At 48.8% G+C, this 70,152-nt stretch overlaps 1 protein-coding gene across 1 annotated transcript; it reads right to left on the bottom strand.

Annotated features, from left to right (window-relative positions):
- Positions 1 to 31,572: 31,572 nt before the first annotated feature.
- Sparc (secreted protein acidic and cysteine rich) lies at positions 31,573 to 51,598 on the bottom strand. Its single transcript, XM_070022674.1, has 10 exons — positions 51,484 to 51,598; positions 44,138 to 44,209; positions 42,735 to 42,800; positions 41,459 to 41,546; positions 38,702 to 38,823; positions 35,873 to 35,993; positions 35,090 to 35,223; positions 34,382 to 34,530; positions 33,434 to 33,582; positions 31,573 to 32,733 (listed from the first exon to the last, which is right to left on the bottom strand). The coding sequence occupies exons 2-10, from the start codon at positions 44,192 to 44,194 to the stop codon at positions 32,705 to 32,707; spliced, it is 915 nt and encodes a 304-aa protein (XP_069878775.1). The 5' UTR covers positions 44,195 to 44,209; positions 51,484 to 51,598; the 3' UTR covers positions 31,573 to 32,704.
- Positions 51,599 to 70,152: the final 18,554 nt, after the last annotated feature.

Raw genomic sequence — 70,152 nt, 5'->3', positions numbered from 1 at the left:
TGTGTCTCAGTTTCCTTTTTTTGAAAAGATGGGGCTTCATCAGAGCTGATATCTACAGGGTGGCCAAGGAGATACAAGTGGAGGGGTGTCACCTAGCTCAGGGGAAAGAAATGCCAAGGAAATGTTCATGTAGGGGAGATGCCGCCTCAGCTTCCTGCACAATGGGGTGAAAAAGGGCCCCCCCAGCCTGCAGGGACAGCTCTTCAGGAGCATGTTAGGGGTGTCTCTTGGCCTGGGACCCCAAGTCACTTCCATGTGTGCCCTGAGTGGGAAGCAAAGAGGGAAAGAAGGGAAGGGAGGGGAGGGGAGGGGAGGAAAGGGAAGAAGAAAGGGAGGGGAAGAGGAAAAGGAAAAGAAGTGGAAAGGGAAGGGAAATGGAGGGGAAGGGAAGGGAAAAGGAAAGAGAGGGGAAGAGGAAAGGGAAGGGGAAAAGGAAGAGAGGGAAGAGGAAAAGGAAAGGGAAGGGAAGAGGAAAGGGAAGGGAAGAGAAGAGGAAAGGGAAGGAAAGGGGAAAGGAAGGGAAGAGGGGAGAGGAAAGGGAAGGGTAGGGACGCATACTCCTCCTCTGTGCTTAGACAGCACGTACTTATTTGCCCCGAGACCCTGTGCCTGCCCCCTTTTATGTTCTGTCCTCTGGCGGTCTAGAGGTACGTGATACAGCCCCTGCCTTGAATGGCTGAGCAAAGCCCTGCCAAGAGCCTGCCAGCCCCTCCCTCCACCCAGAGCCTTGCTCTCCCAGCCCCTTGGCCTCATCCCTGCGACCTGAGTCTTGGCTTGCACATCGGATGACAAGGAGTTCAAATCCAGCCCTCTTCCCCTCACCTCAGTTCAGCTGAGCAGCAGCCTTTCAACCTGGGCTAACAAACAAGAATTCTGTGTAGCTTCCTCTTTTTTTTTTTGGTCAGTCATGGGGCTTGAACTCAGGGCTTGGGCACTGTCCCTGAGCTCTTTTGCTCAAGACTAGCACATGTGTTGTTGTTTCAATATAATAATGTAGATATTATTAACAACCAATATCAATGGTATTAATAGTTAATATCATTAATATTTAATAGTACTAATAGCATTGATTATTAATAATAAATTTATTATTATTCGACTCAGGGATCCAAGGACAATGTCTTCTGTTTGCTGTTTCTCTTGCTCTTCTGTTTGTTAAATGTGCTCACGGCTACCAGGGAGACCACAGAAGCACCAGGCTTGTTGCTCCCACAAAATAGTTTTCTTCTTTCCCAGTTATCAGGGTTTGAACTTAGGGTTTGCTTACTTGGCTGGTGCTCTACCACTTGAACCACGCCTCCAGGCTGGGGTTTATTTGGGGGAGATTGTAGGGGTTTTTTGCTGCTTCTTTTGGAAATCGAGTCTCGATGCTTTTTCTGCCCAGGTGGTCTTTGAGCCATGATCTTCTGGCTCTCAGTCTCTGGTTAGCTAGGGTGACAGGCGTGAACCAGTGGGGCTAGGCCTGTAGGGACTTGTCATGAGCTGTCTGTGCATATCAAGTGGGCTGCCCAAGACATCTAGAACCTTCCATTGCCGGGAAGGCATCTTCCCCCTATGAACTGCCTTGGCCCCTGGCAGAAGGCCTAGGGGACTGGAGGGGGTGAGAGAAAGCTACGTGGAAAGTGATCCATTTGGCTGATTGCGACTCAATCTCCAAGTCTGGTGGGATTACGTATTAACCAGGGCTGGGGGCTGGGGTGGGGGGGAGGGGGACATGCCTGATTCCTGTGACTAGTCATGTGCAGAGGTTCAGGCACCTTGCCCCTTCCCCCGACCCCACCTCCCAGCTCTGAGGGGGACTCAGTGCTCCATACCGTCCAGTCTGTATCCCAAAGAGGAAGGAAGGGAGAGAGGAAGAAGTGAGGGTTAGGAGAAACTACAAGACTCAATATTCACCCATCTTTTCATCAGCTTCCCTGCCATTCTTCTGGACCCAGGCCTGGGCATTCTCCCTGTTGGCCCCAGGACCTTTGCACTGGCTATTTTTTATTTTCCCTGTAGTTTCCCATGCACTGGAAACTCCTCAGGGGGTCTCCCAAACATGCTGACAATCTTCTTGTTCTAACCATAGCTAGATACTTCAATTCCCCCCTATGCTGCTCTCTCCTTTGAGCACCGGAGTGTACTTCGAACTCCTGAGCAAAAGGTAATGGCAGTGCTAACATCAGAAGCTGATACTGCAAGTCAGCTTGGCTTGGCTGGAGTAACTCACGCCTGTCATCCTAGTTACTCAGGAGGCTGAGATCAGAGTATCACAGTTCAAAGCCAGCCAGGGCAGGGAAGTTTTTATCTCCAATCAGCCATCAACAAGCCAGATGTGGAGCTGTAGCTCAAGTGGTAGAGAGGCAGCAAAATAATTAAAGGACAACACCCAGGCTCTGTGTTCAAGCCTCCATGCACCCCTCCAAAAAGAAGAAGGAAGTGGGGAAGTGGCTCAAGTGGTAGAGCGCCCACCCTGAATGAACAAAGCCAAGCAAAAGTGCAAACAAAGCCCTGAGTTCAAGTCCCATACATACTTATACACACAGTCCTAGAAAAGAGTGGCCGAGGCTAGTACTGGTAGCTCACACCTGTAATCCTTGCTACTCAACAAGCTGAGATCTGAGGATCATGATTCAAAGCCAGCCCAGGCAGGAGAGTCCTTGGGACTCTTAGCTCCAATTAATCACAGAAAACCAGAAGTGGCGCTCTGGCTCAAAGTAGTAGAGCGCTAGCCTTGAGCAAAAAGAGCTCAGGGATAGCAGCACCCAGGCCCTGAGTTCAAGCCCCACAACCAACAAACGCTCCTCTCTCCCCTCCCTGTGGCCACTTGAACAATGATTAAAAACTTCTCACCCAGGGCTGGGAAGGTGGCTCAGTGGTAGAGTGCTTGCCTTGCATGCATGAGGTCCTGGGTTTGATTCCTCAGCACCACATAAGCAGAAAGAAAAAAGCCAGAAGTGGCGCTGTGGCTCAAGTGGTAGAGCGCTAGCCTTGAGCTGAAGAGCTGAGGGACAGCGCCCAAGCCAAATAAGAAAAGAAGAAGATAACTTCTCACCCCAGGGAAATTTTCAGGGTGTCCTGAACATCTGGGTGCACAGATAACATTGTTTTTTTGTTCCTTAATAGAGGGAACCCCTTCTAATTCTTTGGGGGCATACTGAAGGCACAGGGTCTGTTCAGGGATCATCAAACACAAATCCACCGCACACTCATGTATCAATGGGGTTGACTGGCCAAGGACTTGGGATGGGGACTCAGAGGTAGACCTTCAGTCCCAGGGAAACTGAACTGTCAGTCATTGGCTGACCCCTGTGCGTTTGTAGCTAAGGGTGCTGTCGAGTGAGTGGGAGCCAATTTGAAAGGCCAGTCTTGAGAGACTCCTTGGGGACAGGTGGATGATGGAGCGGTCACCTAGAGATGACGTAGTCAAAGAACATGCAATCTACTACCTGTCTCTTCTAGGACTGACAAGATGTAGGCACAATGACTTGATAGATCTTTAGCAGGAAAGAGTCCAAAGATGAAATACCTGTTTCTTTTTTTCTTTTTGTGCCAGTCCTGGGTCTTGAACTCAGGACCTGGATGCTGTCCTTGAGCTTATTTTTTGCTCAAGGCTAGAGTTCTACCACTTTGAGCCACCGCTCTGCTTCGGGCTTTTTTTTTTTTTCTTTTTTGGTGATTCAGGGGAGATAAGAGTCTCAGGAACTTTCCTGCTTGGGCTGGCTTTGAACCACGATCCTCATATCTCAGCCTCCTGAGCAGCTAGGATGACAGGCATGAGCCACTGGCCACCCAGGCGGGGACATGGTACCTTTAAGGAGGATGAAGTCATTGGGGAATGAAGCTACTGAGCTGGAGGGTGGGTTGGGCCAGAGCAGAGATGGAGCAGCAGAAGGTGGAAGGCAGGTGGGCTGAGGGGGCTGGGCCCCCGGCTGCCAGCTCTGTGACTGACAGATGGGCCCCCGGCAGGAGTGGGCACAGATGGGCCTGACATCACTTGGGGTGCCCAGGAATGTAATCAAGCACTCAGCAGACCTGCTGCTATGTGCATCTGGGTATCACTAGGCCCTCAGCTCATCCTGACCCCCAGCCAGCACTTCTGACAGGTTCCTGCCAGGAGAAGCAAGCGTCCGGCCTTGTTGGCCAGGCCTACGGGCATGAGCTCACCTACAACCAGTCCTATCCTGGGTCTACCTGCTCCAGGCTGGTCCTATGGGTGGAGCCTGGTTAGCTTCATGGCCTTCAAGAAGCTTAGAAGCTACTCTGCGGGCCTGAAGCAAAGCTAATCACTCTACCAATTTGAGCCACAGCTGTAACTTCCGGCTCTTTGGGGTATTTAATTGGAAATCAGAGTCTCACAGACTTTCTTTCCCCGGGCTGGCTTTGGACCACTGATCCTCAGATCTCAGCCTCCTCAGTAGCTAGGAATGAATTCAGGCGTGAGCCACTGGGCACCCAGCAACCTGAGAATGCTGAGCTAAGTGCTAGGCTATAACCAGCCTGTGATAGAGGTCAAAGCACCACCCAGGGATGAGCAGCCACTTGCCCCGCCCACCTGGCTGCTGCCCCGCCCACCTAGCTGCTTCTCTGCCCATCTGGCTGCTGCCCCGCCCACCTAGCTGCTTCTCTGCCCATCTGACTGATGCTCCACCTGCGTGGCTGATGCCCCTCCCATCTAGCTGATGCCCCGCCCACCTGGCTGATGCCCCACCCATCTGGATGCTGCATGCCCATCTGGCTGATGCCTCTCTGGCTGATGCTCCACCCACCTGGCTGATGCCACGCCCCTCTGGCTGGTGCCCCGCCCATCTGGACATTGCATGAGCATCTGCTGCCCATGCAGAGACCCTTGTAATACCCAAACCCATGTGAAGCTGTGGGGCTGTGGGTGCGAAGTAGAGCTTCTAATGGCCAGCAGAAATGCAAAGGGAGTCTTCTCAGCCTTCGCTTATCCCTGGGATCGCTGTGAGATTTAGAATTGGGATTACTGTCCACTCCCCCTCCACCCCTCCAGATCCCAAATTATTGTGATGAGGTATGCAGCTGGACATTGACTTCCCTGGCCATGCTAGTGTATCACCAGGGTTAAGGGAGAAAAACTTAAAGGCAGCTCTTAGCCAGGGATTTGCTGTGTTTTCTAATGGGAGAGACGAGTTTAAAAGTCGATATCCTAGTCAGGGAAAAGCATGAGGCCTGGTAGCTCACGCCTGTAATCCCAGACACTCAGGAGGATGGGTTCTGAAGAACCCAGTGTGCCTCCAACCTGGGTGGGAAAGTCCATGAGACTCATCTCCAGTTAACCAGCCAAAACTCAGAAGTGGAGCTGCGGCTCAAGCACTCAAGGCCCTGAGTTCAAACCCCAGGATGGGCACAAAGAGAAGATGATGCATATGTGCAGAGTTGTGGGGTGAGGAGGGAGGCAAAGAACAGAGCCCAGGCTGTGGTTATTAGAGGCACGGGACTCAGGATCTTTCTGATAGGAAGATGTCCCGTGTCCCTGGGCCTGTGCTAAACAGGGGATTGGCAGAGCTTGGCTCCCAACATTTGTGGGTCTTAACAGCAACCACCAGGAAACCGGAAGTGGTGCAGTGGCTCAAGTGGTGTAGAGCGCTCGCCTTGAGCTGAAGAGCTCAGGGACAGTGCCCAGAGCCCAGAGTTCAAGTCCCATGACTGACAAAGAAAAAAGCAAAAATCAGCCTGTCTTCTTCTTCTAGACAGGTGAGCAGGCCCTGGGTTTTCAGCTTGCTGCTCTGAGTCTTGATGGGTTGGTGTGTAAGACAAGACGCACTGTGTTAGGTCTGAGTCTCCAGGTGTCCTTATCTTGAGATGCTAGGCCATGGCCTTGATTTACAAAACACCAACACCCACCCCCTTTTCCCTCTTAGCCTTGACCGGCTGCTACCCATTCGATGTGGGGACCAGACCAGGGTTCTGAACAGACACCACGCCTTATCTCCTTCCCTTTTTCCAGCTGGGACCCTGTTAATCCCTATCTCACCATTAGTTACTTTTATACCAACCCCCACCAGAGAATTCTAGCATTTTGTTTTACAAACCCACTATAAATATCCCAGCCTAGAAGTGGGAATCCGTGTCTCATTTTGGCCTAGTCTGTCTGTCTGTCTGTCTGTCTGTCTGTCTGTCTGTCTGTCTGTCTGTCTGTCTGTCTGTCTCCCTCTCCTCTGAATCTTTTAAGCCTAACTCTATCTTTTCCTTTCATGCACTCGGATTTTCCACAGAGGGCTCCTGACCACAAAGGCGGGGAGGGGGGGGAGGGGGCTTTCCCCCATGGCAGAATCTCCAAACCACCCACAACCAGCAAATCCTCTCTGAGAATATTCCCAAGGAAATAAAAAAAAAACACAATAGAAAGAATGTGTCCACAAGAAGACATCGGCTCTTATGGAACTGCAACCCCTCTGTACAGCACCTTTATAATAACAATTTAATTTTAAAAAAAGAAGAAGAAGAAGGGGCTGGGAAGGTGGCTCAGTGGTAGAGTGCTTGCCTTGCATGCATGAGGCCCTGGGTTCGATTCCTCAGTACCACATACACAGAAAAAGCTGGAAGTGGGTGCTATGGCTCAAGTGGTAAAGTGCTAGCCTTGAGCTGAAGAGCTCAGAACAGTGCCCAGGCCCAGAGTTCAAGCTCCATGACCAGCAAAAAAAAAAAAAAAAGAAGAAGAAGAAGACATGTGCTGGGAATGTGGCTTAGTGGTAGAGTGCTTGCCTACCATGCATGAAGCTCTGGGTTTGATTCCTCAGTACCACATACACAGAAAAGACTGGAAGTGGTGCTGTGGCTCAAGTGAAAGAGTATTAGCCTTGAGCAAAAGAGGCTCAGGGGACAGTGCCCAGGCCCTGAGTTCAAGTCCCAGGACTGGCAATAAATAACTTAATATAATAAAATAAAATAAGGACATTTGCAGAGATTTTGTTTTGTTTTGTTTCTTGGTTGTGGGGCTTGAACTCAGGGCCTGGGCACTGTCCCTCAGCTCTTCAGCTCACAGCAAGCACGCTATCACTTGAGCCACAGCGCCACTTTCGGTTTTCTGGTGATTTATTGGAGATAAGAGCCTCCTGGACTTTCCTGCCCAGGCTGGCTTTGAACTGCGATCCTCAGATCTCAGCCTCCTGAGTAGCTAGGATTACAGGCGTGAGCCACCAGAGCCCAACTTTGCACAAATGGTGACACATGTTATTCATAGAATCCAAGCACTGAGCCAGGCACTGGTAGCTCATGTCTGTAATCTCAGCTCCTCAGGAGATGGACGGATATGTGAGGATTAAGGTTCAAAGATAGTCCACCGGGCATGAAAGGCCATGAGGCTCTTATCTCCAATAAAACCGCTCAGAGAACTGGAAGTGGCTGTGGCTCAAGTTAATCTAGAGCTGAAGAGCAGAGGGACAGCGCCCAGGCCCAGAGTTCAAGCCCCATGACTTGAAAAAAAAAAAAAAGTCTAGGCAAACAATTCCAAGAGACTCTTATCTCCATTGAACCTGTAAAAAGGAAAGCTAGATGTGTTGCTATGATTCAAGTGGTAGAGGGCTAGCCTTGAGTGAAAAAGCTAAGGGGCAGCACCCAGGCTCTGAGTTCAAGTCCCAGTACTGGAACAAAGAAACAAAAATAAATAAGTGAGTAAATAAGCTAGACACAACCTCCACAGCCATAAACAGTAGCTTCGCTAAAATGAGCAGTCACAGAACCATGAGAGCTAGCTTACTACCGCCCTCCTTACCACCTGCAGGAACCAAACAAAACGCTGAGAAAAGAAGCCAGACCTTCCACACCCGCTGGCCTATGACTCCACTAATGTGCTCTACCACTTGAGCCACAAACTCCATTTCCAGCTTTTGGGTAGTTCACTGGAGATAGAATCTAACAGACTTTTTTTTTTTGCGCAGGCTGGCTTTGAACCTCAATCCTCAAATCTCAGCCTCCTGAGTAGCTAGAATGTCAGAAGCGAGCCGCTGCTACCTGACTCTTCCTCCACTCTGAGTAGAAGAGAATGGCACTGAATTATGCTTGCTTTGTGCTGAATTCCATGGAAGCTTCTGGAGAGGAGATTATTCTCACTTTCTTCCCCCATTGCCTGGTTGGGGGTGGGAGGTGGGGGGTACTGGTGCTGACTGGGATTGAAAAGAGAAGATACAGAAAGGAGGAGGAGGGAAGGAATTGTCTCTAAGGACAGGACAAAGGGCAGATGAGCTTCTACGCGGTGTCACGTGGTCAGCAAAGCAGGCGCAGAGCTCCCCAAAGTTGCCTTAATTATCCCACTTAGTTCATTATGGGATTATTGGGAGCTCACGCGGAGAAGGGGAGGGAGTACCACCTGGGAGGTTTTGGCCTCTGCACAATCTCCTTGTGGTGGGGAGACCTGGGGGACCCCAATCGTGGCAAAAGAACAACCGGATCAACAGCCAGGGAGCCAGGATTCTGGTCCCCAAGTAACTGTGTGACATCCTCCCTGTCGGTGGAATGAAAGAGGGAAATGATGGCCAGAGAGCAGAGATGGCAAACTATGCCTCCAAGGGCGTAGGGAGGGGATGGAGTTCTAGGGGAAGAAGATAGGCAGGGCTGGGCTCCAGTGGCTCAGGCTTGTAAGCCTAGTAACTCAGGAGGCTGAGATCTGAAGATCAAAGATCAGAGCCAGCCTGGAGCTAGAAACCCCGTGAGACTCTTATCTCTAACTAACCACCAAAAAGCTGGAAGTGGAGGTGTGGCTCAAGTAGTAGAGCACTAGCTAAGACAGAGGCTAGACTCAGAGTTCAAATGCTAGGACTGGTGTGTGTGTGCGCATGTGCACTCACCCAAATATAGAACCAAGGCCCCCATGATTTCCAGTCACACTTGAACTCAGGGCCTAGGCACTGTCCCTGAGCATTTTTTTTTTTTTTTGGTCAATCATGGAGCTTGAACTTGAGGCCTGGGCACCATCCCTGAGCTCTATGTTCAAGGCTAGCACTCTACCATGTTGAGCCACAGGGCCATTTCTGGTTTTCTGGTGGTTCATTGGAGATAAGAGTCTCACAGACTTTCCTACCCATGATGGCTTTGAACTGTGATCCTCAGATCTCAGCCTCCAGAGTAGCTAGGATTAGAGGCATGAATCACCTGTGCCTGGCTTCCCTGAGTGTTTTTATTCAGACTGACACTCTACTTACTGCTTGAACCAGAGCTCCACTTCCAGCTTTTTTTTTTTTTTTTGGTGATTCATTGGAGATAAGAGTCTCATGGACCTCTCATGCAGTCTGGTTTCAAACATCCGTCCTCAGATCTCAGCCTCCTGAGTAGCTAGGATGACAGGCATGAGCCACCTGAACCTATGTTTTGATTACTCTTCATCAGATACACAGTAGAGTGACTAATCTTATCAGAGCTGTAATTGCTGATGGATTGCCACACTAGTTCCAAAAGCAGCTATGGCATTTTGCATTTCTCTGCAGCTGTGCTATTATCTATCTTGTTATTGTCTTTCTCACTATCTGCATCTCAGTGGGCAGGAGTTGATATCTTCCAGTGCTTTTGATTTGCATTTCTCTAATGACTAAAGATAATTAGTATTTTTTTTCTTACTCATTTGTGTACTTTCTTTGGAGAAATATGCTAATATATTGCTTTTGTTTGTTTGCTTTCATTTGTTTGTTTTGTTTTTGAGACAGAGCCTGATGTAACCTGGATTAAACTTTAATTCTTCATCCTCCTACCATAGCCTCCAGAGTTCTGGGATTATAGGTGTGCATCACCACGGCCTGCTCTGGGGATTGGTGCCCTATTTACTTGGCTTATCTATGGATATGGTTGATTTGTGAATGTTCTTTATATAGTCCAATCCAAGTTCCTATGATGTGTACAGTTTAAAAATATGTCTCCTATCTTGTGAGTTGTCCTTTTCCATGCTTGATGATGTCATTTAAAATACAAAAGTTTAATTTCAGTGATAGTTTGTCAGTTTTCCTTTTATAACAATGTGTTAGGTGATATCTAAAATATCATTGTATAACTCTCTGGTTCCCAGAATTACCCTTATAGCTTCTTTTTTCCTTCTCTTCTTCTTACCTTTCTTTTTCCTTTCTCTTTCTTTCTCTCTCTCTTCCTCCTTCCCTCCCTTCTTTCCTTCCTTCTTTTCTATTTCTCTTTCTTTCTCTCCCTCCCTCTCTCTCTCTCTTCCTTTCTTTCATTTCTCTCTCTCCCTTTCTCTCTATTTCTCTCTCTCTCTTTCTTTCTTTCTTTCCATCCTTCCTTCTCTTTCTCTCTCTTTCTTTCTCTCTCTCTTTCTTTCTTTCCTTCCTTCTCTCTCTCTCTTTCTTTCTTTCTTTCTTTCTTTCTTTCTTTCTTTCTTTCTTTCTTTCTTTCTTTCTTTCTTTCTTTCTTTCTTTCTTTCTTTCTTTCTTCTTTTTCTTTCTTGTCAATCCTTGCTTGAACTCAGGGCCTGGGAGCTGACTCTGAATTTTTGCTTAAGGCTACAGTTTTACCAATCATTTGAGCCACAGCTCCACTTCCATCTTTTCATTGGTTAATTGGAAATAGGAATCTCACAGACTTTCCTGCCCATGTTAGTTTTGAATGACGATCCTCAGGTCTCAGCCTCCTGAGTAGTTAGAAGTACAAGCATGAGCCAGTGGAGTCTAGCTATGTTTCTTTTAAGAGTTTATAACTCTTTAAGTCGATGGCCTCCTCTAAGGTGATTTTTGTGTATGATGTGTACAGGATCTCCATTCATTTCCATATCCAATATTGCAGTGCCATTTATTAGAAGACTGTTGGTTCTCATTGCATTGTCTCAGCACCTTATCAAAATCAACTAACCACTGGGAGCTGGTGGCTCACGCCTGTAATCCTAGCTACTCAGGAGCTGAGATCTGAGGATCAAGGTTCAAAACTAGCCTGGGCAGGAAGCTCCATGAAACTCTTATCTCCAGTTAACCACCAGAAAACCAGAAGTGGTGCTGTGGCTTAAGTGGTAGAGCGCTCACCTTGAGCTGAAGAGCTGAGGGACAGTGCCCAGGCCCAGAGTTCAATCCTTACAACCAGCCAAAAAAAAAAAAATGAACTAACCACTGAGCACCACTAGTTCACACCTGCAATCCTAGCTACTTAGGAGGCTGAGAGTTGAGGATTGTGGTTGAAAGCCAGCCTAGGCAGGAAAGTCTGTAAGACTCTTATTTCCAATTGAGCTGGAAGTGGAGCTGTAGCTCAAGTGGTAGAGTGCTAGCCTGGAGTGAAAGAGCTGAGGGACAAAACCCAGGCTCTGAGTTCAAACCCCAGAACCAGCACAAAAAGAAGGAAAGAGAGAGAGAAAGAGAGAGAGTGAAAGAAAAAAGGAAGGAAGGAAAGAGAAAAGCAAATGCTTCGGTGAATGAACTCGTGAACAAATGGCGCTAAGGAAACAAATAGCTATTTTCATCCCAATCTGATAGATGGAAAAAACTCAGAATCAATAAAAAAAAAAATCAAACCAAACGAAGCCAAATGCCTACAGCTCGAAAGTGGCAAGGAAGGAAATCTAAGCCAGATGGGATTTCTTCCAGAAAACCCTCTTGAGTGCCAGAAACAAATGTGGGGCATAGGAAGAGAAGGCCAACGCCTGGGCCACTGAGCCAAGAGTCACCAGGGTGTCCCCAACCCTGCCAGCCCTCGGTGGGATCACCTGCTGTATCACCTTCCCTCCTAGCCAGACTCTGGGGCTGTTCAGGGGGGAGGCCCAGAAGCCAGAAGCAGGGGAGGGGGGAGGGGGGGGAGACAGAGTGGAAGCCCTGGATGCTGCTGGCAGTTGGCCAAGCTGAGCCCAAGGGCAAGGCCCTGGGTGCCCAGAGAGAGCCCACATTTGCCTTGTGACCTTGTATCTGGTCACACACATCACGGGACAGGCCAAGGCTCTAGAGCGAGAAGCCAGGAGAGGAAACTTTAACTCTGGTCACAGGACTTTGGGAAAAAAAATGGTTTCATCCAAAGCAATCAGTTTCTAGATAAGGGAAATGAGACTAAGAAATACAAGAACCCGGTATGGCAGTACCGAAAGGAAAAGGTACACTTCAGGTTGGGGGTAGGGAGAGCACATGTGTGTGCGCATGCGTGCATGTATGTGCATTGCAGGGGTGCCAATACTGGGGCTTCTTGAACTCCTGGCCTGGGTGCCCATCCCTTAGGGGTTTTGGTTTTATTTTGGTTTTGTGCCAATGCTAGACCTTGGACTCAGAGCCTTGCATGGTCCCTTAGATTTTTTTTCACCCAAGACTAGTGCTCTACCACTTAAGCCAAAGTTCCACTTCCAGCATTTTGATGGCTAATGGGAGCTAAGAGGCTCAGGAACTTACCTGCTTGGGCTGGCTTCAAACTGTGATCCTCATATCTCAGCCTCTTGAGTAGCTGGGATGAGCCAGCTATACGACTTCTAGGTATTTAGTTTTTTGTATGTTTGTTCCTTTTTTTTTTTTTTTTTTTTGTCAGTCGTGGGGCCTGAACTCTGGGCCTGGGCGCTGTCCCTCAGCTCTTGAGCTCAAGGCAAGTGCTCTACCACTTGAGCCACAACGCCACTTCCGGTTTTCTGGTAGTTCATGGGAGATAAGAGTCTCACAGACTTTCCTGCCCGGGCTGGCTTTGAACCAAGATCCTCAGATCTCAGCCTCCTGAGGAGCTAGGATTATAGGATTATGTATAGGTTTATAAGTGTGAGCCACCAGCACCCAGCTTTGTTTGTTTCGGGGTGGTTTTTCTGCAATTTTTTTTCTTGACTTCTTAGCAGGCGGAGGGGACATCACGCAGGTTGTATCGTGAAACGTGGAATGGATTCTGTCTAGCAAAAAGTCTCCTCCCACCCTGGACTTCCTCCTAGAGGTGTTCAGCAACTCCTCAGTAGCTGGTTTGGGGGGTAGGGGAGTTCACTGAGATCATCATTCATCCATGATGGCTGCTCTGCTCTCACAATGTTGCACGTCCCCCCAGAATTCACAAGCCAATGTAAGGAATTTTCCTTAGCGTCCCCCTGATTGCTGTACTTAAAGACACCCCAAGCTCCAGAGTCAAAGACAGACAGATGGACAACCCCACACCAACCTGTCCATACCAGATACACACACACACACACACACACACACATGCACACACATGCACACACACACACATGCACACACACATACACATTGCACCCAGGCAAAGTTGGCCTGGTAAGCACATGCATAAACACACACCAAGTCTTCACTTCCTCATCCAGGAACCAACGGCCATCTTGGCAGCATGGAAGATAACCTTTGTACATGCTCATGAATAAAAGGACTTCCTAAATGGTACCCAGCCCCTGATGATGGGGGGGAGGGGGAGAGGGACACTCACACCACCCTGCCACTACCTGGATTTGCAGGCCTGAGCCACTTCCTGTCAGAGTCACTGCCCTCCCTCCCACCCCCCCAGGCCCAGAGCTCCCTTTTCCCAGCAGCCTCTGGGGCCCAGCAGCCCGAGTCCCGCCCCTGACTCATGCTATTTCAGCTCTGTACAGAGGCCTGCGGTTTGTGCAAGTTGGGGCACAATCTGAGGCGGGGATGGGGTGATGTTTTTGGCGGGAGGGCAGAAGGGAGGAGGTCACGATCAGGTAAGGGGCCAGGGAGAGGTATGGTGTGCTGTGAACCGTGTGTCTGGGCAGATAACTGAACAGATCTTCTAAATCAGTCCTGATGGGAAGGTGGCTCAGTGGTAGAGCACTTGCCTTGCATGCATGAGGCCCTGGGTTCCATTCCTCAGCACCACATAAGCAGAAAAAGCCGGAAGTGGCGCTGTGGCTCAAGTGGTAGAGCGCTAGCCTTGAGCTGAAGAGCTGAGGGACAGCGCCCAGGCCCAGAGTTCAGGCCCCACTGGGCTTGAACTCAGCACCTGAGCATTTTTAACTCAAGGGTAGCACTCTGCTACTTAAGTCACAACTCCACGGTGCTTTTTGGAGTTGGTTTATTGGAGATAAGAGTCTCATGGACTTTGCTGCCCAGGCTGGTCTTGAACCATAGTCCTTAGATCTCAGCCTCCTGAGTAGCTAGGATTACAGGTGTGAGCCACCAGCATGCGACTGTCTTTCCATTCTGATGGCTGAGACAGCATAAGACTGCGTGCCAGAAATTTGGGGCTCTGGCCAAGCCCCCTCCCCCCAACAGGAATGTAGTATCAGGGTTAGCTCCCCAGATTTCAAAATTTGGGGACTTTCTGGCTGGATGACCTCAGATAAGGTCAGCCTAGTGAGCCACAGCACTTCTGTCTGATTCATGAGCCTGTTCATTGTCTCTTCTTTGTGTGTGTGTGTGTGTGTGTGTGTGTGTGTCTGTTATGGGACTTGAACTCAGGACCTGGACACCGTCCCTGAGCTTTTGTGCTCAAGGCTAGCACTCTTACCACTTGATCCACAGCACTACTTCCAGTTTTCTGACAGTTAGGTGGAGATAAAGAGTCTCAGAGACTGGGGCTGGCTTTGAACCACGATCCTCAGATCTCAGCCTCCTAAGTAGCTAGGCTTACAGGCGTGACCATTGGTACCCAGCCATTGTCTCTTCTTCTCGTGGAGCAGCGACCCACTTTTCCCAGTGGATGAGCAAGAGACTAGACTGCTACCTAACTTACTTGATGGTGTGTCTTTCAGTCTCAACCTCTTTCAGAAAAGGTATTGGATGCTAAATTCAGTGAATGATTGCAAATTTGCTTCACTCCAGGTTTAGTCTGAAGCCCAAGCATCTTGAGATTTAGAAGGTTTACCACCCAAGAGAGCAGAGAGAGGCAGCCCAAGTTCACTGGACTAGACAGTTCCCATCAAAGGACTTGGAAAGCCAGGCATTGGTGGCTCATGCCTATCATCCAACTACTCAGGAGGCTGAGGTCTGAGGATCAAGGTTAGAAGCCAGCAGGAAAAGTCCATGAGGCTCTTATCTCCACTTAACTACCAAAAAAAAAAAAAAAAGCCAGAAATAGATCTGTGGCTCAAAGTGGTACAGCTCTAGCCTTGAGTACAAAAGCTCAGGGACAGCACCCAGGTCCTAAGTTCAAGTCCCAGGACTGGCAAATAAAATAAAATAAAATAGAAACAGATGTGTCATGATTAGTTAGATACCATCAAATCTCTCCTGGAACTTTTCCTGTCTCCATATCCAGAGGTCTGTTGGAGAAAGAAAGCAAAAAGCCCGTGAGACTCTGATCTCCAATTAACCACCAGAAAACTGGAAGTGGTGCTGTGGCTCAAGTGGTAGAGCACTCACCTTGAACTGAAGAGCTGAGGGACAGTGTCCAGGCTCAGAGTTCAAGCCCCACAACCAACAAAAAGAAAAAGGGAAGAAAAGAAAAGAAGGAAGGAAGGAAGGAAAGATGGAAGGAAGGAAGGAAAGATGGAAGGAAGGAAGGAAAGAAGGAAGGAAGCAAAGAGGATCACATCTGTAGTCCTAGCTACTCAAGAGATTGAGATCTAGAGGCTTCCGGTTTGAAGTTAAAAAAGAAAAGTTTTTGAAACTCTATTTTCAAAATAACCAGCAAAAATCAGGGCTGGAGGTATGTCCCAAAGGGCAGAGGGCCCACCAAACCAGCTGAATATGAGGCTCAGAGCTCAAACGCTAGTTCTGAAAAAAATAAAAAGATAAAAAGAAGAAGGAAATAAAAGGGGAAAAAAGAGCAAATTGACTCATGTCCCTGAAAAGTCCAGGAATAACATGGCTTTAGGGAGACTGATGATGACACCATCTTTCTGTACCTTGGGGCTGTTTTTCTTTGATTGCTTTAAATTCACAGGGAAGTTTCCTGAAGCTCTAAGCCCAGCATCTCCCAATCATCGGTCCAGCAACCTAGACCATGAATTCTTTCTCCCAGTTAATATAAGCAAAGTCCCAAACACACACTGATTGGCTGGGATTGGGCCACCAGACCCACCCTCAAGCCAATCACAGTGGCTACAGAGAATCCAGTGCTGTGATTGGCAGAGTCAAGTCCCACATCCAACTTCTGAACATAGGTTGGATTAGCTGCTCCTGAATCACTGATTAAAGTCCAAGGAAATCAGGACAGACCAGAGAAGAGGGAATAAATGAATACAAAGCCAGCTTAAAAAGCTTTGCATTTTAAAAGTACTATATTCTACCCTCATGCCTGTCAAATAGAAAAAGCAATGATATAAAATCTACAGATCTGGGTTCTCACTGAGGCCACAAGATCATTTGGACAACTGGTCAACCCAAAGCTTATCCAGAAACAGAGCCCTCTGTGGAAAGAAGAGGAGGAAGGGACAGAGGGACAAATCCACTTGGTTGGAATGACCTAGAAGCCAGGGAAGGGCCCAGGACAAAGGAATGACAGAGACCTGACATTTCCCAGTGTTTACTTTGTGCCCCTCCCTGCCTTTCTCATTAATCTCTCAACAGCACTGTGGGAAAAAAAAAAAAATGCTGTTCATCCTATCATTTCGCAGACAGGTAGCTCAGGTTCAGAAAGGCTGAACAACTTTCTCAGGGTCACACAGCTACAAAGGGAGAAAAGCGAGGGCTTGAAGCCAAGCTGATTTTTTTAAAATGCTGAGGGTTGGGCATCAGTGGCTCACGCCTGTAATCCTAGCTACTCAGAAGGCTGAGATCTGAGGATCACGGTTCAAAACCAGCCCAGGCAGGAAAGTCTGTGAGACTCTTATCTCCAGTGAACCACCAGAAAACCCTAAATGGTGCTGTGGCTCAAGTGGTAGACCGCTCACATTGAGTTAAAGAGCTCAGAGTCAGTGCCCAGACCCAGAGTTCAGGCCCCACAACCAACCAAAAACAAAACCCCAAAATACTGAGCCTTGACATGGAAAAGATCCTCATCAGAGCTAGGGTCCCACTACCATCCAAAGCTGCAGAGAAACATTCGGCGTGCCATCCTAGCTACTCAGGAAAGCTGAGCTCTGAGAATCGAGGTTCAAAGCTAACCTGGAGCGGAAAAGCCTGTGAGATTGTTATTGCCAATTGACCAGCAAAAAGCTGGAAGGAAAGATGTGGTTCCAGTCGCTGAGCACTAGCTTTGAGTGAAAAAGCTCAGAGACAATGCCCAGGTCCTGAGTTCAAGCCCCAGTATTGGTACCTTCCTCTTGTTTCTCAAACACCTAGAATTAAGCACCCCTCTTGCTCTAATAGTACTAAGTATGACTTAGTATTTCCTACCAAGGGATCATCCACAAATTCCAAAAGGTCAACTAAGGAGAAAGCACTCAGCTTTTTGGACTTGTGCATCCCTCACTTCGCTGGCTGAAGAGACTGGGTTGGGGGAGGGGGGTGTCTCCCTGAGCCTCAGTTTCCCTCTCTGCTCCTACAGGCCTGGCCGATGTCTTTCCCCGCACCCCTCCCCTCTCCCAGGCCGCAGTGTCAGCTTTCTCGCCCTGAGGGGGAAGAGCCAGGGCAGGTTGCTACAGTTCTGGGCTCTCCACTTCACAGCGGGCATGGCTCCCAGCCCCGGGAGTCCAGGCTTGCCTAAGCCCAGCCAGGCCCAGCAAATCCCTGAGAACAAAAGGAAGAAGAGGACTTGCAGAAGGAGGGGTTTGGTGGCTTTAACCCCCTCAGCCCCGCCCCCCAGCCAGCAGGTGGCAGCCCTTTCCATGCATGTGTGACCTTGCCAGGCCTGGTTCTGGCCTGCCTTGGGCCCAGGAGGCCCGAAGGACTCCAAGACTGCCCAGCTCTCCACAAGGACATCTCCTGGGCTTTGTCCACGGAGTACCAGAGGTGTGTGCACATGCACACACACACACAAACACACACAGAGTTCAATAGATTTGCAGAACGGCTGAACTTATCTAGTGCTTCTTCTTGGCCATATTGCCTACCTGCAATACCTCTCTCCCTCCCTCCTTTCCACCTTCCTTCCCTCCCTTCCTTTTCTTCCTCCCTCTCTCCCTCCCTCCCTTCTTTCCTTCCTTCCTTCTTTTCTTCCTTCCTCCCTTTCTCCTTCCTTCCCTTCCTTCCTCCCTCCCTTCCTTCCTTCTTTCTTTTCTCTTTTTTCTTTTTGTCTCTTTCTCTTTCCTTTCTTCCTTTTTTCATCTTTTTTCTCCTTTCTTTTCTCTCCTCTCTCTTCTCTTTTCTTCTCTTTCATTTTCTTTTCCTTCCTTCCTTCCTTTCTCTCTTCTTTTTTCTTTTCTCTCCTTTCCTTCCTTTCCCTCTTCTTTTCTTCCTCTCTCTCTGCTCTTTTTCTCTCTTCCTCTCTTCCTCTTTCTTTCTCTTTCTCTCTTTTTCATTTTCTCCCTTCCATTCTCCCTCCCTCCCTCCCTTTCTTCCTTCCTTCCTTCCTTCCTTCCTTCCTTCCTTCCTTCCTCTCTCTCCCTCCCTTTCTCCCCCTTCCTTCCTTCCTTCCTTCCTTCCTTCCTTCCTTCCTTCCTTCCTTCCTTTCTCCTTCTCTCTCTCCCTCTCTTCCTCTTCCTTCCTTTCTGCCTTCCTTCCATTTTTCCTTCCTTCCTCTCTCTCCCCCCCACTCTCTCTCCCCCCCTCTCCCCCCCTCACTTTCTCTCCCTGTTTTTGTACCAGTCCTAGGGCTTGAACTCCATCCCTTCCAGCTTTTTGGTGGTTCATCGGAGGTAAGAATCTCCACAGACCATGGCTTCAAACCACGGTCCTCAGATCTCAGCCTCCTAAAGCTGCTAGGATGACAGGCGTGAGCCACCGTCGCCTGGCTAAGAATTCTTCCATACATTTCCATCTCCAAATTTGAGGCAAATTGTTGAGGCCTGTCCAGAAATTCTTCCCCCAGCCGAAATGACTAATTCTCTTCCGAGTGTGGGATCTAGCTCGCCCGGGCTATTAAACACTTAACTCGAGGCCGTGGTGGCCCCAGGGCTGGCTTTCTAGTTAGCCTTGCAACAGGGCCCAGCCTACATCCTTTGCCAGACTGGGCCGAGAGTACAGGGGATTCATCCCCTGCCCCAGAGGTGTCCTGGAATGGCTGCCTTCTTTTCTGGGAAGGGGGAGAGGGAGCGGGCACCCCTGGAGGAATTTTCTGACCAAGCAATGTCTTTTGCCTGCACCTGTCCATCCCATAGACAAAGTGATGGGCTCCTCAGCCAAGGGAAATTTGGATTTAATCCAGACCCCTCCTCCAGGTCCCCCTTCCCTGCAAGCACGGGCGAATCACAGGAAAGAGGCAGCAATGGGAAGTTGCGCTGGGGCTCAAAGTGGTAGAGACCTCGCCTCGAGCCAAAAAGCTCAGTCACAGCACCCAGGCCCTGAGTTCAAGCCCCACAACTGACAGGCGTGGGGTCGGGGGGAAGAAGCAGAAGCCATGGAGGGACTAGGGAGGGGGGGCCAGGATGGTATAGGCAGACAGGACACGGAGAACCACTTGGGGGGCTCAGGGTGACCCAGAGTGTCCAAGGGTAGGCCAGCAAAGATGTGTTGCTGGCTGGCTGGTTGAGTAGTCCTGTGGGAGCAGGTGGTTTGTTGTTGTGCAGGTACTAGGACTTGAACTCAGAGCCTGGGTGCTGTTCTTGAGGTTTGTTTAGCTTTTGTGTGTGTATGTGCTCAAGGCTGGTGCTCTACCACTTGAGCCATAACTCCACTAGCAGCTTTTCAGTGGTTCTTTGGAGATAAGAGTCTCACAGACTTTCCTGCCTGGGCTGGTTTTGAACTCGGATCCTCAAATCGCAGCCTCCTATATTGCTGGGGTTATTAGCCACCAGCACATGGCTAATAGTCTATATTATTATTATTATTTTGGCAGTCTTGGGGCTTGAACTCAGGGCCTGGGCACTGTCCCTGAACCTCTCTGTGCTCAAGGCTAGCACTCTACCACTTGAACCACAGTGCCACTTCCAGCCTTTTCTGTGTACGTGGTACCGAGGAATCGAACCCAGGGCTTCATGCATGCTAGGCAAGCACTCTACCACTGAGCCACCTTCCCAGCCCCTGTCTTATTTCTGGGCTGTGTTCTCCCCAGCATCCAGCATTGCTTTGAAGGCCCAGTGGAGTCTCCAGGAACCTTTAGAACCTCATGAAGCGTGTGGCCCAATGGTGAGATGGAATGTTTGTTTGCTTAATAGCTACTCATTTATCAAACAAGTGAATAAAGAGCCAAAAGAGAACCAGACTGTCCCAAAGTGACTCAATCCCTCCAGAGATTTTTTTTTTCCCCACTGAGCCGACCACAAACAAGACAAGAAAGAAGTAGCAGGTGAAGGTACCTCACACCTGTCATCCTAGCTACTCCGGAGGCTGAGATCTGAGGATCATGGTTCAAAATCAGTCCAGGGCAGGAGAATCGGGGAGGCTCTTATCTCCAATGAACCACTAAAGTAGCCAAAGTGGAAGTAGGGTTTAAGTAGTAGAGTGCTGGGGCTGGGAAGGTGGCTCAGTGGTGGAGCGCTTGCCTTGCATGCCTGAGGCCCTGGGTTTGATTCCTCAGCACCACCTAAGCAAAAAGAAAAAAGCCGGAAGTGGTGCTGTGGCTCAAGTGGTAGAGTGTAATCATAGCTATTCAGGAGGCTGAGATCTGAGGATCTCGGTTCAAAGCCAGCCTGGGCAGGAAAGTCTGTGAGACTTGTCTCCAATTAACCACAACACACACACACACACACACACACACACACACACACACACACGAAGTGGAGCTGTGGCTCAAAGTGACAGAGCATTAGCCTTGAGCAAAAAGAGCTCAGGTACAGTTCCTAGACCCTGAATTCAAGCCCCATAACCAACGAGAGAGAGAGAGAGAGAGAGAGAGAGAGAGAGAGAGAGGAAACTAAAGGAAAGGAAAGAAAGAAGAACAGAAAGGAAATGAAAGGGAAGAGGGAAAGAAAGGAAAGGAAAGAGAAAATAAATATATAGCCATGGGGGGGGGAGGAGCAGTTAGTGCTAAGGTCCTGGGGCAGGAACTTCAGAAGCAGGCAGCAGGGGGCCAGGCTGAAATAGGAGAGGAGGTGGGCAGGTTTATGCACTTTGAATTGTATTCCCTTGAAACAGTAGAGGTGGGGGGGGGGCGGCGAGGGAGAGAGGGCAAGTTCAGGGAAGCCTCTGGGCTGGCTGGAATGACCATCTGGGCTTGAGCCAGTCCTATGGGGCATGCCCTCTCTGCAGCTCCAAACATCCCCTGTGGGTACCGTGTGGGAACTGCACCCAGCACCCGCCGGGTTAGCTCAGTGACAACCGCTCTGGGCTCCAGCCAGCTGCTACAGCATGCCAAATTCCTGCACACTTACTTACCTAGGCCACAAGCCCTGGCTCAATTAAGTGAGCAAAGAGGGTAGTTAACCCAGAGCCGACGATCGGCGAGCTCATAATGACACTGAAGATCTACGCGAACGCAGCTCAGCCGGGTGGGTGGTTGTGTTGTTCTGTGTGGTTTTGCCACCCATCTACCTTGTTCCAGGCTCTGGAGACACCTGTTTGCTGAGCTTTTCTTTTCTTTTTGTTTTGGTTTTTTTTCCCTCTCTCTCTCTCTCTCTCTTTTACAAACTTGTCATGCGTGCCAGGTTTGTAAGCACTGGGATTGGAGCAGAACAAAGCCAAATCCCGATGCTCTTAGGCAAGCTGGCATGATTTCAAGTCAGAATAATCATCAGGCAGACCAATGACACCCATCCAGGTGGGCACAGACACCCTAACACAGATGCAGAGTCGGGCGCCGTGACTCACGCCTGGTGTCCCAGCTACCCAGGAGGCTGAGAACTGAGGATCGCGGTTGGAAGCCAGCTTGGGCAAGGTAAAGTCCGTGAGACCATGATCTCCCAGTGAGCCACGGAAAAGCTGGACGTGGAGCTGTGGCTCCAAGTGGTAAAGCATTAGCCTGGAGCTCCAAGAGGCTTAGGGACAGTGCCCAGGCCTTGAGTTCAAACCCCAGGAGACACACACACACACACACACACACACACACACACTCACCGCTGACACAGAGCTAGGAAGGGACTAGGGACATTTCCACAGAGATCTTAGAAATGGAGATGAAACAATCCTCTGTGGAAACAACCCCATGCCCTACAATAGATGATTTTGAGTCCAAAAATGCGTGGCATCTACACTCAATGGACTTTGACATAGTTAGTAGAAAGAATAAGGGTGTGTCACTGGCGGGGGGAAATGGATGGATCTCGAACAAATCACGGTAAGGGAGGTAAGCCCAGCTCAGCGAGACAAATGGCATGAGTTTTCTCTCCTAGGCAGAAGCTAGATCTAAAATACACCTGCTACATGATAAATAAGTCAGGATTCTAGGTATTCTCACTCAGTGAGAGCAAAAGAAGATACTCTTAGCAGGAGAAACACAAAGATGCCAAGCCTACGTGCCGCTGATCATATGAAATATTATTTAATGCAATCAACGCCAAAAAATGAACATAAGAGATCTTCTCTCTCTCTCTCTCTCTCTCTCTCTCTCTCTCTCTCTCTCTCTCTCTCTCTCTCTCTCTCTCTCTTTCTCTCTTGCTGTTTTTGTTTTCTTCAGTGTTCAGTATGTTCTTTTATCTGTTTTGGGGGAAGAGGGAGGAGACACAGAAATGGAGGAGAATAAATACAGCAGTGACTCTCTCCAGACGCTATGTGGAAAATGAACTCTACTACTTGCGGGTGGGGATGGGAGGGAAAAACTGGGAGAGAGCCAGGGAAGGGGTGATATTGTTCAAAAAGTAATTTATTCTTTACCTAACTTAGGTCACTGTAACCCCCTCTGTGTATTATACTAACAAATTTTTTTTGGTCGGTCATGGGGCTTGAACTCTGGGCCTGGGCGCTGTCCCTCAGCTCTTCAGCTCAAGGCGAGCGCTCTACCACTTGAGCCACAGTGCCACTTCTGGTTTTCTGGTGGTTCATTGGAGATAAGAGTCTCCTGGACTTTCCTGCCTGGGCTGGCTTTGAACTGTGATCCTCAGATCTCAGCCTCCTGAGTAGCTAGGATGACAGGCGTGAGCCACTGGAACCCGGCTTCTACTAACAATTTTTTTTTTAATAGGAAAATATAAAAATGGAAGCGAGAGAGCAGGCCATGCAAATCCACGGGACCCATTCTAGGCCCTGGGAATGGCATATGCAAAGGCTTAAGAGTGGGCTGGGAATGTGGCTTAGTGGTAGAGTACTTGCCTAGCATGCATGAAGCCCTGGGTTCGATTCCTCAGTACCACATACACAGAAAAAGCTGAAGTGGCACTGTGGCTCAAGTGGTAGAGTGCTAGTCTTGAGCAAAAAGAAGCTCAAGGACAGTGCCCAGGCCCTGAGTTCAAACCCCAGGACTGGCAAAAAGAGGAACAAAAACAAAAAACTAACAGCCAGGTGCTGGTGGCTCAATCCTGTAATCCTAGCTACTCAGGAGGCTGAGATCCGAGGATCACGGTTCAAAGCCAGCTCGGGCAGGAAAATCTGTGTGACTCTGATCTCCAATGAACCACCAGAAAACTAGAAATAGAGCTGTGGTTCAAGGTCTATAGTGTTAACCTTGCGTGAAAAAGCTAAGGGAAAATACCCTGTGTTCAAACCATAGTTCTGGCGGCTCATGCCTGTCATCCTAGCTACTCAGGAGGCTGAGATCTGAGGATCATGGTTTGAAGCCAGCCCAAGGAGGAAAATCTGTGTCTCGTATTTCCAGTGAACCATCCCCAAACTGGAACTGGCGCTGTGGCTCAAAGTGGTAGAGCGCTCGCCTTGAGTGATCTTAAGAGCTCAGGGATAGCACCCAGGCCTTGAGTTCAAGGCCCAAGACCAAAAACAACAAAAACGAAAACGGGTTTGGCTGACATGTGAGTGGGAGGCGGGGCTTCTGGCAGGGCTAGGAACAGATGGGTTCTGAGGATAGCAACATGACACCCGCATCTGGCCCATCTAGTCCAACTTTCCGTGGAAAAAGGAGGCATGCCAGCAGGCAAGACCCATGGCCAAAGGTTTGCCTGACTTGTCCGGGAGAAGGTAGGGGTGTTTGGGGGAGCAGTTGAGTTCTAAGCCGGGCGCCGATGCTCATGCCTGTAATCCCAGCTACTCAGGAAGCTGAGATCTGAGGATCATAGTTCAAAGCCAGCCCAGCTAGGAAAGGCAGTGAGACTCTGGTCTCCCCAGAACCACCAAAAAGCTGGAAGGGTCGCTGTGGTTCCAAGTGGTACAGTGCCAGCGTTGAGTAGATAATTTAAGGGACAGTGCTCAAGACCTGAATTCAAGTCCCGGTACTGGCATAAAAAAGAAAGCAAAAAGCACAAACAAACAAACAAGCGTTTGCCACATCTGCACATCGGGCTCTGTGGCTGGTTCATTGGAGATAAACGTCTCACGGATTTGTCTACCGGGGCTGGTTTTGAACCCCGATCCTCAGATCTCAGCCTGCTGGGTATTAGATTGTTGTATCTACTATAACACTTGAACTACCACCAGCCCCAGCCCTTTTTGCTTTAGCCATTTTTTCGATAGGGGCCTGGGCCTCCTCCCTCTCCCAGGGCCCGCCTTAACATCCTAGCTCTGTCTCCTACATTGGGATGACAGGCATGATCCATCATACTCAGCCATTCGTTGAGATGGGGTCTCTCTCTAGCTTTTTTTTTAAAGCCAGATTGGGCTCAAAGCATAATCCTGCCAATCCCCATCGAGAGTAGCTGGAATTACAGGCGTGAGCTGCTAGGCCTGGACTAACCCAGCATTCGGAGCCCAATCTGAGCTTTTGGAGACTTCACGGCTCTCTACGCTTGGTCCTTCGGTCCACACGGAGGGGAGAATGGCTTGAACGAACCTCGTGGCCAGAATCTAGTTTTCCCAGTCCAAATCCACAAGGACATTATTTGCTCCACTAACTGGGGTTGTTGATTATACGGAGCTGCGCGAGACCCACGCTGAGCCCCTAGATAAGAGTTCCAGTCCCTGTTGCTGTCTAACCACTCAGCGTACACCTGTAAAACTTCCCACCCCTGAGGCGGCTCACACTTGGGCTGTCCGGGGTTGTGTGTCTTCCAGACACACAGCCCTCTCCTCTCCCCCTACGTGTGGGGCCTGCTGCCATTTTGAAGAGCTCCTCAGGGTGACAGGTTCAGAGCCAGCCTCGAACTTTTACCTGGCATGAAGCCATTTTTGAAATGGGATCATGAGAAGAAGCCCCCAACCATGGGAAGGTCTAGAGACAGCTTGTGCAAAGGTCCTGGGGCTGTAAGGAACCAGCCAGGCCACTGGTGGAGGTGCTTGTGTGGAGCTCAAAAACAATTTCCATGTGTTTGACCCTGGCCTGGGGTGGTGGTAGGATGTAAGGTTGGGCAGGAATGTGGCTCACAAAGAGCTTGAGGGGATTTTGAATGTGACAGAGTCATTCATGGCCTTTTTGAACTCTCAAATGGTTGTGCCAGACGTTTGGCTTTGTAGTTGAGCGCCCCCTGGAGTTGTACAGAGGTGTAGCAGTCTTGATTGTCCTCCCTAAACCCCCATGTAGCTTCAGCTCTGAATGCTTGTGTGTGTGTGTGTGCGTGTGTGTACCAGGACTTGAACTCAGGGCCTTGTATTCTCACTTACTTTTTTCACTCAGGGCTAGCGCTCTACCACTTGAACAGCTCCACTTCCGGCTTTTTTTGTCCTGCTGGTCCATTGATGATAAGAGTCTCACAGATCCATCTACCGGGGCTGACTTCACGATCTTCTGGAATCTCAGCTTCGTGAGTGGTTGGGATTACAGGCGTGAGCCACCAGCACCTACACCAGGCTTTGAGAACTTTAGAGTGAAAAGATTTTCCTCCAGGGGCTCCCATGTGGTGGTTCCTAAGTCAGATTTGAGAAACCTGGGGTTGGGAGTGTGGCTCAGTCAGCAGAGCACTCAGCAATGGGTGAAAGTACTAGGTCAGGTACAGAGTTCGAGTCCTGGTCCTGGACTTAAAAGAGAGAAAGAGAGACAGAGGCCAGGCACCAGTGGCTCACGCCTGTCATCCTAGCTACTCAGGAGGCTGAGATCTGAGGATCGTGGTTCAAAGCCAGCCCAGGCAGGAAAGTCCAGGAGAGTATAATCTCCAATAAACCACCAGAAAACCGGAAGTGGCGCTGTGGCTCAAGTGGTAGAGCGCTCGCCTTGAGCTGAAGAGCTGAGGGACAGCGCCCAGGCCCAGAGTTCAAGCCCCACAACCGACATAAAGAAAAAAAAGAAGCAGAGGGAGCTGGGGCCACTCTGGGGTGTCAAGCCCAGCTCCCCAGCCACGCTGGCTTCTCCCAGGCTCTTTTATCTGAGACGCCTCAGCCAGGGCAGACAGATTCTCAGGCCTGTAAGCACAGAGCAAGCAAAACTCCGCCATCTCCTGCCCCTTGCAAAGGACTCTGGGGAAGATGAAGCGATTGGGGTTCGGGGGGGGGGGGGGGACGAGGAATTCAGGGCCTCTCAGATTTCTTGGCAGGAGGAGAGGAAACATGCTGAGACTCTTCTTTAGAACAAATGAGCCTGATTCCTTCCAGGGGGAGGATTATGTGAGATGTTATCTCAGGAGACCCGGTAGGCCTGGAAGGAGGAAGGCAGCCATTGTTCAATCAAGACCCACGAGGAAAGCCCTGGGCAGCCCTCTTGCACAACTGATCGCAAGAACAGAGAGGCTCCACACAGTGGGCCAGGCACCGGTGCTCACGCCTGTAATCCTAGCTCCTAAGGGAGGCTGAGATCTGAGGATCACAGTTCCAAGCCAGCCCAGGCAGGAAAGTCTATAAGACTCTTATCTCCAATGAACCACCAGGAAACCGGAAGTGGCGCTGTGGCTCAAGTGGTAGAGCACTAGCCATGAGCTGAAGAGCTGATGAACAGTGCCCAGGCCCAGAGTTCAAGCCTCACGACTGACAAAAAAGAAAAAGAAAAAGAAAGAAAGAAGAAAGGAAAGAAGGTAATAAGCACCTATAGTAGTGTATGATCTCATTGACTAAACAGAGAGTTTTGTGGTTAAATGATTTACATTACAGTATGATAACCACTATATTTTCAAACATCTATATAAGGCCTTTAAGCTGTTTTTGTTTATTTCATTTTACAGCCATTTGTATAGTTGAGGTGAGTTTATTTTTGGGGAGGGGGTTGTTAGGGTTTTTTGTAGTTGTTATTTTGTTTTGTTTTGTTTTTTGTTTTTTATTGTTTTGGCCGGTCATGGGGCCTGAACTCTGGGCCTGGGCGCTGTCCCTCAGCTCTTCAGCTCAAGGCGAGCGCTCTACCACTTGAGCCACAGTGCCACTTCTGGTTTCCTAGCGGTTTATTGGAGATCAGAGTCTCACAGACTTTCCTGCCCAGGCTGGCTTTGAACCGTGATCCTCAGATCTCAGCCTCTAGAGTAGCTAGGATGACAGGCGTGAGCCACCAGCACTGTTGTTTTTTGTTTTAAACCAGGTCTGTTATTTTCATTGCCACAAGAAAACTGCTCAGAGATGAATTTACCAAGCTGGGTTGTGGAATCTTCTAGTTCTTGTTTGGGATCCAGGCCTGAGCTGAGGCTACTGGCTGAGACCCACAGCCATGCTCAGGGTCTTCAGCATCTGCCTGTCATCTGTCCGTCCTATAGTTAAGAACTGAGGGGTTTGTAAGGTTTCTCTGTCTCTTGAATTCCTTTTCTGACTGATGCCGGTGGCTCATGCCTGTCATCCCAGCTACTCAGGTGGCTGAGACTTGAGGATCAAGGTTCAAAGCCAGCCCAGGGCAGACAAATCTACGAGACTCTTATCTCCAACAAACCAGCACAAAAGCCCAACATGGAGGTGTAACTCAAGTGGTAAAGCACCAGCCTTGGTGGGGGAGGGGGGGGCATAAAGCAAGAGTACAAGGTCCTGAGTTCAAGCCTCAGTACTAAAAAAGGGGTGGAGGAGCCAATATTGAGCACATCACAAATCTGAGACTCAGTTTCTCCGTATGTATAACCAACCTTGTGTCCCTGAGAACTCTCAGGACTGAGACCGCCTGGCCTAGGAGGCCCAATTCCTTATGTCAGGCTGTCCTCTGCTGGTCAGTGCAGGTAGTGCGCCATAAACTTCCACTAAAGAGATTCAGCCGTGCCTTCAGCGCCCCCTGGCGTTCCCTTGGGTTTGTGCGTGTGAGGGTATTTAGCAGCAGTGGCTGGAGAAACTCGAAATCCTGCACACACCGAATTGTCTGGTTGTCAAACTGACCAATGATCCGAGATTTGTCTGTAATTTTTCCTTTACAAGGGCTAGAGTCGTAGCACAGTGGTAGAGCACCAGCCTAGCAAGCATTTGGCTTGGAGTTCAAATTCTAGCACCATGATTTTTTTTTTTTTTTGGTCAGTGTGGGGCTTGAACTCAGGGCCTGGGTGCTGTTCCTGAGCCTCTTTGTGCTCCAGGTTAATGCTCTACCCATTGAACCACAGCTCCACTTCTGGATTTTGAGCGGTTAAGTGGAGATAAGAGTCTCTCGGGGACTTTTCTGCTCGTGCTGGCTTTGAACCATGATCCTCAGATCTCAGCCTCCTGAGTAGTTAGGATTATATGCGTGAGCCAACAGTGCCTGGTGCATCACAAACCTTTTTAAATTAAATTTAAAGAAATGAATTTCCTTTTACAAACATTAACCAACTTGTTTGGGCTCTTTCTTCTTTTTTTCCCCCCCATTCTTTTCTCTCTTTTTGTTGTTGCTTTATTTCGCACTATATGATATACTGCATTATAATGACGCCCTGCCCAGAATTTTACAAAGAATTATTCACCATCTCAAAGTCCTGCCATCAGTTGGACAGTAGTGGCTCGCGCCTGTAACCCTAGCTACTCGGAAGGCTTAGATCTGAAGATCAAGTTTTTGAAACCAGGCCAGAAAGTCTGTGAGACTCTAATCTGTGTGGCTCAAGTGGTTGAACACTAGCCTTGAGCTGAAGCAAAAAGCTCAGGACCCAGGCCCTGAGTCTAAGCCCCAGGCCTGGCATGCGCACGCGCACACGCACACACACACACACACACACACACACACACACACACAGAAAGCTGTCCTGTGTAAACCGCCTGTGTCTGGACTGGAAGGTAGTGTTGCCAATCAAGCAAAGAAAAAAGTATAAACATTTGAATTTCAGATATTCCACGAATCACATTGTACAAGAAGTATCCCCTGAAACTTTGCATCAGATATATTTACATTTAAGGGTCCAATTCATATGTTCGAATAATGTTTTCTATAATGTTTATGTATAAATTTAATTATCCAATGTATATATTCTTTGTTTGAAATCCCAATTAATTGGGAGTCATCTTCCACTCCTCTGAGCCTCAGTTTACCCTCTGATGAACGATGGAGCTGAACTACAACTGTCTCTGGCTCCCATAATTCCCCCATAACCTTTCTCCCTGGTTCCACCAGGGGGCACTCTGACTCCTCTCATTGCCTCCCATGACCGGGGAAGATAATTTGGTCCTGCTGGCTCTGGGGAGTCATCTGGAGATCAGGTTGTAGATGTGGAAGGTTCCAGAAGCTCCCATCCTTAGGACAGTCTACCTAACAGGACAGATTTCCGGGGTCTGTGAAGATAGGATTATCTCAGCTGGGAATAATCTCCACAGTTAGTCTATGGAATCACAGAAGGAGAGAATGAATGAATTTGTGAATGAATGAATGAATGAATCCTTTGAGGGGAAAGAGCTTGTCAAAATTCACCAAACAGCCCTAAACATAAAAGTACAATCCATCAATCCACAGAAAATGGCCCAGGCTTATCATCTTAGCTACTTAGGACGCTAAGATCAGAGGATCATGGTTCAAAGCCAGCCTGGGCAAGAAAATCCGTGAGCCTCTTATCTCCAATGAATCAGCAAAAGAGTCACCCCTACCCCTCACCCCAACCCTAGAAATAAAACTGGGGTCCAGAGGGTGCCCAGAAGGACAAAGGAAGAGAAAGTTCTGGAGAGACAGCCACATCTTCCACCTTGGAAATGATTTGGGGAGTTATGAATCTGGTGTTCTGAATGTCTCCTTAGATTCAGTCTGCTAATCCCAGAGAAAGACACTGAGATTTCTTCCCATCGAGTCTATGGAAGTACCTTAGAGATATGCCTTGTAATCCCCTAGGCCTCTGGTACCTTTTATTGTGCCAGTCCTGAGGCTTGAACTCAGGGCCTGGGTTAGTGCTTTTCCCCTACAGCTCCACTTCTGGCTTTTTTGGAAGGTGGGGAGGGGTGATAGGGGATGGTTTATGGAGTTAAGAGTCTCACAGACTTTCTTGCCTGGGCTGGCTTTGAACCGTGATCCTCAGATTTCAGCCTCCTGAGTAGCTAGGATTGCAGGCGTGAGCCACCGGTGCCTGGCTTTAGGCCTTTGCTTTTTAATCCAGTCGAGTTAATAACGAAAACTGACCACCAACTGCAGAACAAGACTCGCATTGTTTTTTGCTTTGTTTTGCTGGTGCTGGGGCTTGAACTCAGGGCCTGGACACTCTCTGAGCAATTTTTGTTCAAGGCTAGTGCTCTACCACTTTGAATCAAAGCTCCACTTCAGGTTTTTGAGTGGTTCATGGTAAATAAGAGTCCCACAGACTTTTCTGCCTGGGCTAGCTTTGAACTGCAATCCTAAGATCTCAGCCTCCTGAATAGTTAAGGTAACTAGTTGTACAAAGAAATTCCCATTCTACAGAACAGTATATGAATACAAGGTGTCTGGTACCATTGTCTCCCATCGCTCCTAACCCCTCCCTTCTCTCATTTTTCTTCTTCTTTTTGTTAATTCAGATTAGGTGATCACATAAATTTCCCATATTTCACAGTATTGTGGGATAGTGATACTTAGTTCAAGTACCAAACACATTTGAACCTTCACAAGGCAAATTGTCATTATCATGGTCTATAAAGTTTGTGAACTCCATGAGCTTTGACAATACAATGACCTCTTCCACACCAGGTGATACATTTCTTTCCTTTTGCTTAGTATAAGCTGTTCCCTCTTTCCCTCCTATTCCTCCCTTCCCTTCTGAGTTGCTTAGTTCATTTTCATCAATGTCCAGTGCAGCTGATGGACCCTCTGTTGTATGTTTTCCCGTTTCCTCTGATTCTGTGTCTTTCTCTGAGCTTTCTTTTTAAAAAGCATTTATCCTTAAGGCTTCTTGTCTATGGTAAGTGATACTATCTTTCATCTAAGGGAATTATATGGTTTCCTTTGAATGTTAAGGGGTCTGTATGTTTGTTTTTATGGGGTTTTGGTTTGTTTGTTGTTTGCTAGTCCTGGGACTTGAACTCAGGGCCTGAGCACTGTCTCTGAGCTTCTTTTTGCTCAAGGCTAGCACTCTACCACTTGAGCCACAGTGCCACTTCCCGCTTTGCCTGTTTATGTGGTACTGAAGAATCAATCCCAGGGTTTCATGCATGCTAGGCAAGCACTCTACCACTGAGCCACCTTCCCAGCCCATTGTTTTGTGTTTTTAAGGCATTTATTTACAGGGAGGGAAGGATGGGGAAAAAGAGGGGGAAAATGGCCGAAGCTTTGCCATCAAAGATTTTGGATTGGAGCTGGCACCGGTGGCTCACACCTGTCACCCCAGCTACACAGGAAGCTGAGATCTGAGGATTGTGGTTCAAAACCAGCCCAGGCAAAAGCACAGGATCCTAAGTTCGAACCCCAGTACTAGCACGCATGCGCAAATACACACACACACACACACACACACACACACACACACACACACACACACACACACACACACACACACAAAGACACATGCAAAACCACCCAGGGAAAGCAGTTTCTAAGTCGTTACTTTTTATTTAGAAAGATTTGGTCAAACCCTGCACACACCAGGGCGTGAGTTTGCGTGATTAATGAAAAGCAGCTTCTTCATGAAATGCTTGGAGGGGAATTTCGTTCTCAGCCTGTGAGATCCGACCATCGCGTCGCCTTTGAAATGTCTCCGGATGAATAGAAGATGGGCAAAGAGATGGAACATGCTAGAAACCTGACTACTGATAGATGTGGAAAGACGAAGAAAAACACCACCCGCAGCTCACCAGGCCCAACTTTCCTGCTTTACGACATGCTGACAATGTCTTTCTCATGCTTCTGGCTTTCCTGCCTAAAATAATCTGAGACTCCCTCCCCTACCCCCAAAAAATAAGAGGGGAGAAGCCCCACCCCCAGAGGGGGGGGTGGGGATGTGTGGATCTAGTCTCCTGAGCCATTATCCCCATGGCTGCTGGGAAGTTTTGACTACAGTCAAGATGGTGACATCCCAGCTTCTAGAAGGGCTCAACTTTCAAAGCAGCTCCAAATCAAGACTTGCTGTCTGCCATTTAGAGTCTCTTACCACTGTTTCTCTAGTTCCAGAACCTTCTTAGATCATGTGTTTGTGTCTGTTACTTCCCTTTACCCAATTCCCAGGCTACCTAGACATGGTACCTAGCAACCAAGTCCCTGAAATGAAATGAACCCAGAGTGGGTGAGGAATAGATTTAAGGAACGAGAGAGAGAGAGAGAGAGAGAGAGAGAGAGAGAGAGAGAGAGGATGATGCGTAGGTTTCAGGCAGGGCGTAGGTTTCAGGCAGGCTTGGGCACAGCGGTCTCCACCCAAGCCGGTCAGCTGATGTGTAGTAGTGTTGTCATGGAGAAGCAAGGCGGGGCCTAGGTAGGCCTCAACCAAAGCCTACAACTCAGAAGGTCGGGATTTTGGGTTACAATTTCCGTGTTTCTTTTGTTTTTAGCACCGTTAATGTGTTCGTTGATATCTATGTTAGCACCTTGTCTCCAGGCAGAACCTCAAACCATCCAAACATTTAAAACTTAGAGGGGACGAGGGGAGGGGAGGCCGGGGAATGGGGGACAGGGGAGACCATCAGAGAGAGAGAGAGAGAGAGAATCCCGGAGTGCTAAAGCCAGCTCAGATGACAAGGTCTTTGTTGATATCCTCTGTAAAGTGAAGAGAGAAGACACAGTTAAAAAGGAGGCTCAAGCCGGGCGCCTGGGACTCAGGCCTGTCATCCTAGCTCCTCAGGAGGCTGAGATCTGAGGATCCAGGTTCAAAGCCAGCCAGGGCAGGAAAGTTTCTGAGACTCTTATCTCCAATAAACCAACAGAAAACCAGAAGTGGGGCTGGGGCTCAAGTGGTAGAGCGCTTGCCTTGAGCTGAAGAGCTCAGGGACAACACGCAGGCCCAGAGTTCAAACTCCATGACCAACAACAACAACAACAACAATAATAATAATGATGATGATCATGATCAATAAAATGAGGCTCTGTGTCCACAAAGACATGGGTCCCAGGAACTGTTAGATGTCCCTCCATCCCAGGAACAGGTGGACGTGACCAAAGTCCCCAAAGTGTTGGCACCTACAAACTGCAGCCTCCCTATTTCCGGGAAGTCTTGGTCTCTTAGCCACACTGCCCAGTTCATCTCCTCTCTCCTCCCACCGTGGGCCTCCGCGTTCCCCCAAGTAGAAACGGGATGGAACCAAAGCTGAATGCTCAAGTTGAGGGAAAAGGGACCGAGGCCTTCTCATGACCCGAGAAGGATCTAGAAGGATCTAGAAGACACCCGAGAGAGCCACCCCAGACCTTCGGGGTTTGACCTCGAACCTCCCACCCCACGTCCCCCACGCGAGACACTCACGCTCCTTGATGCCGAAGCAGCCGGCCCACTCGTCCAGAGCAATGTACTTGTCGTTGTCCAGGTCACAAGCCTCGAAGAAGCGGGTGGTGCAGTGCTCCATGGGGATGAGGGGAGCGCGCAGTGGAGCCAGCTCGGTGTGGGACAGGTACCTGCAAGACAGCCCGGGCGGGCGGTGAGCCTGCGCTACAGCACTGGGAAGGACGCGACAGGGGGTCACTGCAGAGGCCCCTGTGAACACTGCAGGCCGGGAGGGAGAGAGACAACCACTGACCCACTGGGTGAAGGTGACACCCCTCTTTTCCCCCTGGGTGTCCTGGGGAAAGTGGTTCAGTGGTAGAGGGCTCGCCTAGCATGCATGAAGCCCTGAGTTCGATTCCTCAGGACCAGGGATAAAGCCGGAAGTGGCGCTGTGGCTCAAGTGGTAGAGGGCTGGCCTTGAGCAAAAGAAGCTCAGGGACAGGGCCCAGGCCCTGAGTTCAAGCCCTAAGACACTGGCAACATTAAAGAAAAAAAAAAAAATCCCACAGACTTTCCCTTGCTGGGGCTGGCTTCGAATCACGATCCTCCGATCTCAGCCTCCTGAGGAACTACAATGGACAAGTGTGAGCCACCGGCGCCGACTTGATTTGAAAGTCTGACCCTCTTTCCCTAGGGCTCCCTGTCTTTCTATTCATGGCTTCCTCGCTGGAGCATTCACAGACCCAGGTGTTTTCCATCTCCACCGGCTTCAGCCTCCATTGTGAGGGAACCTTCCCAGATCTTTTCTCCTAACTGGACAGTCTCCTTCTGGATGTTTCCTGAGCCCCAGGAAGACCCTGAGGCCCAGGGCTGGGGCGGCTGACCTCACCAAGAGGTTTTCTAGCTGTGTCTTGGCCCTGGCTCGTGATTGTCTGCTCAGGACCGGGACTAAGGCAATCCCCTGCACTACTCAGGGGTTAAAGGTCTTACCCGTCATTGGGGTGCTGGTCCAGCTGGCCGAATTGCCAGTGCACGGGGAAGATGTACATGTTGTAGTTCTTCTCGAAGTCTCGGGCCAGCAGCTCCACTGGGTGATCCCCGGCCTCCAGGCGTTTCTCATTCTCGTGAATCTTCTTCACCTGGAGGAGCAGAGATCTGGGGGGTGACTTGAGGTTTGGGGGGAGGCGGGGAGACAGTGCAGGCCACTGGAGCCTCTTCCATCTATGCCAAGAGGCAGCCGAACCAAGGCAGGAAGGAAATGGCAGGGCCTTTAATGCTAGCACCTCATCTACAGACTCGAGAGAGCCCGGAGACGGCAACTCACGCCTGTAATCCCAGCTCCTCGGGAGGCTGAGATCCCAGGATCATGGTTCAAACCCAGCCCGGGCAGGAAAGTCTGTGAGACTCTGATCTCCAATAAACTACCAGAAAACCAGAAGTGGCGCTGTGGCTCAAGCAGTAGAGCGCTCGCCTTAAGGAAATAGCTCAGGGACAGCGCCCAAGCCCTGAGTTCAAGTCCCCCCGATTGACAAAAAGAAAAACCCACCATCAACAGCCACCCAAAACACAGAAGTGATGCCGTGGCTCAAATGGTAGAGCACCAGCTCTGAGCAAAAAGGACAGTGCCCTGAGTTCAAGCCCCAGAACTGGCACAAAAAAAAAAACCAAGCAAACAAACAGAAAAAACCATCCACTTACTCGCAGCTTCTGCTTCTCGGTCAGAAGGTTATTGTCCTCATCTCTCTCGTACAAAGTGACCAGAACATTCTTGAGCCAATCCCGCATGCGCAGAGGGAATTCGGTCAGCTCGGTGTCCAGGCAGGGGGCAATGTCTAGGGCCAGGGACACAAAGAGTGGTCAGCTCATCTACTTTCTCCTTTCCCTCAGGCCACCAGGTTGCTCAAGCTACTCTGCCCATGCCACACCCAACTCCCCAGCCTGTGCATCCATCTGTGACCTTGTCATGGCGTCAAGGTCACCTCTCTGAGCTTAAAAGGCCAATGAGCTAGGAGAGTGTAGGAAAGGGCAAAGAGTTGTCTACTGCTTGCTCAGATTTGGTCTGGGCAGAGCTCACCACAATTCTCTCCAGTGGCTTCCACAGCTTCTGGGGTCAGGGGCCTGGCAAAGGCTGAGCCAGGCTGGGAGGTCAAATTCTGGGAGGTGGGGGCTGGGAAGGTGGCTTAGTTGTAGAGTGCTCACCTAGCATTCATGAAGCCCTGGGTTCGATTCCTCAGTACCACATAAGCAGAAAAAGCCAGAAGTGGTGCTGTGACTCAAGTGGTAGAGCACTTGCCTTGAGCTGAAGAGCTGAGGGACAGCGCCCAGGCCCAGAGTTCAAGCCCCACGACCGACAACAACAACAACAACAACAACTTTTTTTTTTAATGTATGTACATCACTATCTTGGCCAGCACTGGTGGCTCATGCCTGTAATTCTGGCTTTTCAGAGCTCTGTGTCCGAATTGGGAAAGGCAGACTCACATTTGCAAGGCCCGATGTAGTCCAGGTGGAGCTTGTGGCCCTTCTTGGTGCCCTCCAGGGTGCACTTGGTGGCAAAGAAGTGGCAGGAGGAATCAAAGGTCTTGTTGTCGTTGCTGCACACCTGTGGGTCAAGCACCCGCCTTTGTGTCCAATGCCCTTCAGTGCTACCACCATCCTGGCCCAGTCCACAGATGGGCCCAGGATCCCACTGGGCATCGGAGAAAGGGCTGCGACAAGCCCCGCCCCCTCCTCTCCTCGCCCCCCCCCCCCCAGCTCCATCATTTAGTCCCTGCAGAGAGGAACTGCAGAGCAGAGCCACAGCTGAGTCAAGCCTGGAACACGAAAGACACTTGAAAGACAAGTTAAAGCCAGGGATGGGATCAAGTGCCGGTGGCTCAGGCCAGTGATCCTAGCTGCTTAGGAGGCTAAGATCTGAGGATCATGGTTCGAGGCCAGCTCTGGTAGGAAAGTCCATGAGATTCTTATCTCCAATGAACCACCAAGAAGCTGCAAGTAGAGCTGTGGTTCAAGTGGTAGAGAGCCAGCCTGGAGCAGAAGAAAAGCTAAAGGACAGAGCTCAGGCCCTGAGTTCAAGTCCTGGTACGAGCTCTAAATATATACATACATACATACATATATACATACATACATACATACATACATGCATGCATACACACATGCATATGTAAATAACTAAAAGCTTTGAGTTTCTCATGGGTTTTTCTCTACCTGGATCCCCCAATCTCTGCCTGCTTTTTTCCTGTGTGATCCAGCTGTAGATCCTCAATGTCACTATAGTAAACCATAACTGAGATGACAAGTAAGTTATTCCCATGACTTAGCTAGAGAATGGAGGATGGCTAGCTAGCTAATGGGTGGAGAGATGGATGAATGAAGAACGGATGGATAAAGGATAGATGAGTGGATGGATGGGGGTGGATAGATGGATGGTTGATGGATCTGTGATCCTCAGATCACAAGTGTGATGAGTGGATAATGGGCAGATAGATAATGGGTAGATGGATAGATGGATGTGGGGTGGTGGATGGATAGATAATGGATGAGTGGGTGGATATCAGTATGGATGAGTAACTAATGGATTGATGAATAATGGATAGATGATAGAGGTTGGATGGATGGATGGATGGATGGATGGATGAATGGATGGGTGGGTGGATGGATGGGTGGGTGGATGGATGGATGGATGGATGGATAGATGGATGGATGGATGGATGGGTGGATGGATGGATGGATGGATGGGTGGGTGGGTGGGTGGATGGATGGGTGGATGGATGGATGGATGGATGGATGGGTGGGAGGATGGGTGGATGGATGGTGGATGGATGGATGGATGGATGGATGAATGGATGGGTGGGTGGATGGATGGGTGGGTGGATGGATGGATGGACAGGTGGATGGGTGGATGGATGGATGGATGGATGGATGGGTGGGTGGATGGATGGATGGATGGATGGATGGATGGGTGGATGGATGGGTGGATGGATAGATGGATGGATGGATGGATGGATGGATGGATGGGTGGATGGTGAATGAGTGGGTGGATGGATGGATAATGTATAGAAAAATAGATCGATGATGGGTGGGTAGATGGATGGATGAAGAATGGATAGATAATGATGGATAAGTGAATGCATATATGATGGTTGATGGATGGACAGATGATGGATGAATAGATGTATGTACATATGGATGGATAGGTGGATAATAGATGGGATGGAAAACAGATGAATGATAGATGTTGAGTAGATGGATGGATGATGGATGGATATGAATGACGAATAGATCAATGGATGGATAATGGACTGATAAATGCTGAGTGGGTGAATGGGTTGGGTGGATAATGGATAAACAGGTATATAGATGACGGGAGGGTAAATGGATAGGGGTAGATGGATGTTAGAAAGGAATGGATAAGTTTGAGAAGCCATCATTTGAAAAAGCAGGCCTTGAACCACGTGCCAGTGGCTCAGGCCTGTCATCCTAGCTACTCAGGAGGCTGAGATCGGAGGATCACGGTTCAAAGCCAGCTTGGGCAAGAAAGTCTGTAAGACTCTTATTTCCAATTAATCATCAGAAAACTGGAAGTGGCGCTGTGGCTCAAGTGGCAGAGTGCTCACCTTGAGCTGAAGAGCTTGGGGATAGCGCCAGGTCCAGAGTTCAAACCCCACGACCAACCAAAAAAAAAAAGAAAAAGAAAAGAAAGAAAGAGAAAGAAAACGCAGCCCTTATTGGGTTCTTATGTATAAAATATTATCCCCCAAATAAAATTCCCACAAGGAGTTAACCATTTCAGCTGAGGTTAGAAAGGCTTTGCGCTTTAGTTAAGGTCATATAACCAAGAAATAACAGAGCGTTGGGAAGGCGGCTCAGTGGTAGAGTACTTGCCTAGCATGCATGAAGCCCTGGGTTCGATTCCTCAGTACCCCATAAGCAGAAAAAGCCAGAAGTGGCGCTGGGGCTCAAGTTGGTAGAGTGCTAGCCTTGAGCCAAAGAAGCTCAGGGACAGTCCCTAGGCCCTGAGTTCAAGCCCCAGGACTGGCAAAAAAAGAGTAGTGGAGCTAAGATGTAAAGTCCTACCAGATCCCAGAGTCTATGTTTAGGGACAAGTGAACTTGAACTTGATGTGGCCAATTTAACCCTTATTGGTTTCCAGACGGATCGAAGGCAGTGAGCACATCACCTCTCATTCACCTCTACTTTCCTGGGATGACCGGATGTAGCAAGAGGAATTCTGAAATCACAGCTCCCCTCCACACACCGGAAGTGCACCATTTCCCACACCCACACTGTGTTACAGGAGGCTCTTACCTTCTCGAACTCGCCGACGGGGGCAGGGCAGCTGGTGGGGTCCTGGCACACGCACATGGGGGTGTTGCTCTCATCCAGCTCACACACCTTGCCGTGTTTGCAGTGATGGTTCTGGCAGGGGTCTGGAGAGGTACAAGGCCATCAAGTCAGCAATACGAGCATCACAAGCGATCAGACAGAGCACTCAGCAGACAAGTCGGTCCTTAGAGCTGGGCGCCGATGCTCACTCCTGTCATCCTAGCTGAGATCTGAGGATCGTGGTTCCAAGCCAGCCTGGGCAGGAAAGTGCCTGAGACTCTGATTTCCAATAAACTACTCAGAAAAAGCTGGAAGTGGAGCTGTGGTTCAAGTACTTGCCTTGAGCAAAAGAACTCAGTGTCTAGGCCCTGAGTTCAAGCCCCAGGACCATCAATGCTTGGAGGGGCGGTGCTGATTATGAACTGTGATACTCAGATCTCAGCTTCCTGAGTAGCTAGGATGACAGGTGGCATCTAGCAGCAGGACCAGGCACTTTGGGGTGGGGTGGGGGAGAGATGGAGGGGGACCAAAGGTCTAGTGTGGGTCTCAGAAACATGGGAACCAACACCACACTCCTAGTACCCAGTTAACAAATCACAATGAAGCTTTTCTAGCTTCTACAACAGACTTTTTCTTTTTTTGTGCCAGTATTGGGGCTTGAATTCAGAGCCTCACACTTGGGCTTAACCTTTCTGGTGCTCTACCCTTTGAGCCACACTGCCACCTCTGCTTTTTTTGCTGGTGAATTGGAGATCAGAGCCTCCTAGATTTGTCGGCCCTGGCTGGCTTCGAACCACAATCCTCAGATGTCAGTCTCTTGAGGAGTTAGGATGACAGGTGTGAGCCACCAGTAGCCAGCTTAGAATAGACTTTCTGCAATAGCTTGTAGTCAACCACTGTCGGCAATTTGGGAGCTGTGAGGTCCACCTAAACAGACTTAAATGTCTGGAAAAGGAAAAGGAAACGGGAGAGGCCATAGAGACCCACAATGGACAATGGAGTTGAGTCTTGTAAACACCAGAAGAAAACAGCAGGAAAAAGGAAGGGCTGTGACTCAAACTCACACTTTTCTGCTTCAACAAAAACTCGCAACTTAGTTTAGTCCCCGACTCCTTCCTTATTCCCTACAGGTAAGATTTACCCAGCTATTTGTCCCTAATGCTTATTCTGGGTTATTTTTGTTGTCCTGTATGACATGTCTGCTTTGTAGGCACTAGGCTATGACTTTTTTTTTTCTTTTTCCTTATTCTTTTTCTTTTTGCCAGTTCTGGGGCTTGAACTCAGGGCCTAGACACTGTCCCTGAGCTTCAAGGCTAATACTCTACTACTTGAGCCACAGTGTCACTTCTGGCTTTTTCTGTGTATGTGGTACTGAGGAATGGAACCCAGGGCTTCATGCACGCTAGGCAAGCACTCTACCACTAAGCCACATTCCCTACCTTACTTGGTTTGTTTCTAGCCGTGTTGTACATACTTTAGATACCTTAGCCTGCAGACTCAACCCAAAGGCTGTTGGCCATTTCCCTCCCTCCGTCATTATCTCCTCTGGAGCATGGGGAGTTTGGCAGATTCCATTTCCTCAGGGATGGATGTCATTGGAGTGAGTGAAAACCAGATCATCTCATGAGTGTAAAAGTTCCTGAGTTCAAGCTGCTGGGTGCTGGTGGCTCATGCCTGACATCCTGGCTACTCAGGAGATGGAGATCTATGGATTGTGGTTCAAAGCCAGCTGGGGCTGAGACTCTTATCTGCAATAAACTACTCAGAAAAAGCCAGCAGTGGCTGGAAATGTAGCTTAGTGGCAGAGTGCTCGCCTAGCATGCATGAAGCCCTGGGTTGGATTCCTCAGTACCACATAAACAAAAAAAAACAAAAGTGGTGCTATGGCTTACGTGGCAGTATGCTAGCCTTGAGCACAGAAAAGGCAGGGGGGGGGGCTGGGAAGGTGGCTCAGTGGTAGAGCACTTGCCTTGCATGCCTGAGGCCCTGGGTTTGATTCCTCAGCACCACATAAGCAAAAAGAAAAAAGCGGGAAGTGGTGCTGTGGCTCAAGTGGTAGAGCGCTAGCCTTGAGCTGAAGAGCTGAGGGACAGCGCCCAGGCCCAGAGTTCAGGCCCCATGACTGGACCCAAAAAAAAAAAAAGGCAGAAGGACAGCACGGAGGTTCTGAGTTCAAGCCCTAGGATTGGCAAAAGATACAGAGACAGAGAGACAGACAGACAGAGACAGAAACAGAGACAAAGAGACAGAGAGATAGAGAGAGACAGAGATAGACAGAGAGACAGAGACAGAGAAAGTAGGTAGGAAAGAAAGGAAGGAAGGAAGAAAAAGGAGGAAGAGGAGGAAAACGAAGAGGAGGAGAAGAAGGAGAAAGGAGAAAGAAGAAAGAGGAGGAGGAGGAGGAGGAAACAAACTATGGGAAATCTCCATGACCTTCAAGGAATGAGAAACTCAGCTTGGATTCAGGACAAGGAGGAGAGAGAGGCTACTTCCGGTCAGAGACCTTCCTCTCTGTCCACTCACAGGATGATGGCTTGGTTATAAATAGATCCTCCCCAGAGTCCAGCTTCCAGGGGACGAAAGGCCAGACTATTCTCAGCTCTCTCCACGATCCCACAGAACCCCACCCTACATTTCCCTTGCACAAAAGCCTCACACTGACGGTCTTTCCTTAGTCAGGCCCACAGGCCAGGCCAGCCAAGGGCAGCCTGGGCTTGGGAAGTCACTGGAAGGACTTACTGTCAGCCACCACCTCTTCTACTGCTTCCTCGGCGCCATCTTCAAATTCTCCTACTTCTACCTGGACGGGGTTGGCTCCCACAGGGACCTGGGTTGGAAAGGGAAAATAATAAGTCAAATGGTGGCTGTCTCCCATCCCAGATCTCATAAGGATGGAGGAAGGAGAGGCAGGCTGGAAGGGCGGGCTGGGCGCAGAGTATAACATACATGCCGGGCCCAGGAGTTTAGACTGAATCTTAAAGGCTTTCTTTTTCTTTTTCTTCCATCATGGAGCCTGAACTCTGGGCCTGGGCGCTGTTCCTCAGCTCTTCAGCTCAAGGCGAGTGCTCTACCACTTGAGCCATAGCACCACTTCTGGTTTGCTGGTGGTTCATTGGAGATAAGAGTCTCACAGACTTTCCTGCTAGCTTTGAACCAGGAGCCTCAGATCTCAGCCTCCTGAGTAGCTAGGATTATAGGCGTGAGCCACCAGCACCTGACTTTTTCTTCCTTCCTTCCTTCCTTCCTTCCTTGCTTCCTTCCTTGCTTCCTTTCTCTCTCTCTTTCTCTCTTTCTCTCTCTTTCTCCCTTTCTCTCTTTCTCCCTTTCTTTCTTTCTTTCTTTCTTTCTTTCTTTCTTTCTTTCTTTCTTTCTTTCTTTCTTTCTTTCTTCCTTTCTTCCTTTCTTCCTTTCTGTCTTTCTGTCTTTCTGTCTTTCTTTCGGTGCCAGTCCTGGGGCTTGAACTTAGGGCCTGGGCACTGTCCTTGAGGTATTTTTGCTCAAGGCTGGCACTCTACCACATAAGCCACAGCTCCACTGCTGGCTTTTGGGTGGTTAATTGGAGATAAAGAGTCTCATGGACTTTCCTTCCTAGGCTGGCTTTGAACCCCAATCCTCAAATCTCAGCCTTCTGAATAGCGAGGATGACAGGCCTGAGCCACCACCACCCAACTTATTAATCTTATACCAAATAGTTCCTAGTGCTTCGGGGTTCCCTTGAGATACCTCAGTGGCCTTCAAGAGTATAAGAGAAAAGGTGTTCCAGGCATACCTGAGCAGCTCCCTTTTTTAACCTGTCTTTGGCAAAGGATCATGGGAGAAAGGTGAATTTCAAAATCATGGATAGTGAGAATTTGAGAATAGGTGGGGGACATTCAGGAGGGAAGGGGGGGCCAATAACCCATCGAGCATGGAGACCCAGGACACCCGTGTGTATTATAGCAGGGAAGAGAAGGGTGGAGAAGAGCTAGGGGTCTGGGGTTCCCCTCCCCCCTCCCATACACCCCATCCCATGTACCTCGGCCACCTCAGCCACTGTTTCCTCCACCACCTCTGTCTCATCAGGAAGAGCTTCTTGCTGTTGCTGGAAAGAGAGAGTAGGTTCAGACAGGTCAAGGTCAAAGGCAAGGCCTGCTTCATCTCTGAAGTGTCTCTGGCCAGCAGGCTGGGGTTGATTTCCAACAGTGATCCTCAGATCTCAGCTTCCTGAGCAGCTAGGATGGCAGGCGTGAGCCACCAGACCCAGTGTCTGGTTTTTGTCAGTTTGTTTTTTGGTTTTGTTTTTTTTGGTGGTATAGGCAGTAGGCCTGGCTCTTTTTTTTTTTTTTTCTGAGCATAATTTATGCTCAAGGCTGGTGCTCTACCACTTGAGTCACAGCGCCACTTCTGAGCAGTTATCTGTCAATCAAAATGTCTCTCTTTTTCCAGGCCAGTCTTTTCTTGGATCTTTTTTTTTTCTCAGCTCTTTAGCTCAAGGCGAGCGCTCTACCACTTGAGCCACAGCACCACTTCCGGTTTTCTGGTGGTTCATTGGAGATAAGAGTCTCATGGCCTTTCCTACCCAAGCTGGCTTTGAACCACAGATCCTCAGATCTCAGCCTCCAGAGTAGCTAGGATTACAGGCGTGAGCCACCAGCGCCCAACGTCTTTGGTCTTAGAGTCTATGTCTACATTTTCCCACCTCTTCCCTCATTTATTCAGAATGGAATCTGTGTTTTTTGTTTTTCTGTTTTTGTAGTTGTTGTTGTTTTTGTTTTAGCTCAAGGCTAGCACTCTACCATTTGAGCCACAGCTCCACTTCCAGCTTTTTCTGTGGAGTTTATTGGAGATGAGAATCTCACAGACTTTCCTGCCCAAACCATGATCCTCAGATCTCAGCCTCCTGAGTAGCTAGAATGACAGGCGTGAGCCACTAGCACCCCTGTTGAAGTCTATTACTTGCAACCAAACAACCTGGTTGATCCAAAAGCTAACCTACCCCTTCCGGTGTGGTGGGATTCTCTCCCAACAGCTTCCCTTACCAGCAAACCTCTCTAGCAAGTGCTAGCAAGGTTTGGTAAGGCTCCTGCTTAGCAAGTGTGAGGTCTTGAGTTCGAATCCACCCCCTCCCCCAGCACTCGTGGAGGAAGAAGGCCTGATAAGGGTTAAGACTAAAAAGATGAGAGATTGGGGTGTTTGGGGGTTTGTTTGTTTGGCAGCAATTAGGTTTTAAACTCAAGGTTTAGGGCTTTGGTAGGCAAGTATTTTAGCACTAGGGTCTAGCCAACAGGTTTGCGTTAGTGAATTTGCAAGTAAAGTCTTGGACTTTTTGCCAAGGGGCCCACTCAGGACTGCGATCCTCCTATCCATGCCTTTGAAAGGGCTGGGATTACAGAAGACACCACCGAACCCAGCCAAAGATGGGAATCTTGAAATACTTACTGGGGCGGCCAAGGCTCTGCCAGCCAGGCAGAGGAGAAAGAAGATCCAGGCTCTCATGGTGATGCTGGAAGTCTGTAGGAAGGGGAGAGAGAGAGAGAGAGAGAGAGAGAGAGAGAGAGAGAGAGAGAGAGAGAGAGAGAGAGAGAGAGAGAGAGAGAGAGAGAGAGAGAGAGAGAGAGAGAGAATGAATATGAGTGTCCTTGAGTTAAGCTTTTTGGGGGTGTGGTTCATTGGAGATAAGAGTCTCATGGACTTTCCTGCCAGGGCTGGCTTCGAACTGCGATCCTCAGATCTCAGCCTCCTGAGTAGCTAGGATTACAGGCGTGTGCCACTAGCGCTGGGAGCATCCATTCTCTTTTGTCTCGGCCACCTTCTGGCTCAGAACCAGCCCTGGAAACTAAAGACAGCCGGGAAATCATAGAGCTGTTTGGCTTTCTTTGTGTTCAGTTTTGCAGTTTCCTTGAATGGATGACAGAGGTGCCCAGAGTTCTCCATGTATGGCTACAACCGAAAAGTCTCTTTTCTTAAATACATTTATTCAGATCTTTAAGAGGTGAATCAAGGGAGGTGAGAGGTTCATGAGTCAAATAAGAGCAATCAAGGGTAGGGCTAGGCTTCCTTCGCCCTCCATCTTAATCTCTGAGGTTCCGAGATTCTTTTCTGTTTTATTCTCACATCTCTCCCCCTCCCCCTCCCTCCACCTCCAACTGAAGCCGCTAATGGACGATAGTAGCTTCTTGGCAATTGGAGGCCAAGAGATCCACAGTGAAGACAAAGAACAATAGTCTTGGAATATGGAAGTCTCCATGGAAACTTGAGGGTGGCTCACATATTACTCTGTGTGTGTGTGTGTGTGTGTGTGTGTGTGTGTGTGTGTGTGTGTGAGATAGAGTAGTCCTAGGGCTTGAACTCTGGGCCTGAGCGCTGCCCCTCAGCTCTTCAGCTCAAGCCTAGTGCTATACCACTTGAGCCACAGCACCACTTCTGCTTTTCTGATAGTTAATTGGAGGTAAGAGTCCCATGGACTTTCCTGCCCAGGCTGGCTTTGAACCACGATCTGAGCCTCCTAAGTAACTAGAATGACAGGCATAAGCCACGAGCACCCAGCAGACAAATTTGACTTTGCTAACTACGTGAATTTCCATTTCCAAATGGCTCCGGAAAGTTCTTCCATTAGGCTCTTCATTTCTGCTTCCTTCTAAGACCTCTCACCTGAGCAAGTCCACCGCTGGTGGGTAGCTTGGCATTCTGGGTAAACCACTGGGCTTACACTAGAATGCCAGGCTTTTTCTATCCACCTCAGTACTGCCTGGTGTACTGGTTGAGTCCTTTGTCCTGACTAGACATTGCTTCTTCCATCCATCCATCCATCCATCCATCCATGGGAAGATTACACTAGATGCCTTTGGAGATGAGTCTTATAAGACTCTGAGACTATCACAGGCAAGGCTGGAGGTATAGCTCAGTGGTAGAGTATGTGTTTAGCATGCAGAAGGGCCTGGGTTCAATCCTCCTCCCCCTCCACACACACACTAGAAGCACAGCTGGCCCTTACATTGTTGTCTCTGTTATTACTCATCTTCCCCTGGAGGATAATATTAGAGTAGCGGAAACAGGCTAGAGGAAGAACATTCTAGAATAATCTTTTACGGGGCTAGATGAGACATAAAAGCCAGCCCCCAATCCCATGGGCTATGCATGGGATTAAAAACAAAAAAATTTAGCCAGCCACCTGTGGCTCCTGTCTATAATCTTTGCTACTCAGAAGGCTGAGGTCTGAGGTTGGAGGTCTGAATCCAACCTGCTGGGCAGGAAAATCGGTGAGACTCTTATTATCACCAAAAGCCAGAAGTGGAGGTGTGGCTCAAGTGGTAGGGTGCTAGCCTTGAGAGAAAAAAGAAAAAGCTCAGGGACAGTGCCCAGGCCCTGAGTTCAAGCCCCACGACCAACACAACATAACAAAAACGAACAGGAATTTCAATGATCTGCCGTGGGAACTTCGCACTGCTTCACCATGGCCCCAACTCCCAGAGGAACCCAACGTTCCCTTTCCCCTCAAGTTCTGGAATGTTCCTTCCCTTCACACCATGCCTCACTTGTTTCCCCAAGAGGATGGACAATCAATCTTCCTTCTTGCTTTCCTCTTCGGAAGGCACAAGCATGCACCTTTGGACACATGGAACAGGGGAGAAAACATGGAGGATTTGTCTGAGATTGAGGTTGAAGAGCCAAAGGAAGACTGGCAGCTAAGACCCCAGACAACTCGTCCCCTCCAGCCGACAATGAACACAAAGCCATGTCACGAGAGAAACAGTCCAGACAGGACTTGGCTGTGGATCAAATTCAGGTTAACACATCAGAAAGATGCTGGGCACCGGTGGCTCACGCCTGTCATCTTAACTACTCAGGAGGCTGAGACCTGAGGATCAGGGTTTGAGGCTGGCTTGAGCAGGAGGAAAGTCCTTGAGCCTCTTATCCCCAATTAACTAACAAAAACAACAACAAAAAAGGCAGAAGTGGAGCTCTGGATTAAGTAGCAGAGAGCCAGCCTTGAGTGAAAAATGCTAAGGGATGGTGCTCAGGTGCTGAGTTCAAGTCCCAGGACTGATGTGGGGGGTGGGTGAAGGGAAGGGGAAGGTCATGGTGGGGGGAGGGGAGACAGACAGGCAAATAGAGAGAAAAAGAGAAAGAAGGGAAGGAAGCAAGGAAAGAGAGAGGAAAGGAAGGAAGGAAGAAAGAAAGAAAGGAAGGAAGGAAGGAAGGAAGGAAGGAAGGAAGTCTATAGAAAGGAAAGAAGTAGCCAATACCTGGTTAAGCTCCTTTCCACTTACATGGGGCCCAGTGAGCCTGAGCTGGCCCTGAGATATAGGAAAGGAAAAAAAAAGCCCCAAGCTAGAGAGGAAACAGAGGCGTATTTCCCTTGGCTAGGTGAGCACCAAGCATAGACACCCCTTGCCCAGCCCCTCCACCGTCACTGCCTTGGGTTCTGGATGTGGTTCAGCCTTTATTTGCTCTGGAGAGAGCTGAACACTAGTATAGGCTGCCAGGAGGACCTGAGGCTGAGGTCAACTCTCCCTTTCTCTCTGGAAAGGTTCTGGGGTTGGAAAAATACAGTTACCTTCTTTCCCCACCCCCCACCCCCCCAGCTTACCTCTTTTTTAATATAAAGGCTCTCACTGGATGTCCCAGGATTCTAGACTGTGTGTCTCAGGATTAGAGGCTCTGAGAAAGAGCAGCACTGAAGCTGATTTGCACATCTTCCCATCTAAGCGAATCTCAAAGAAGCATGCTTAAAGCTGGGCACGGGGGGGGGGGGGGGAGGGAGGAGGTCACGCCTACCATCCTCATGGCTCGGGAGGCTGAGATCTGAGGATGGCAATTTGAGGTCAGAAAGTCTATGAGACTTTTATCCCCCAGGGAGGCTGGAAATGGAGCTGCGGCTCAAGTGGTGGAGCAAAAAGAACAGAGCTAAGGGACAGAGCCGGTATCAAACATAAAATAAAAATAAAAAATAATAAAATAAAAGTGACTTCACAATGTGGAAGTCAAGGATTTTGAGACTCATTTCTGGGAATAAGTCAACCTTCATTGTTCCCAGCTCACTGCAAAACATAGTAAAATCTCTGGTCTAGACCTAAGCTACTGAGACCCCTGTACAATGAGAAGATGCAAGGTGCTGGTGATTCACACCTTCAATCCTAGCTGTTCAAAAGGAGGCTGAGACCTGAGGATCGGGGTTAGATTCTGGCCCAGAAAAGACTAATCTGAAAATTTCTCATCTCCAAATAACCATTAAAAAAAAAAAAATCAGAGGCAGGGCACTGGTGGCTCACGCCTGTCATCCTAGCTACTCAGGAGGCTGAGATCTGAGGATCGAGGTTCAAAGCTAACCTGGGCAGGAAAGCCCATGAGACTCTTATCTCCAATAAACCACCAGAAAACTGGAAGTGGAGCCAGTGGCTCAACGTGGTAGAGTGCTAATTTGAGTGGAAAAGCTCAGGGAGAGTGCCCAGGCCCCGAGTTCAAGCCCCATAACTGACAGAAAAAAAAGAGGGGGAAAAATGGAGTGGAGCTGAGGAGTGTGGGTTCCAGGTGACCTTGAGATTCTTTTCATCTCTTCTTTTTTCTTTTTTGTCAGTCGTGGGTCTTGAACTCTGGACCTGGGCACTGTCCCTGAGCTCTTCAGCTCAAGACTAGCGCTCTACCACTTGAGCCACAGTGCCACTTCCAGCTTTTTCTGTGTATGTGGTACTGAGGAATCGAACCCAGGGACTCATGCATGTGAGGCAAGCACTTTACCACTGAGCCACCTTCCCAGTCCCAACACCCTATTTTCATGAGTAATATTTCTCCCTGGCAAGGAAGAGGAAGAGGTTAAAAGAAGCCTAACGAGTATTGGTGAGGTTCTAGGGGCAAATCAGAGACTCCAGGGTTTTGCGGCTAGACTCCACCCGACTGAGATTCCATAAACATCCAAACACGGCTAAGTTGCCACGTTTCACTGTGGCTAGTCCAGACTCAGGGTGGGGCTTCAGCATCCATAAATAACATCCAAGTGTCCAGGTTGTCCTTTCCCTGGGGAAGGCCTCCAAGACCCCAGACGTGGCAGTGTGACTCCCCCTGCTCCTTCTGTGCAGACATTACTAATCGATCCCAAGCTCCTTAGAACCCAGTTCTTCCGGGCAGCCATTACCAGTGGGTTTCATAGTGAATGGGCCAGGAGAAAGTTCTTTGCTACGCCTCTTAAAGATAAGAGAACAGATCTTGAGGCTTAGAGGGGGAAAACAAGTCACTTAGCTTCCTCCCGCAAGTGGGTGGAGCCAAACTGCCAGATGTTCAGAAACAGGCTAGCTGTTTGCCTTGCTTTACTTTTTGCTTGTTTGGTTTTTCTTTCCTTTTTTTCTTTTTTCTTTCATCTGAGATCCTAATGCTATGACGAGATTGACATGACCTAAAGGGATGCCTCCCTGCACCCCCTCCCTCCCAATAAGTTATTACTAACTTTCTGGATGAATCCAACAATGGAGACAATGTTTAGTTGTCCTATGGACATCAAGCCAGGGTCAAGCTTCTATGGCCTGCATGCATGACTGTTTAATTTATCTCAGGGCTAAGGAGGAGGCTGCTTTTCTAAAGGATTCTGTCTTAACTTGCTGATTCTGGCCTAGAAGACTCATCTGCTTCATTATTTAGGATGGGAGGGAGGGAAGGAGGGAGGGAGAGGGGGGAACAGGGAGGGACTCCCTTAATCCTCAGGTCTGCCCAGAAGCTCCTAGCTGGGTTTTCCTTCTCTCCTTTTAAGATGGAGGGCTAGAGAAAGGAATCATCCAGAAGAAAACCAGTGGCCACTTCAAACCAACACTGGATCTAATGATGAAGCCTTACCCGCTGAGCTAAGCTATAGCAGACCAGCCAAGAGAGATTTTATTTTTCACTCAGAACCTAGGCACTGTCCCTGAGTTTTTTCTGTTCAAGGCTACTAGCATTCTGCCACTTGAGCCACAGTTCCATTTTGGGCCTTTGGAGTCGTTCCTAGGAGACAAAAGTCTCAAGGACTTTCCTGCCAGATCTGGCTTATGAACCTTGACACTCAGATCCCTAACTACTCCTGAGGAGCTAGGATTACAGGCATGAGCCACAGATGCCTGTCTAAACAACAATGATCTTACAAAACAACCCCAGCAACAATAACAACAATGCATGTGGAATACTTTCAGAAAAGAGGAGTTTTATACAAACCCTCAAGTTTAAATGGAGCTGGAGGGGGAGGAGGAGAAGGGGAGGAAGCAAGGAATGAATGAATTTCATGGGCATTAGGATACATTAAATTGAATCCATCCTATCAAAGTGCTTCCGTGTGTGTGTGTGTGTGTGTGTGTGTGTGTGTGTGTGTGTGTGTGTGTGTGTGTGTGTGTGTGTGTGTGACCTGTTCAAAGTGTTCCCAAAGTCCCCTCCCAGCCAGCAAAGACCCTGGAGAGGAAAAAAAAAAGAAAAGAAAAGTAAAAAGGTTACATTCCTCAGCCAGTGAGTCACACAGCCCAGAAAAGCTTCTACCCAGTGGGTGGGACTTGGAGAAAGTTGCAAAAGTGGATTTCTTCTGGGGCAGCCTCCCCCACCTCCCTCCCTCCCTCCCTCTCTCCCTCCCTCCCTCCCCCTGGTCGACAGACGTGGCAACTGGTGTCTGAGTTAACTCTTGGCTTTCCCCCACCTAACAAACTCTGCTTTTAACAGGCTTCGCCCTGGCCCATTCAAAGGCCCATTTATGATCTCATTTAAGAGACTTTGCTCTAGAAAGTTGCAGAGTCCTCTTCAATCAGGTTCCCTACTTGAGTTTGCTCTTTCTACATCATAGGCACTGGCACATTGTAGAAACTTTATAAGACAGCCGGAGGCATCATTTTCTGATACTTTTTTTTTTAATGCTCTTTCTCTGAGGGAAAAAAAAAATACATACCTCTTTTAGGGTGATTCACTTTCCCCTGTTTCCCCTGGTCCCTACACACACACCCCCAAACACACACACTTCCCAATCCCTCCAAAGGACACAAGAAGACCACCAGACAGTCCCTAAAGACGTCATCTGGAAATAAACTGACATCCAGCAGGAGGGATGCATTTCTGCCTGCTTTTCTAACCCAGTGAAGTAGGGAAGGGCACCCTGGAATGGATTCCTTTTGATTTTTCCTCCATTTCCTTGCTTGGATGCTTTCCTGGTCCTTGAGATCTAACTCCCTTTGTGGATCTTCTCCGGGAAACCCAAGAGACAGAGGAACAAAGCCAATTCACCATACTTGCTAAGCGCAGAGCCAGACTGAGAGGATGGGGTGGGGGGGATTGGAGGGGCTCATGGGGGGGGCGCATCCAGACTTCCTAAAAAGGCTGAGCTCCACCTTTGCCAGTCAGGGATCCGATCGGTTTTCTCATGGGTGCAAAAAGGAAAAAAAGAAAAGAAAAGAAAAAAGTCTCTCTTCTGCCCCTAGATCTTTGAGAAGCAAGTCTAGAAAGACTGTTCTAGAAAATAGACACCGAATCAACAAGCGGAGGGCTGTTGATAGGATTCCCAGAATGGAGGCCAGGTTGGCAAAGGAGCAAAAATTTATAAAAAGGACAGACAGACAGACAGCTTCTGAAACCCGAGAGACAAACACAGAGAGAAGACATTCTGTGAGAAACGATCGTCTTCCTCCCCGGCAGAGCTAAAAGCTAAACAGAGTGACAAAGTATTGAATTGCTTTCTCCAATGCAACGGGGCAGAGTAGCTGAGGATTCAGGCCGGGCAAAGGGGGTACCCTTCCAGCCAGGATGATGGGGTGTGGCTGGAGATGTGAGCTGTGGGGTTTTCTTACCTCTATAGCAGGAAGGTAGCAAGGAGACAGGCAGAGATGTCCGGGCAGTCTGAAGTTCTGCAGGAATGTTGCTGGAGTTTTGAGACAGACTACAGGAAGCCACTCTGAGCTAGAGGCTGGGTCAGCCTCCCCTCCCCCCCACAGTCCCTCCTCCTCCTCCTCTGTCTCCTCCTTCTCTCCCGCTCTACCTCCCCCCTCTCTTCTCCCCAAAGCTACCTCTGGCTTTGTATTTCTTTCATTCCCCCTTCTTGCTGCCCTGACCAGACACCCCCTCTCCCAAGCCCCCCACCCCACCCCGAACTTCCCCACCACCTCATCAGGAATGCCAAGGCTGGATGGACCCCAGGAATCATCTAGAATAGCTTTGTCCTTGTTCAGTGGGCCTGAAGAGGGTGAGGGATTACCCAACTATCCGCCCTGGGGTACAGCCCGGCCCAGTGTCCTGACTTTTACAAGAGGATTCAATTATATTTTATTATTATATTATATTAGGCAATGCCAAGAAGAACAGAGAAATCCTGAATAAAGTTGTCTTCTTCTTCTTCTTCTTCTTCTTCTTCTTCTTCTTCTTCTTCTTCTTCTTCTTCTTCTTCTTCTTCTTCTTCTTCTTCTTCTTCTCCTCCTCCTCCTCCTCCTCCTCCTCCTCCTCCTCCTCCTCCTCTTCCTCCTCCTCCTCCTCCTCCTCCTCCTCCTCCTCCTTCTTCTTCTTTTTTGCTGGTCCTGGGGCTTGAATTCAGGGCCTAAGCATTGTCCCTGAACTTTTGTGCCCAAGGCCAGCATTCTATCATTTCCAGCCACAGCATGACTTCCGGTTTTCTGGTGGTCTGTTGGAGATAAGAGTCTCATGGATTTTCCTGCCCTGGCTGGCTTTGAACTCAGATCCTCAGACATCAGCCTTCTTAAGTAGCTAGGATTGCTGAAGTCTCCTATTGACAGACGAAACAAACTGCCACCAGAAGCATCCTTGGGGTTGGGGAACTGTGGTTTAAAAAAAGACATTCAGCGGGGTACTGGTGGCTCATGCCTGTAATCCCAGCCTCTCAAGAGGCTGAGATCTGAGGATCTTGGTTCAAAGCCAGCTGGAGCAGGAAAGTCTTTGAGATTCTTATCTCCAATTAACCATCAAAAAACCGGAAGTAGCACTGTGGCTCAAGTGGTAGAGTGCTAGCCTTGAGCTGAAGAACTCAGGGACAGCACCCAGGCCCAGAGTTCAAGCCCCACGACCAACAAAAACCAAACAACAACTAACACTCACTGTACACTTTTGTTGTATGTTTCGTGGAACAGGGCTTAAGGGAGGGAGGGCAGAGCAATGGAGAGGGAAAAGGTCATACTATTCCATATCCACCTGTGAAAATGGAGTCAGGTAACTTGAGGGGATGGATGGGGGGGGAGAGGTGGGAGAGAATGAAGGAAGGGGTGACATGGATCATAAACAGATATGTGAAATTGAAACCCCTTTGTACAACTACTTAAAGGTAATAATATTTTGTCCATTTTGTGTTGGGAATGGGGCTTGAACTCAGAATTTCTGCTTTGCTCCTTCTGTGTGTGTGTGTGTGTGTGTGTGTATTTGTGCATGTGTCTATCTTCTGATGACTCATGGTTACATTAGAGCTGTGGATAATCTAGGATTATCTCAGAATCCTTAACATAATCCACAAAAGTCCTCTTTGCCAGGTCAGTTCACGTCATTGCAGCTAGAACTTTAACAGCTTGAAGCAGGGCGTTATTTTGTTCATCAAAGGTAGGTACAGTAACTCTCTCTCCACTCAGTCCCTCCCTCCCTCCCTCATTCCCTTCCTCCCTTCCTTGTGCTTGAACTCAGGGCCTTATTCTCTCACTTAACTTTTCACTCAAGGCTGGCGCTCGACCACTTAAGCCACACCTCCACTCCCAGCTTTTTTATTTTTTCTTTTTTGTTGGTCATGGGGCTTGAATTCTGGGCCTGGGCGCTGTCCCTCAGCTCTTCAGCTCAAGGCAAGCGCTCTACTACTTGAGCCACAGCGCCACCTCCGGTTTATTGGAAATAGTCTCATGGACTTTCCTGCCCTGGGCTGGTTTTGAACCATGATCCTCAGATCTCAGCCTCCTGAGTAGCTAGGATTACAGGTGTGAGCCACCAGCCTCTGGCTGACTCTCCCCAACTTTAAACAAATGACCTGACCAAGATCCTATAGCTTAGAACCCACCCAACCAGCTCAGGGCTGGGAATGTGGCTTAGTGGTAGAGTGCTTGCCTAGTATGCATGAAGCCCTGAGTTCAATTCCTCAGTACCACATAAATAGAACAAAGGCAGGAGTGGAGCTGTGGCTCAAGTGGTAGAGTGCTAGCCTTGAGTAAAAAAAAGGAGTCAAGGACAGTGCCTAGGCCCTGAGTTCAAGCCCCAGGACTAGAGAAAAAGAGAAAGAAAAAGCTCAGCTGTGTACCACACAACTCTGTCTCTTGTTCCCTCCTGGTGTTCATCTTCCTCTAGTTACTCCAAACCTGTCCATCCATCCATCCATCCATCCATCCATCTTCTCCCTCCTCCTCTTCTCCTGGGGGGTGTGTGTGTGTGTGTGTGTGTGTGTGTGTGTGTGTGTGTGTGTGTGTGTGCGTGCCAGTATTAGGATTTGAACTCAGAGCCTGGCAACTTACTCAATGTCCCTTAGCTTTTTGTGCTCAAAACTAGCACTCTACCAGGGTTAGGAAGGTAGCTTGGTGGTAGAGTGTTTGCCTTGCATGCATGAGGGCCTGGGTTCAATTCCTCAGCACCACATAAGCAGAAAAGGCTGGAAGTGGTGCTGTGGCTCAAGTGGTAGAAGCACTAGCCTTGAGTTGAAGAGCTGAGGGTCAGCACCCAGGCCCCACAACTGAAAACAACACCAACAAAAACAAAAACTAGCACTCTACCACTTGAGGTTTTCGTTTCTGTTTTTTAAATCAATCATTGAGCTCGAACTCAGGGTCTGGGAATTGTCCCTGAGCTCTTCAGCTCAAAGCCACAGCTCCACTTCCAGTTTTCTGGTGGTTCATGGGAAATAAGAGTCTCACCGATTTTCCTGCCTGGGCTGACTTTGAACCACGGTCCTCAGATCTCAGCCTCCTGGAGCAGCTATGGTGACTGGCGGGAACCATGGACACCCTAGCTCTGTCTTCTTTTACAGCAGCCAGAACCTGTCCCTTCCCACATTCTCCTGGGCTAGCTCAGGGCCCCATGCTGCAGGTCTGAGTTAGGCCTGAGCTTTGGTCTCCCAGCTCTAGGCCCAGGCTAATATCAGCCTTCTCCAGTTCCAGCTCATGGAAGGAGGGTCCAGCTTTATTAATGGCAGCTGACAATGTTACACCTCTTGTGTGTCTGGCTCAGAGTCCAGGCTGCACAGGCACACAGACTGACTCAATCAGTGCTACTGTATCTTTCTCTAGGGCAGAGACTCCCTCCTCCCATCTCACGCCTGCCATTGGCTGTTGGGCACAAAGACCCCATTGTTATCTGTCCCTGGGTCCCTTGGGCAGACAGGCTGCCTTTCAGGGCAAGGCCAAAGGCAGAGAAAGTAACTGGAGTTCACCTCCCACTGCACAGCAAAAGACTCTCCCTTACTATGTCCCAGTTTACAAAGGACTCTGTGTGTGTGTGTGTGTGTGTGTGTGTGTGTGTGTGTGTGTGTGTGTGTGTGTGTGTGTGTGTGTGTGCTTAATTGGAACTATGAGTCTCAGGAACTTTCCTGCTGGGGCTGGCTTTGAACCATGATCCTCAGATCTCAGCCTCCTGAGAAGCTAGGATGACAGGCATGAGCCATAGGTGCCCAAGCCCCAAGGAGTTTTAACCTCCGAATCTCATGGCCTGATGCTTTTATTTAGTCCCTAAGGTAGAAAATTCAGGATTCTCTAGGCACCCCTTGGGTTTGAGAGATGGAAGGGACTTGCTAAAGTTCCAGCAGGGAGCTGCATTGACATTCTTAAGAGTCCTAACAAGAGTGTTCCTACTGTCTGAGCTTGGTGGTTCACACCTGTAATCCCAGCTACTCAGGAGGCTGAGATCTGAGGATCGAGCTTCAAAGCCAGCCAGCCCAGGCAGGAAAGTTTGTAAGACTCTGACCACCAGTGGACCAATAAAAAGCCAGAAGTCGGGGAGCTGTGGCTCAAGTGGTAGAGCATAAAAAGCTCAGGGACAATGCCCAGGCCCTGAGTTCAAGCCCCAGATCCAGCAACACACACACACACACACACACACACACACACACACACACACACACACACAGGGTCACTAGAGGTCACTCCAAGCCAGGAGTATGAGAGGTCACTGAATGGACCATTACCACTAGATCTGGGGCTATGGAGTCCATAATGGCAGAGAGGCTGTCTAATCTAGAGATCTCCATCCTCATCTGCGCCCCAAGACCTCCCCTACACACCCTCCAGAAGGTGCAGGGAGCCTCCAGTTAGTTGGGGTGGTGGTCGGGGTACTGCCACGTCCCTGGGCTGTCATTCCCAAATCACTGCTGGTTTGCTAGCTGTGGAGGCTGAGTAGAGAGGTTTGGTTTGTGGGTCACATGAGGGAACACGGTACACACTGCCACGTTGTCCTGGTTGGGCTTTCTTCCTGCCTTCAGGAAAGATATTTAGGCCTGTGGCGTTTCTGAAGAAAATTGGTGCCTGCGTATGATGTGTTCACTGGCCCTGGACCATTACAGGGGGGGCGGGGGGGGGGGGGGAGAGGCAGAAACAATCGACTGCTGAGCTCCTCCACCTCCACCCAGAGTGGCCAGTAGATGAGTCAAAGGCAGTCAGGCAGGGCCAGAAACACAGAATACAGGGCTCAGGAGGAAGATGGCCCGGCTGGGACATGATAAGTAGGAATAGAACATACTTGCATTTTATTTTATTACTATTTGTTTATCTCTGTCAGTGGTGGGGCTTGAACTCCAGGCCTGGACACTGTCCCTGAGGTTCTATTTTTGCTCAAAGTTATTGCTTTACCATACTTTGTGGTGGTGGTGGTAGTGGTGGTCCTGGGGCTTGAACCCGGGGCCTGGGCACTGTCCCTGAGTTTCTTTTGCTCAAGGCTAGCACTTTACCACTTGAGCCACAGTGCCACTTCCAGCTTTTTTGTTCTGAGAAGTTTATTGGAGATAAGAGTCCCATGGACTTTCCTGCCTGGACTGGCTTTGAACCACGATCCTCAGTTCTCAGCCTCCTGAGTGGCTAGGATTACAGGAGTGAGCCACTGGTACCCGCCCTCTCTCTCTTTATTATCTCTTCTATCCTCTCTCTTTCTCTCTGCTCTCTTCTTTCTTTCTGCCTCCTTCTCCTCTTTCTCCTCCCCTCTCTCCTCTCTCTTTCTCTCCTCCCCCCCTTTCATCTCTCTCCCCCTCCCTTCCTCCTTCCCTGCCCTCCCCTACCCCCAGATCCCAAGGATGCAATGTTCTTAAGCTGGGGTTTTGTTGGCACAGGCTCTGAACCCCTCTGGAGGCCCTGGACTCCATATCAGCCTCCAACCGCCACACACACACCCTTGTGGGAGAAGAAGAGTTGTTTGTTCCCTGGAGATCCCAGAACCATGAGGGGGAGACCCAGGGGTGGGAGGAATCCTAGTCACACACACCCCCACACACATACCATGGGCCCCAGCACTGAGGCCTCCCCCTCCCCCCTCCTCCCCCCAGCCCCGCCCCCAAGTTGGGTTATTCTCCTGATTCAGACATTTTTGTGGTGTGAAGTCACACGTCAGCCCAGCTGGGCAGCCACTGGGCCCCAGGCCGCTGCAGCCCAGCCCGGCCTGGCTTTCTCCTGCCACGTCCTGTGCCCTCAGTCCCTTCCTGCCAAGATGCCATCTGATTTCCTGCCGCTAGTGCAAAGAGCAGACACAGTGTCCAGGGCAAGTGGTACCCGCCTTTGTTCTTACCACCAATGCCAGAGAAGAGCCATGCGAGGGATCCCTTCAATCAAGGCAGAGAAAGAGTCCTCAGTCCAAGGGAGACGGACAGGCTGAGAGAACAGAGGAAAGGAAAGCCAGACACAGGAAGAGAAAGAGACACAAAGGTGGTGAAGAGAGACAGAAAAGGATCCGCACAGATGGAAACCACACGTGGAGACAACTTCTGGAAACAGGCCCAGGGGTGTGGTTCAAGTGGAAGAGCACTTGCCCAGCAAATCCTAGTGTTGCATAAAAGAAGGAAAGGAAGAAAGGAAAGGAAGAAAGGAAAGGAAGAAAGGAAAGGAAGAAAGGAAAGGAAGAAAGGAAAGGAAAGGCTCAGTGGTAGAGTGCTTGCCTAGCATCCATGAAACCCTGGGTTCGATTCCTCAGTACCACATACACAGAAAAAAGCCAGAAGTGGTGCTGTGGCTCACGTGGTAGAGTGCTAATCTTGAGCAAAAGAAGCTCAGGAAAGAACAGTGCCCAGGCCCTGAGTTCAAGCCCCCTCCAGAACTGGTTTAAAAAAAAAAAAAAGTCAGCTAGGTACTGGTGACTCACATCTGTCATCCTCAAGAGGCTGAGATCTGAAGACTGCAGTTCAAAGCCAGCCCAAGAGGAAAAATCCCTGAGCATCTTACCTCCAATTAACCATCAAAAAGCCAGAAGTGGAGGTGTGGCTCCAATGGTAGAGCACCAGCCTTGGGTGGAAAAGCCAAGTGAGAATATGAGGCCCTGAGTTTAAACCCCACTACCAGCACCCCCTCCTCAGAGAAAGGGGGTGCTGGACCCTGGTCCAAAACCTTTCATCTAAGGACCCTTGTCTGGGTGTTATTTTTATGGGGCTGTGAACTGTTTTGTTTGTTTTGCCAGTCCTGGGACTTGAACTCAGGGCCTGGCCACTGTCCCTGAGCTTCCTTTGCTCAAGGCTAGCGCTCTACCACTTGAGCCACAGTGCCACTTCCGGCTTTTCTCATGTATGTGGTACTGAGGAATTGAACCCAGGGCTTCACGCATGCTAGGCAACTGGTCTACCACTAAGCCACCTTCCCAGCCCCATGGACTGGGGGCTATTGATTACAGCCCTGACTCAGGTCACCGTGAATGCCTAGGTTTCTGCCCCTAGACACAGGGAACTCCCGAGGTGACACAGCTTGACTTCCTCGTAGGACGTGATCAGTATGGGGTGTGAGCCAGCACTGGCCCCCTCCCCCCATTCTATCAGAGCCCATCCATCCACGTGTCTTCGCTCCCCAAGGGACATTTATCAGCCTGCTGATTTCATTGACATGGCCAATTTGCTTTGGATCTGTGTGAGTCATGCTTTGAAAGTAGCCAAAGCTGGACTTTGGTAAGAGAGGCAAAATGAGAATGAGCTGGGGGCGGGGAGGGGGGGGAGGGGATGGAGAAAGACTGAGGCATGAAGACCCAGTCCAACCCTAGAGAAAGACTGAGACCCAGATCGACAGAGAGAGAGAGGAAGGAAGAGGAGAAGAGGAAAAGGAAGAAGGAAGGAAAGAAGGAGGGAAAGAGAGAGAGAGAAAGAGAGAAAGAAAGAAACAGAATGAAAGAAAGAAAAGAAAGAAAGAAAGAAAGAAAGGAAGGAAGGAAGGAAGGAAGGAAGGAAGGAAGACAGACAGGAAGGAAGGAAGGAAGGAAGAAAGAAAGAAAGAAAGAAAGAAAGAAAGAAAGAAAGAAAGAAAGAAAGAAAGAAAGAAAGATGGAAGTGGTGCTGTAGATCAAGTGATAGAGCGGTGGCCTTGAGCTGAAGCGCTGAGGGACAGTGCCCAGGCCCAGAGTTCAATCCTCACAACCAACCAAAAAAAAAAAAAAGAAGAAGAAAGAAAGAAAGAGAGGGAGAAAGAAAGAAAAAGAGAAAAAGAAAGAGAAAAAGAAAAAGAAAGAAAAAAAGAGGGAAGGAAGGAAGGAAGCCAGGTGTTGGTGGCTCACACCCATAATCCTAGCTACTCAGGAGGCTGAGAGCTAAGGATCGTGGTTCAAAGCCAGCCTGGGCAGGAAAGTCTGTGAGACTCTTATCTCCCATGAACCACCAGAAAACTGGAAGTGGTGCTGTGGCTCAAGTGGTAGAGTGCTAGCCTAGAGCACAAAGAGGCTCAGGAATAGCGCCCAGGCCCTGAGTTCAAGCCCCACAACTGATTAAAAGAAGAAGGAGGGCTGGGAAGGTGGCTCAGTGGTAGAGCGCTTGCCTTGCATGCTCAAGGCCCTGGGTTCGATTCCTCAGCACCACATAAGCAAAAAGAAAAAAAGCCGGAAGTGGCGCTGTGGCTCAAGCGGTAGAGCGCTAGCCTTGAGCTGAAGAGCTGAGGGACAGCGCCCAGGCCCAGAGTTCAGGCCCCATGACCGGACCCAAAAAAAAAAAAAAAGAAGAAGGAGGAGGAGGAAATACTTCTTCATACTACTGTATCAAATTTCCTTTGTGTTTTTGGTCCCAGGATTGAACTTGTTATCTGTTGCTTGCTTTGCTCATTGGCTGGTGCTCTAAGACCCAAGCCACATCTCCAACTCCTTGCTTTACTGATAATCATACAAGCTTGTGCTATTGTGTATGTATGCACATGCACACACCCTAGTACTCGGGCTTGAACCTAGAGCCTAGGTTTTCTTTGTTCAAGACTTGAATCACAGCTCCACTTCCAGTTCTTTTTTGGTAGTTAATTGGAGCTAAGAGTCTCATAGATGCTGGGTGCTAGTGGCTCACGCCTGTAATCCTAGCTACTCAGGAGGCTGAGATCTGAGGATCATAGTTAGAAGCCAGGCTGGCCAGGAAAGTCCATGAGACTCTCATCTCCAATGAACCACCAGAAAATCATTAGTGGCCCTGTGGCTCGAGTGGTAGAACACTAGCCTTGAGCTGAAGAGCTGAGGGACAACGCCCAGGCCCAGAGTTCAGACTGCACAACTGACCAAAAAAAAAAAAAAATTTCCTGGCCAAACCATGATCCTCAGATCTCAGCATCCTAAATAGCTAGGACTATAGGCATGAGTCACCAGTACCCTACATTTTTTTGCACAATTTTCCATTATTTCATTCTCATAGATACATATGAATACCTCAGTCCTATTCATCCTTTTACCCTTTCACCCTATCCTGTCCTATTTGCTCCTACAGCCTCTCATTTTACACCTCCTTCATTTCTTTCAGTCCTAGATTTTATATACATCACATTTCTTTCTTTCTTTTCCTTCCTTCCTTCCTTCCTTCCTTCCTTCCTTCCTTCCTTCCTTCCTTCCTTCCTTCCTTCCTTCCTTCCTTTTGCCAGTCCTGGGACTTGAATTCAGGGCATAGGTACTGTCCCTGAGTTTCTTTTGCTCAAGGCTAGCACTCTACCACTTGAGCCACAGTGCCATATCAGGCTTTTTCTGTGTATGTGGTACTGAGGAATCGAACCCAGGGCTTCATGCATGCTAGGCAAGCACTCTACCACTGAGCCACCTTCCCAGCCCCTATGTCACATTTCTTTAACCATTCATCAGTCGAAGGGTACCAAGGCTATTAGTGCGGCTAATGTGATCAGAGCTTCTATAAGTATGCAAATAGTTTTGGTGATATGCAAATATCCGTCCATATGTAAATGTCTCCATTGTATGCAAATTTCCCTTTCTTCCCATAAGTGTCCAGGTAAGATGTTTAGTTCTCAACTCCTGACAGTAGCAATCATTTAAGGAGCTATTTTCTTTCTTTTTTTTTGGGGGGGGGGGGTCCAGTTGTGGGGCCTGAACTCTGGGCCTGGGCGTTGTCCCTCAGTTCTTCAGCTCAAGTCTAGCCCTCTACCACTTGAGCCACAGCACCACCTCCGGCTTTTTTCTTTTTGCTTATGTGGTGCTGAGGAATCGAACCCAGGGCCTCAGTCATGCAAGGCAAGCGCTCTACCACTGAGCCACCTTCCCAGCCTATTTTCTTTCTTTTTATTGTCAGTCCTGAGATGTGAACTCAGAGCCTGGGTGCTGTCTCTAATCTATTGTGCTCAAGCCTAGCGCTATACCTCTTGAGCCACAACTGCACCTCCATATGTGTTTATTTATGGACTTTTCTGGGACACCCATGTCCTAAGATCCGAGAGCCAAGAGAGAGGGAGACTTTGGACTTTGGTCAATGCTGAATTGCTTCACTCCATACCTATTTGCTAGTAATGTCTGTTTGATAGTAAGAATTGTTCTGTTATCAACAACTCACCACAGTGGTTTTAGGAGACGTTTACTTTTCTACCATTAAAAAAAAAAGAAGAGCGAAGAGTATGTTCTACCAGGTGTGGTCACAGATACCTGTAATCCCAGCACCGGGGAGGCAAAGGCAGAAGAAGGCTGAATTGGAAGCCAGTCTGGGCTATAGTGAAACAAAACAATCATCAGTATTTGAAAGCTTAAGTAATAATATTACTATTACTATTATTATTAGTGTGCTAGTCCTGGGGCTTGATCTCAGGGCCTGGGCACTGTCCCTGAACTTTTTTTGCTCAAGACTAGCACTCTACCACTTGAGCCACAGCACCACATGTGGTTTTCTTAGTAGTTAATTGGTGATCAGCATCTCACACAGGCTTTCTGGCCCTGCCTGGCTTCAAATTATGATTCTCAGCCCCCAGAGTAGCTAGGATTACAGGAACCATGAGTGTCCAGTTTGAGTTCTCTACCTCTTGAGCTATACCCCCAGGCCTCAGTTTCTCCTTCCCTGCTCTCCTCTTTTCTCCCTCCTTTGGCCTCACACTCATGATTCATTGGACTCGCTGCTGGGATTACAGGCATGCGCTACCGTGCTCAGCCCGAAGTCCAATTTCAGAAAAAGGAGATGCTGTCCCTTTTGTGGCTGAAAAGGAACACGAAGGCAGGCAAGTCACGGGAAGGGACAAGAAGAAGACCTAGTTGGGAAGAAAGTTTGTTCCAGCTTCTGGAAGGAGCTGAAGCAGCATCTGGAGTTTGCTGTCTGGGTCACAGAAATAATTGAGATGACTCCACACCCAGTTATGCAGGGCAGGCTGCTCCAGTTCTTAGCAGAGTTGGCCTTCCTCTTTCCAGGCATGTGAATAATTCCTTCCCTTTGGGAGCTGGGCCTCTTCTGGAGTTTTCTTCTTTCCTGGAGAGGGCTGGGGAGGGGTGAGAGGAAAGAATATGGGCGTCAGCAAAGTCTGGAGACGTGAGACCTGAGGAAAAGTTCTGAGTCTCCACCAAATTGCTTCCAACACAAAATAATAATGACAATAGCATTCTGGCAGCTGGGAAGGTGGCGTCGTGGTAGAGTGCTTGCCTAACATGCATGAAGCCCTGGGTTCGATTCCCCAGTACCACATGAACAGAAAAAGCCAGAAATGGCGTTGTGGCACAAATGGTAGCGTGTTAGCCTTGAGCAAAAGATCTCAGGGACAGTGCCCAGGCCCTGAGTTCAAGTCCTACAACTGCCAAAAAAAGAAAGAAGAAAAAAAGACAAGCAAACATTCATGCTTACTGCAGCATTGTACACAAGAGCCAAAGTACTGACTCAGCTCTGTGTTCATCTACAGAAAAATGGACAAAGAAACCGTGGTCTATGCACATAATAAAGTATCATTTAACGAAAAAGACCTTTGTAGGAAAATAGATAGAACTAGAGCTAATCGTGTGAAGTAAGAACAACAAAATCCAGGCTCCGAAAAAAACAAATATAGAAACAGATCTGAAAGTAGGAGCAGCGGCTGAGTGCTGGTGACTTACCCCTAGCCACTTTTGGAGGCTGAGATCTGAGGATCGTAGTTGGAGGCCAGCCTGAGCAGCAAAGTATACAAGGCTCTGTCTCTAATTAACCAGCAAAATGCTACACTGCAGATGTGGCTCAGTGGTCAAGTGCCAGCCAGGAGTGCGTGTACCCCAAAGAAAATAAAGCCCACAGGTCTTGGGTCGGGTGTTTTGTGATATTACCTAGTAGTTAGGTAACAGGAAGGAGGCGAGAGAATTAGATGAGAAAGGAAATGGAGCTTTCTATGACATTAATTAGATCCCTTTTCATGGTTTTCTTTTTTCTTTTTTTCTTTTTTTTTGGGTCCGATCGTGGGGTCTGAACTCTGGGCCTGGGCACTGTCCCTCAGCTCTTCAGCTCAAGGCTAGCGTTCTACCACAGCGCCACTTCCGGATTTTTTCTTTTTGCTTATGTGGTGCTGAGGAATCGAACCCAGGGCCTCAGGCATGCAAGGCAAGCACTCTACCACTGAGCCACCTTCCCAGCCCCCTTTTCATGGTTTTCTAGATACAGATGTGCACACTGTTTTCTCTGGTTGTGGTCCAGCTGTGGGTTTCTCTAACCTCATGGTGGACAGGCAGGAGGGTGGACGACACTGCTAATTGTCACTTGAGTCTCCCTATCCTTCAGAAAGGTACCCCAGCTCTCCCTGTCCCCCAAACATTCTTCTGATAAAGACATTTCCAGCTTTTTGCTGGTTCATTAGAGATCAGAGTCTCCCAGACTTTCCTGCCCAGGCTGACTTTGAACTGTGGTCCTCAGATCTCAGTCTCCATGAGCAGCTAGGATGACAGGTGTAGGCCACCAGCATCTGCCTTCTCTGTGTGTGTGTGTGTGTGTGTGTGTGTGTGTGTGTGTGTGTGTGTGTGTGTGTGTGTGTGTGTGTGTGTGTGTGTGTGTGTGTGTGTGTGTGTGTGTGTGTGTGTGTGTGTGTGCCAGTCCTGGGGATTGAACTCAGGGCCTGGATGCTGTCCCTGAGCTTCTTTTTGCTCAAGGCTAGAAGCTCTACCATTTGAGCCACACAGATCTACTTCTGGCTTTTTGTGGTTCATTGGAGATAAGAGTCTCATGGACCTTCTTGCCTGGCCTGGCTTTGAACTGTGATCCTCAGATCTCAGCCTCCTGAGTAGCTAGGATGACAGGTGTGAGCTACCAGTGCCTAGGTGGTGTGTTTTGGGGTTTTTGTGTTTGTTTGTTTTAATAATTAGACAGAATGATCTATGTAACTTTTTTGGGGGGGGGATCTGGTCGTGGGGCCTGAACTCTGGGCCTGGGCGCTGTCCCTCAGCTCTTCAGCTCAAGGCTAGTGCTCTACCACTTGAGCCACAGCACCACTTCCAGCTTTTTTCTTTTTGTTTATGTGGTGCTGAGGAATCGAACCCAGGGCCTCAGGCATGCAAGGCAAAAGCTCTACCACTGAGCCACCTTCCCAGCCCCTCTATGTAACTTTTGATTGGCTGATTGTTGCTTAGTTGATTTGATTGGCTGATTGCTGCTTAGTTGAGTTGTTTGATTGGGTGATTAACTAATTGACTAGTTTAGCTGCCAGATCAATGATGTTTGGAATCCATGCACCAGACACTGCCTGCCTGCTCCTTTACAACTTGTAGAAACTGAGTGAGTTGAAAGCAGGAATGGACGATTCTGTTCTTCACAATCCCTGAAAGCCTGCTAGGAAAATCTGCACCCCCTCTCTGAGACAGAGCCACTATGAAGCGACACAAGACGTTCCAATCCCTGGGGGAGTTCTAGCTTCTGTGAGCACCTCCCGGCCCAAGAGCAGAGAGTGCACTACCTGACAGAGCGCTTTGCAAGTCTCTGGGCTGGGGCCAGGCTGGCTGGGACAAACACTGAACTGGGGTTCTCTGTCCTGCTGATAAGAAACTCATTTGTGCCCGGAGACAAGGCTCTCTCTCAGAATAGCTGGTGTCTGGGTGGCAAGACGGGTGTAGAATTCCAGAACAGCAATGCTGAAGTGCTTTGGAGAGAGTTTCTAGTTCTGCCCTTAAAAAGAAAGAGAGAAAACAAGCTACATTCCAGGTCTGCAAGCTACTCACATACTTCTCATTCGGTATACCTGAAGCTATAGGCAAAGCAGTGACCAAAGCCAGGTATGGTGACACACGCCTGTAATCCCAGCACTCGAGATGAACAAGGCAGGAAGATCTTGAGCTTGAAACCAGACTGAGCCACATAGTAAACTCTTGTCAGAAAATAAAAATCAAAGAAAGAAAGAAAGAAAAAAGATTGTGCCAGGCACTAATGCTTCATGTCTACCATCCTAGCTACTCAGGAGGCTGCGATCTGAGGATCCTAGTTGGAGGCCGACACAGGAAGACACATCAGAGAGACTCTTTATCTCCAGTTAAGTAGCAAAAAGCTAGAAGTGGGACTAGGGCTCAAATGGTAGAGTGCTACCCTTGAGCATAAAAACTCAGGGATAGTGCCCAAGTCTTGAATTCAAGCTCCATGACAGACCAAAACAAAAACAAAAACAGAACAGAAAAAAAAAACACACAAAACCCACCACGTCATCAGCAAGCCCTTGCTTCTGTTTTGTGTGGGTGGGGTTTAAGACTGTTTGACAGAAGCCTCTTCTTGGGGCTGGGAAGGTGGCTCAGTGGTAGAGCGCTTGCCTTGCATGCATGAGGCCCTGGGTTCGAGTCCTCAGCACCACATAAGCAAAAAGAAAAAAGCCGGAAGTGGCGCTGTGGCTCAAGTGGTAGAGCGCTAGCCTTGAGCTGAAGAGCTGAGGGACAGTGCCCAGGCCCAGAGTTCAGGTCCCAGGACCAGCCCCCCCCCCCCAAAAAAAATGTTGTTCAGAAGCCTCTTCTTTGGCAGGTAATAGATAATCTGACCTTGTCACCAGACAGCTGAAGTCTGTGAAGGAGAAGAATTGCTTTTTCTTTTCTGGACTTCCTTATTTTTCCCAAGACATGATCTATGTAGCCCAGATGAAAACTTAGGCTTGAGAGTCTCCTGCTTCTTCCTCCTGAATGCTGGGATTATAGGCATATGCTACCTACCACTCCCAATTTGGACTTTGTGTGTGTGTGTGTGTGTGTGTGTGTGTGTGTGTGTGTGTGTGCACGCTAGTTCTGGTGCTTGAACCTTGAGCTTTTTCACTGAAGGCCAGTACTCTACCACTTGAGCCAAAGCACCACTTCCAGATTTGGGGTGGTTCATTGGAGATAAGAGTCTCACAGAGCTGGGCGCCCGTGGCTCATGCCTGTAATCCTAGCTACTCAGGAGGCTGAGATCTGAGGATCGTGGTTCAAAGCCAGCCCCGGCAGGAAAGTCTATGAGATTCTTATCTCCAATTAACCACCAGAAACTCCGAAGTGGCGCTGTGGCTCAAGTGGTAGAGAGCTATCCTTGAGCTGAAGAGCTGAGGGACAGCGCCCAGGCCCAGAGTTCAGGCCCCACGACAGAACCCAAAAAACAAAAACAAAAAGAGTCTCACAGATTTTCCTTCCTCTGTTGGCTTTGAACTGTGATCCTCAGCTCTCAGCCTCCTGAGTAGCTAGGATAACAGGTATGAGCCACCAAAACCCAACTCTCAGTAAGAAATGTTGCTTGACTTTGACCAACCTGGCATTTCCCAAACTTCTTTGTGTGTGGGGGGAGGAGCCAGGACAGCTAGGCAGGCGCCCCTGCAGCCTCTTTGTGCCATAAAGGAGCCATTCATCCATATGCTCGAGTTTAGTTTACAAATATGACTGGAAATATTTAAAAGACAGAACAAGAAAACAAAAATCACCTTTCTGGACCAGAAAAGCCCATCTCTTTGGAAAAATACTGACTAGCCCATCCACTCTGTAAAACTCCATTCTGAGCCCTCCAAGAAACAGCGGGAGTTACTGACTTAGCCCTGCCTGGTCTGGGGTGGGTGTGAAGAGTGGGTAGGTATAAGGAGCCCAGTGGGCCTGGCACCAGATGGCACCCATGGCCCTGGCTAGTCACCCAGTGTGCAACCACCCAGTGTGCGTCTAGAACTTGTTTATCTTCCTGCTTGCCATCTTCAAAGCACAGAATGGTCCCAGTCACTCTGATGCCACTTCAGCTGTCCCTGGATCCCTAAGGAGTCTGGTCGGCTCCTTTTCCACACGCCTTGATCAACAGCACCCCCTCTTTGCCCCAGAACTGGAGAGACACGCTGTTGTTTTTCTCTCCACCCCCCCTTTCACCCCCTTCTGTACCTCAGGAAGTCTGGGCCTTCTTCCCAAGGACTTTGACTGCCAATTTAGTCTCAGCCTGACCACCGAAAGGAAAAAGAGATTCCCAGAAACTCCCCATGAAAGAGCATTGAATCCTGTGGCTTCTGGAGGTTGGACTAAACTCCTTCTCTCCCTCTCTCCCCCTTTTATTTTCCAAGCAGATTATTCCATTTATGACATAGATCAATAAGGCCATTTCTGGCGCAGGCTTGTTTAGGGGAAGCAAACACTGGAAAGAAATGGAAATGTCCACCCTGTAGAGACCAGAATAAATACAAATACAGTGCAGCTAGACAGTGGAATACTATTCAGCCCTCTAAAAGCATGAAGCATACTCCAAGAATAGCAAATGTTCTAGGGGAAAAAAAAAATCCTTATTTTTTCAATGGATAATATTTGGTTCACAGCTCCATTTGAAAGCAAAAACACCATGATCAGGGGTTGGCTTGTTGAAACTTTCCAAGTCCTATCTATACTTGTCTAATATTTATTTGGTATTTAACAGGGCAACCAAAACAGCCTTCTTTACCCTGGACTGAAAGCATCCCTGAGATAATGACTTCAGGGGCTCAAATAGAAAATTCTAGGCACAATTTAGATGCGTTGATCAGCCCACGCTTTCAAAAGAAATGGAAATTTTACTTTCGAAATAGTAAGATTACTAATTTCAGCCCATATTAATGAGCCATTATAATTACAAGAGAAATTCAATATATATTAAATATATATATACACATGTTAACATTCACAATATGTCTAATTTCATTTGTGAATATACTGGCTCACTAAAAGGGCTGAAATTAGTCATCATCTCCATATTATTTCGAATATATACATAGCCTTTCTTTGGTACCTTGCCCTTGTTTGGCTGCTTGGTGAGTGCTCTACTACTTGAATCATGATTCCAGTCCAGCATCTTGCTGGCCAATTGGAGATAGACTCTCCCAGAGTTTTCTGCCTGGCTGACTTTGAACCTCAGATCTTTAGATTTCAGTCTGAGTACCTAGGAGTTCCATTACCAGCATGCAGCTAAGCCAGGATTTATATTTTAAAATAACAGGACAAAATTATATAGATAGCCAGGCTCATGCCTGTAATCCTAGCTACTCAGGAGGCTGAGATCTGAGGATCGTGGTTCAAAGCCAGCCCGGGCAGGAGAGACCTTGAGACTCCTATCTCCAACAAACCACCAGAAAACCAGAAGTGGCGCTGTGGCTAAAGAGTTAGAGCACTTGCCTTGAGCTGAAGAGCTGAGGGACAGCGCCCAGGCCCAGAGTTCAAGCCCCACAACCAGACAAAAAAATTATATGGACTGATACAAACATGCAGGAGGAAAGGTTAGATACTGAAAGGTACTAAATAAGTAGTCTCATCCCCACCCCCATTTCTTTCTGTCTCTGCCTCTTTGTCTGTTTCTTTCTCTTCCTCTTTTCCCTCTTCATTTCAGGTCAGGGAAGTATGGAGGATTTATTGATAATAAAATAATGTTTGAAAATCCTTGTCTATTTAGGTACCCTATCATAAGAACAAGTCCAGGCTGGTTTTCCACAAATATTAAAGGATATGTTTGGGTAGCCGGGTGCCAGTGGCTCACATCTGTCATCCTAGCTACCCAGGAGGCTGAGGTCTGAGGATCACAGTTTGAAGCCAGCCCAGGCAGCAAAATATGTGAGACTCTTATCTCCCAATTATCCTGCAAAAAACAAGTGGAGCCATGGCTCATGTGGTAGAGTACCAGTCTTGAGTAGAAAAAGCCAGGGGAAACTGAGTGCTGGTGGTTCACATCTGGCATCCTAGCTACTCAGAAGGCTGAGGTCTGAGCATCACAGTTCAAAGCCAGCCAGGGTGGGAAAGTTTGTGACACTCTTATCTCAAATTAATCACCCAAAATGCCAGAAATGGGGCTGTGGCTCAAGAGATAGAGTGCTAGCCTTGAGCTACAGAAGCTCAGAGACAGCCAGGCGCTGGTGGCTCACGCTTGTAATCCTAGCTACTCAGGAGGCTGAGATCTGAGGATCGCCGTTCAAAGCCAGCCCGGGCAGGAGAGACCGTGAGACTCCTATCTCCAATAAACCACCAGAAAACCGGAAGTGGTGCTGTAGCTCAAGTGGTAGAGCGCTAGCCTTGAGCTGAAGAGCTGAGGGACAGCGCCCAGGCCCAGAGTTCAAGCCCCACGACCGACAAAAAAAAAAAAAAAGAAGCTCAGAGACAGTACCCAGGCTCTGAGTTCAAGCCTCAGGATTGGCACAAAGATAAATAAATGATAAATGGATGGATAGACAGATAGATAGATAGATTGATTTTTTTTTTTTGATCAGTCATGGGGCTTGAACTCTGGGCCTGGGCGCTGTCCCTCAGCTCTTCAGCTCAAGGCTAGCGCTCTACCAATTGAGCCATAGCACCACTTCCGGTTTTCTGAGTGGTTTATTGGAGATAAAGAGTTTCACCAGCCTTTCCTGTCAGGGCTGGCTTTGAACCATGATCCTCAGATCTCAGCTTCCTGAGTAGCTAGGATTACAGGAATGAGCCACCATGCTCGACATTAGATATTTAAAAACAAAACAAATGAAAACTTGTGAATGATTGCTAAGTTGTCAAAGATCAGAGGAGCTGATCACTAAGTTAACAATGATTGTTCGGATTGGGTCCAAGGACAAAAAGAAGGCAGTGATGGGGAAAAAAAAAAAAAAACAGTGACTTTGTATTAGCCCTGAGTAGTTGGAATAATCTATGAATCCAGAAGCATCTGCTATCTTGGGAGGTTTGTCTGTGAACGGGGCTGAGACTGAGGTAGTGCTCTACGAGTCTCAGCCCTGCCAGGGGGAAAG

This window comes from Dipodomys merriami, unplaced genomic scaffold, assembly GCF_024711535.1.
Source record: "Dipodomys merriami isolate MVZ:Mamm:240054 unplaced genomic scaffold, mDipMer1.0.p SCAF_151, whole genome shotgun sequence".
Lineage (NCBI taxonomy): Eukaryota > Metazoa > Chordata > Mammalia > Rodentia > Heteromyidae > Dipodomys > Dipodomys merriami.
The sequence above is the reverse complement of the archived record's forward strand: the minus strand, read 5'-3'. Positions and strand labels throughout refer to the sequence as shown.

Bases quoted from the DNA above. Each gene is read 5' to 3' on its own strand.
- Sparc (XM_070022674.1), bottom strand. From the start codon at position 44,194: ATGAGAGCCTGGATCTTCTTTCTCCTCTGCCTGGCTGGCAGAGCCTTG. The intron at 41,547-42,734 runs GTACATGGGATG...TTTCCAACCCAG, and splicing joins CAGTGGCTGAGGTGGCCGAG to GTCCCTGTGGGAGCCAACCC. The intron at 38,824-41,458 runs GTAAGTCCTTCC...GTACCTCTCCAG, and splicing joins AGAAGAGGTGGTGGCTGACA to ACCCCTGCCAGAACCATCAC.